This window comes from Chelon labrosus (assembly GCF_963514085.1).
Source record: "Chelon labrosus genome assembly, chromosome: 15".
NCBI lineage: Eukaryota > Metazoa > Chordata > Actinopteri > Mugiliformes > Mugilidae > Chelon > Chelon labrosus.
This window is the reverse complement of record NC_140348.1, coordinates 14372606-14444694: the sequence shown is the minus strand read 5'-3', so window position 1 is coordinate 14444694 and position 72089 is coordinate 14372606. Positions and strand designations below refer to the sequence as shown.

Sequence of the window (72089 nt, the reverse complement as noted above, 5' to 3'; positions counted from 1 at the left end):
TATTGTAGAAGATACTCAACCCCCTCCAGCCTTGTCCAAAATTTATTGTCCATTTGATATTGATGTAATGCCCTAAAGCTAAAGTTTAAGACTTAAGACGTTACATACAATTAATTCAGCCTCTGTCATGATCAAACCAAGAGAAAAGTGCTTCTTAAAAGGATAGACACAAAAAAAAAGTGTCCTCACAAAACTCCCAGCATCACTGGTCTCCACGACAACTTTGGCCCGGCGGAAGAATGCTTGTAATCTCTTCTGGCGGGGAAGGATCCTGCGGCTCAGGCCGGCTGTGGAGTGGACAGTCCTATTGTTGCTTAAAACCTCAAAGGAGAGAGGGAAGATAGGACGGCAGGCAGGAGGTCGAAAGAAAGAACGGGAAGAAAAGGGGCTGGGGAAGGAAGCAGCTAAATATAGTGCAGGGATGGATGGATTAATGGTGTGGAGCTGACGAGTTGAGAGAACAGGTAGCATCTTCCTTTAATCCTCCTCAGAAAACAACCGCTGTTATCACAGTATCAGCTTCTGACATATCTTTTCTAAATTGTTTTCATTTCATATTTCTTTTTTTTTTTCACAAAAGAATGTCATTTTTTTATGTTCCTGTTGACTGTTAATATTAATAATGTGTTTCAGTATAAAGCGGATATGACTTTCGCTGTGGATGATGCTACAGTGCCGAGTGTTGGTGTCTGTGGAGAGTTAAGGGGAGGGACCAAGGTTTTTGGAGATTATGCTAAATCAGGGCCAGTTAGGAGAGGGGGTGGAGCAGAAGGCCAGACAAAGACAGAAGAGGATGCTGCCACTGGCATTTAAATGGGCAAGAGGGTGAGGAGAAAAAAAAAGTAGTAAAAAAGACAAGAGCGAGAAAAAGCATGGAGTTTCTCCTCCAAGGCGGACACTTTTTTTTTCCGGGCTTTTCAAACAGATGCTGAGGCAGATGGTGGTGAATTAACAGAAGATGGGAGAAGAAGAAATGGAAAAGCCTAAAATGGGCCCACGGAGGGCAGGCATTAAAATATTGTGTGTGTTTGTGCGTGCGCGCATTTGTGTGTGTTGGAGGGCGTGCGTGTCTGAGTACACAGGTCCAAAGGAGTGGCTGTTAAATAGTATCTCAGCTGGGAGGACTAAAGAGGATGGGTGGAGGATTCCCAGTCAGAGACAGAGCTCGCGATAATAATCACAGGCGTGAAATTACAATGCTGATATTTGTTGCACCCCAGGGTGTGGTGTGGTGGGGCTACCCGAGCTCGGAGAGACCGCATATCACTGGAGGCCTACGCTGGCTGGTGGTCATCACTGATCAGAGGAGCGGTTCCCCGCGCAAACACAGCTGCCCACTGTAGAGTCCAAGTCATTTAGCAGAATCAAGAGGTTCACCTGTAGGATCTGTGTCAAATAATTAACAATTAACATTGTGTTTGGTTTATTATTTCTTTCAATTCATAGAGGAAGCTTTCTAAAAAAAAAATCAGGTTTGGAGTGAATAAATGAAAATGTTGTATTTTTATTTGACTGTAACTTGGTGAGTGACATGATTATTTATAAGTTAATCCAAGGACTTTTACATTTAGATCAGTTCTTTATCAGTTACAGAGGAATATATTTGCGTGTATGTTCATCTTTTGATTGGAGCCATGCAAAGAATGTGACTAGTGATTGACAGTTGGATCTGTATTGTGCCTATACTTCATAAAAACTTAAAGGTAGTGCTTCCCTGAATTTTTTTTTATATATCTGTTAGTTTCTAAAAGAAGATTTCATTAAGAACATAGTTATTGGTTAATAACAGGCTTTCTTATGTAAAACACTTTTTTATGAAAGGATTACTAAACATGACTAAATATAGCTTCTTAAACTGACAGTGCACAATACTGCAAATGAATTGAGCAGTATAACATCAGATTAAGGAGAGTTAAAGAGTACACTTGTGTGCTTAGTCAGATTTAATACCGGTGGTAAACTGTGTGGAAAATGTGAATTATTGTTAAGTTTCTCTTTGTACAACTGTCCAGAATAATAGATACATTGATCTGCACTTTATTGACATTGCCCTGCAAGAGAACAGCTCAACAAAACTTAGATCAGCAGCGTAGTTGCCAGTGATACTGATATACAAGACCATCAAAGCTTGAACCAGATGCACAATGCACATTACCACTGTGTAACAATTTATAGCATTTAAGCCCTGCATGAACTAATCGTTGTCATAGGAAAAAGCCATTTCAGTAATGTTAAATTATAATTAAATGTCGTTGCCTGCGTTTTTAACATACATTAACCTAGCTTGGAGTCATTTGCAACTGTATAATTATGAGAGCTAAACACTGAGTAAAGAAACACATTTACAGTTCCTGCCTGTTCGTCTTGTTCAACGGTGGAATCTGAGGCAGAAAAGTGGCTGGACGTAATTCAGCACAAATACCTTCTTGGCCACGAGCCAAGCTCTGACAAGATATGACACCCCATTTTCTTCCATTCACTCAGTGAATGGGGGAAAAGAAGCTAATTTTCATGTCCATCATCTCCTGATCTTGCCACTGCCTCTGTGAAAGCGCCCCCCCCCCCCCCCCCTATTTCTGGGGTGAAAGTGAAAAGTAGATGTGTTGTCAGGGCAAAACTGATAATGGTTGCGAGACACAGACTGATCCCAATTGCCCTGCTTTCAGCCCCTGCCACCCCTGTGTTCCCCGCCTCTAAAGGGTTCACTGACAGATGGGATGGGGCACTGTGGGACAGAGTGCTGATCTGGCATAAAAAAAAGCCACCAAATAGGCCCTTTCTTGGCACCGGAGTCCTCCACAAATGATTTACTCTTTGGATTATTGCAGCCTGTATTCGTCAGGTTCTTAGGTACTTTGAACTTCATCTTGCTTGTGAATTTATGTTGTGATAATAAGTCGTGGCCTTTGAACTCCCAAACTTTTTCATATGTTTAAAATTACTTCTAATTACAGCTTAATATAAACTTTGGGATAGATTCAAAACTAAATTCTGAACTTAAGGAAGAAGGGTAGTACGTTTGTTAGATTTCTTCCCGGAGCCGAGTGTCTACAGTGCATGGTGGTTATTACTTCATTCAGATAAGCCTCAGCTCTCAGCAGAGGGAGAGATAACTCAAGGGATCTATCACCAGAAGGAGCGAAAAGTGAAGGTCATTATAATGTCATCACAAGTTAGCCTGCCGACCCCAAAGTGCCAGAGATTGAATATTGTCCTCCGGAGAGCAGATATAGGACATGAAAGGAAGAGACGAGGGAAAGTTACAGACAAAGAGAGACACGTTGACAGACAGGAAGTGAGCAGGGAGGGGAGGAAGGAAATAATAACATATTACAGTAACATATCTATTTAGAACTATGTTGCATAGGAACAGGTAATGCATAAGCTGCCTGTTAGAGTTATACCACAGAGAATATGTTGGCAAAGATGCACTTTATCTTCAGACATGAAAACAACCCTTCTGCTCCGGCACAATCCCAGCAGGGCCTGGTGGGAAATTGCTGTTTTTACATTTCTGTGTCATTTTCCCACAAGGAATATGGATAACAAATGAAATATTCAGCCCGATTGTCTGATTCATTCCTTTTATTATCCACAAATATCAGGCCGGCAGTCAAAGAATGGCTCGCCTCATCCAGGGGTCTCTTCCCACTTGGGGCCTGACAGCCTATCAAGTCTCCACGCATAAATAGGTCAGGATTGTGTGAGCCATTCAGCATGGTATATTTCAACGTTTTCACCTTGCACAATCACTAAGCAGAAATTGAAAATTACTGAGGGGATGTATCATTGCAAATGGTACAGAATAAACAGCATCAAATCTACATAAGAGGCTGTAGACCCTTAAATAACAGGATGTTGCTCTTCATCTCTAACATGTCCTTCAGCATGTGATTTCTAACCGGTGGTGTGTGATCGCACTGCGGTAAAAAGCCCCTGTGTTGTTTGCAAAGCAGGAGAGACAGATGCCCAGTTACACAATGAGCCTCATCAGATATTAGTAATTGACCATTAATGAACTCCCAGTGATAGCCCACTGAGGAATACACACAAGGGCCCTGGGGACCGCAGGGCAGCGGGAGAAGGGGCCTCATGGCATTAACATACTCCCAAGGCTACAAGAGGCCTTTTAAATGGCCAATCAATACAGAGCATTAGTTCATCATGCCCTCTGAGGGACCCTGGAGGTGTCTGCCGTGTGCTGAAAGGAAGCGCAGAAAAGGGGAAAAGTGTCCTGTCAAGAGCCCTATTCTTTGTTAATGATAAATGTGAGAAACCAAACATGAGCTAAATTTGTTGTTTGTGAAGGTAATTTTTTTATGGTTTTGGAAAAGACACATTTGCCAAAACTGGAGCTTCCCACCCATGCTCCTCAGCTCTGGGGATGCTTTCCCAAAGACAAGACAACATCAACACTTTAACCGCTACTGTAAAACCAGGACAAGGGCATCACAAATATCATGTGACATTTACTGTACATATCCCATTAGATAGCTATGAATAAAGCTAGACTTGCTCTGCACCGAGCAGTTTTATTCTTAATTTTCTCATTTGTGTTATATGGCACAATGAAATGGATATCATTACATAGAATAGCACTATCGTACAAATACCACGCTGTGTCCTTGAAGGCAGCATAATAAATGGTTCATCACTGGCAACCAAATGGCAAGACAAATTTATGGCGGCTGATCTCGTCTCATCATCAGAGCAAAGTACTCTGTAAAATTTCATTGTAACTTCCAGGGAAATAAATAAATTTGCCCCTTGACCTTGAGGAAAAAAAATCCCCTCCTACCCGTCCTGCTGATATGATGGAGCCCTCTGCCTCCATCACTCCCCCCCTTCTCTCTTTCAAACCTCGCCATACATCTTACCTACTTTGGCACTGTGTCCATACATAGATATTAGGCTAAAGATAGGTATCTCACCTTCAGCTCCACACCTCGACCCCCCTGAGATTTGACTCTCTCTTTTTGCCTCTGCTGAGACCTCAGCCCCCTTGAGGAGAAAGGCAGAGAGCAGCTCCTGAGGGAGGGAATGAGTGAAGAAAGAATTTAAGAGACGGGACATTGTGAGAAATGACAAGAGAGGAATATGCAGAAAGTCTCCGTTTAAATCAAGATAAAAGACAGAAATAGAAAAATAATAGAGGGAGCAAACCCCTGGACACTGGCTCTCTCTAATGGAAACACATGGCTGAGGGCTAAGGTGTTGTCAGCAGTCTGCAGCCTGCGCACACTGACATTCCTGCCTGATAATCTGGCCCGCCATAAAATTAGAATAGCAAATACCCCACTGACAGAGATGCATGTCCTCCCTCTCTTGCGCCACCATAAAAAACTCCAGCCGGTGTCTCAGAACGCCACAAACTTCAATTTAAATTTACAGCGCTGCAAAAGGAGAAGTGATATGCATTCAAAAATTTTAATAACCTATTAAGTTATGACTTCAATTTCATTTTATGAATATTTTCCTTGGGGAGCGCTGCCATCACCAGCGAAAGACAGAAATTTAAAAAAGATAAATAGTGCCATTAATCTATAACATTTCACTCCCATTATTCTTGAAAATGAGAAGTTATTTTTGTTCAGATCGTCATATAATTAGCTCCTTACACTTGACTTACAAGCCAGGAAATGACCGAAAATCGGAAGTCTGTCATTTGGCGGAGAATAAAATCATCATTCGTCTTAATATATTGTCTGTCTGACGAGCAGTATTTGAAGTTGATTAGGTTTCAGTAGCTTTATTAATAACAACTGCTGGATCAAGGGGGAGGTACGTCCTCTATATCTGGAGAGTGACACGTCGGGAGATGGAACTGCTGCAAAGGTCAGTAAGTCCGCTTTAATTGGAAAGATCACAAAACTATAAAATCTCCAACGTCATTTATAGTCCAACATCGTGCTTTACTGCATAAACTGGTTTTAAGCTGCAAAACTATTAAACAACTCATCACAACTCCACTTTGTAGAGGGTGAATGTGGGAGTGCAGCAGGGTATAATAGCTTTAATCTGTCTGTTGTTTGTCTCATGGGCATTAAACACCATCTTGATATGAGTGAGACTACAGTGCACACAGGAGGGGGTCCTCATAATATTTAATAGGTCATCAAAGGGAATGGGGGGTAGACTGCTGACATTTGCCTGGATAGTTAGGAGAAACCCCAGGAGTTGTCATATGACTCATTACCAGAGCACAGTCGACTTGGTTGCATCATCGTTCAAAGAGACTGTCTGGCAGAAAAATCATAATCCAACAGATATAACTATTCAAGTCACAATGGTCCCATTAAGTAGCATGACATTTTGATTCTTGTTTCCACCCTGAAAATAGAGACTAATCAGTTAATAAAACTCTATTACTGCCGCCGTGAATGAGATAGTTGCTGCCATTAGTGTGAAAAGCCCTGTGAGTGCGGCGGGCAGAGAGCATCAGCGGCTAAGGGAGTGCTTCCCACAGATTGTATTGCTGAGATGCAACACTCCCCGTAGAATCTAACCACCTGCCTCACCGCTAGCTCTGGTCAAAGATTAAAAACGGAAGCCCTACAACTCAAAGGAGATGAAAGGACATCATTTGGAGCTGCAAGATTTTCCATAAAAAGAAAAAATGGAACATGGTGACTGGGCCAGCTGCTGACCTCCTCGGGCCTCCTGGACAGCAGGTGTCAGAGGACGAGGATGAGAGCAAAAGTTAATGTGAAAGCCACTGTCTGGCTTCTACTGTAGCCCCTCGCTATATTTGAATAGACATTAGGAATCAATGTTTAGGAAATATGAGGCACATAAAGCTCTTGTGGTTTTATATACAGAAGCTCTTAGCTCTAGCATTATGTCAGCTTGGCACAGAAACATGTCACATACTTCAGGTTCATTTAATTCTATGAAAGTTGTCGTTTCAGACTCACAGTTGGAAACATATGACCAAAAGTCTGTCTGTTCGTTTTTCTAACATTAAAAGTTAACAAAGCACAAAAGGTTATGTCCGGGAAAGTGTTGTTGTTTCTTTTTCAGAAAATGGTCAAAAGTGATGTTGAGTGGATCATTATGAAACCAATCCATCATCACTTCCATAAAAAATTTCATAAAAAGTGATAGTTCTATTAAATTTCTGCTAGCTTTGGATAATTAAAATGAGTCATTGTTTATTTATGTAACCAAAATCAAGGGTACAAACACTATAGAAGCAAAAAATGAACATGTATTCTTGAATTATTCTTTTCCCATTGAACTCTGTATTTAAAGTTTTACCAAGGCAGGTTTTACTATTTTAACAATATGATAAAATAGACAATATAGACAAAAACAAGAGCAACCTCAACCTAATCTTAGTCTTTGTATGTGGTTCCAGACAATGAGACTTGAGTGTTGACCAATTTTTGACTTCGTCTGCAAGAGACAAACAAAACGTAGACACATATAAATTCCTCTGTCACATTCAAGACCCCTCCAACTTTGGACGACCCCCATACCCGACCACAAAACCAAGATACAACACTTAAATGCCCCCCACACATTGATTCCTCTCCCGAGGGCCCGAGCCAATTTCTCTTGTTTTCAGACGCTCTCTCTCCCTGAACCTGCAGTGGCCATCAAAGACATTCATCCATCCGCCTGGGATGACTATGACTGATATCGCCACCAAACGATCAATTTGTATTTTCTCTCTTTTTCCCTCCTCCTTTCTTTTCTGTGTGTCTTTCTTTCCCCCTTTCTCTTCTCTTCCTCTTGGTCCCCTTTTGCTTCATTCTTTTGCTGTTTTGTTGATGTGCAGAATATGATGAAAAAGTGAGAGTGCAGATTGCTTTGACACCGTGGCATGTGAGAGTAACAACGCAATCGCTGTTTGACCTTGGAGAGCGACTAACTCATGTGTTCATCCGTCTGGATTTTTGACACGTGTAACTTTTCATTTCAGTCAAAGCCTACAGATCATCCATGCAAACTTTGCGTAATAATTCTTTATTTGCAGGATTCAATTCTGCAGGCTGTTTGATCCCAGGCATGCTAGAGCCATTGACAAAGAATAACCTCAAAACTGCACTGTAAGTTAATTCAGAGTGGCTTTAGCATGCCTGATTTGTTCAGTGGTATATGTCTCTCCTTCATTCATTAAGCTATAATTGGACGTGATTCTCATCCAGGAATGCAGCATCCTCAGATTCCTCCCAGGCAACCAAGGTGATGATGACAGTGCTAGAAAGAGCTGTTAATCCATCTTGTAATTGCACCGAGCAGATTGCAGGGTTGGACGTGTCTGTGAAAAGGCTGCAGAGAAACATTTGTCACCAGACGCGAACAATAGCAGGCATTATGTATTTGAGTGTATCGGCGTGTGCGGTGATAGCTTTTGTACGGATTTGTGAGGATGTGGCGCCGCATGTGTGAGTTAAATGAAAGCGTTGTTTGCGTATATGATCCCGGTGTTAGCACGTGAATATGTGTGTTTGCGGCTATATGTTAATGCAAATGTTGTTTGTGCGCGTGTGCCGCGGTCCCTTCTCCTTGCTATTCACAGACAATTTGTAAGGCCGGCTGTTGAAGTCAGGCCGAAGCCGGCGGAACAGCTGGAGCCCCTCCATGATTGATAAACGTGCCGGCAAGAACTTCATCTCCCCCTGAATGAAGACAAAGGCCCCACAATGCTCAGCCAGTGTGTTACGCCTGCCTGTCGTTAAGTGTGGACCGCGGACCTTCCCTGGTCCTCAGCTGGGGGAGTCGAGGTGCCAAGAGGGAGGTCAGGACCCAAACTAATTACCATTTTATGACAAAACGGTTCTTTTGTCGTGGTTATATAATTGATTTACCTTTCAGGGAGAGATCATTATGAAGTGGCTTTGGGAGGTTGGGATTAAAAGGAGGCAAAGGGGGATTAGCTTCAGTTGTACATGTTCTCAATGTCATAAAGGTGGCCCCAAACATGTATGTCTACAACTCTAAATGCAGTAGTTGTAGAGCTTCAAATGAAGGGAAAATAATACATTTGGATGTGAATCAAAATAATGAAGAAAACACATTACCATGGCGGCAAAAAAACAAAGCGATAGAATATTGAAACTGCAAAAGAAATCACTGACCCCACGAGTGTGTATATACCATGAACATCAACCATGAAACAGACATTCAAATCATCATCAATTGAAAATGATTAAAAACATATTACCATGTTTTATTGATTCTAACAGATACTACATTTCCCAGAGACAGATTTTAACAGAGACATGTTCAGAGGCCCGCTGCCTCGGTGTCGTAAACTTTTGCCTAGTTTGTGACCCATGCAGGACCAGGTCAGTGAGTCAGAGCAGGACCAGCTCTGTCAAAGTCACCAAGGGCTGATAATTGTTACATTTGCTGTGATGAATACCACACTATGCTGCGCGCTGTGCCGGCGACATGTGTTGCAGCATTTCGATTTTCCATTTTATGTCGTCTCTCGACTCAACGTCTCTGAAAAGAGCAAGCCACCGCCCAATGCTTATTGTCGCTTCAGAAGCCCCTTACTCATTTATCTGTTTGAAACATTATTTGCTTGGAACCTCCTACTTGCAGTCATTTCACTCTGTGTGAAACAAATGAGGTTTTGTGCTCCTAACTTTCTTTGTTTGACTCGGAGAGCAATGTAGCCTGCGTACATCCATCCCTGACCTATTTAATGGCTGGGTTCTGTTGAAGACCCGCCGCACAAATTGAAAAGTTTTCAGTCGCTAAGTGAAATGTATGGCTCTGCCCCCAGTCCAGAAAAATTGGGGATTGTTCTATTTTAATTCCAAACTCAATTTCAGACATCCTCCGCGCGACAAAGTGGATTTCAGGCCCGTGCTTGTCGACATTTCAGCTGCCAGGACGCACGATGAATGAGTGAATATTGATGAACACAAGAGATGCACCCAGGCCTTTTTTTTTTTCTTTCTGTTATTTTTGGTGTGGAGGTGGGGAGAAGAGGAGATAGGAGGCGCCCTCTGGGTCCCCTGGGAGTGAGGAACCCCTCTTCATATTCAGAATATTCCCTATGAAGTTCAGAAAGAGATATCAATCTCACTTTGAGGCTCTGGGCCTTCATTTGTTTGTGAGAGATGCGGAGCGCTGCTCAGATGACTGTGCCAATTCTTCAAATCCCACTTACAGTAGGAGTTCACACAAACACGCACACCACACACTGCAGAGCATCTGCCACTTTCCCCAGCCTCTGTGTCCCACACATCATAGCAGTGGAGTGCGCTGTGGCACTCTGAGGTCTTGATTGAGGAAGCTGTTGCGGCTCTGTCAGCAGCTGAGAGTTAAGAATAAAATTTAAAAAAAAAAACACTGTGGCTGCATGGGAATAAGCAACACAAGCGTATACTGGATAAATGGGTTATTTTATCCTACGTAAGATTGTTGGGAAAAAAAGGAATAAGAGGAGAGAGAGAAAGTGAGAGAGAGAGAGAGGTAGGTGACTTGCTGCCAGTGAATTTCACATGGCTAGTTGGTTAGTAAGCCACTGACCTTTAATCATTCTTTAGTTTAGACATCAAGAAGGTGGACATAGGGTCAACATGAGCCGAACACTCTTGGCAGAATTTTACTTTCATTTACTTCTAAATTATTACGATTAGCAAAACATTTACACCATCTAGTCCTTCTGACCTGGTCTGTTCAGATTGACATGGTGACATGAGACATTTTAAAAAAAATTTTTTGCTCGGCTGGGATTTCATAAGGAGCATTTTTTATTTTTTTTTTTTACTGGCTCTATCATTGCATTTAAATCTCACAACTTTTCCTCATGTGTTGTCTTGTTGCCTGTTTGTCTAAGATGGAAGAGTTGCTTGCCCTAGTCTGAAGCATAATCGTAATTAGAGGTACAGTAAGAGAGCAGTTTGAGGGAAACACGTGTCATATTGCCTCCGTGGAACATTACCCTGTTGCTCCTCGTGTAGATGTGACGTTCTTAGCTACCGAAAGAAATAATGAATCTATGAAGTGAAATAATTACATGCATCCCTGCAAATACAGTCATTGTTCCCCTCAGTGAACACGCCCTCTCTGGGTCTCTCTTGGCGGGCTTGGCGTGTCCTCCTTTAGCCCTGTACAACACATCGCTGTAACCAGCAACTGACACTTTATAAGGCGTGTTTTTGATTTGCATGCAGTTCATTCATCACATCTTACACTGGATATGTTTTCATTATTTCCTCAGAACTGTGCTTTTCTGTCCGTCTTGGTGTCTCTTTGCACCTCCCTCCTAAAGACACCATTGTGTCAGGTGTCCAACCTGGCTGTGGTTTGGTTTTAGCAAGGCAATGGGCCATGCAGGCCTTTTTTTTCCCCACAGTGGGATTCTGAGTGGAGTCTTTGCCCTCACATGCGTTCAGTTGGGCCTGCTTTACCAACACTATTGATTGCAGGTGATGTTCTGGACTCAGTCCAGCTGACCTCGAAGGGGAGTTAGATACATCATTGTCCGAAGCGGAACCTCTAGAGACCGGACAGAAGCAAGCACACGTGTTAAGCAGTCTGACTTTGTCCAGGCACTGCATCTGCTAGAGCTTTGGACACATGCATCTGAGCTGCTTAGCATAAACTGAGAGCATGAGATTCAGTAGTGAAAGAGAAAATAGATGCTCCACAGACAAACGCCCGTGTTTCAGCTGCCGTGTTATTTGAATGACCGTCCGTGCATCGCACATTCCTCAACTTCTTCACCTTTTCCTTTTGCCTGCTAATTAGAAATCTTAATATGCAATCATGTTAACAATGGGTCTAATTTGCGCTCCGTGCCTCTTTGTTTCTTACACACCTCACAGCAATTGATGGATATCCAATGAGACGCAGAGTCCCTGCCAACGGGAGTTGCTCTGCAGCTTGTGACACATCGCTGAGGCTGGGGGGGAAGTACGCCTTAAATTAATTAACATCGGACCTCTTGTAGCTGTTCACTTCTGTAAACAAACATTTTAATATGCAGTGATTAATTAAATCTGCCAAGCTTCTCTGCCCCTCCCATAGATCTTCCTTCACTCTTACTTTTCCCGTCTTGTTAAAGAGTTTATTATGTGCTGTGTGAGATTCACAACTTTGTCCGGCAACATCACTTCAAGTCCCAGCGTTTAACTGTGGCATGATGAGTGTTATCACGTTTCTAACATCACATTTGCATCCAGGACTCCCCATTTCATATAAGCTAAAAGCTATATAAGGAGCAACTGTTACATGGCACTTGTGAGGAATGGACCAATAAATCGTACATTGCACCAGCCCTACCCTCTTTAATAGCTTCTAGGTTCTGGCTGTGAGAGAACAAAAAAAAAAAAAAAAAACAGAAAAAAAAGAAAGCCTCTTGGGCTACTTTGACCGACTGCAATGAATAATGTTTGGCCTGACAGATAGTCACAAATGTGTGTTTTTGACATCCAATATACTGTACTTGTCCACTGTGAGGGTGTGTGTCTTATTTTATGGTCCGATAAGGATGTCTTCATGAAATAAATCGCATTTATTTTTTTTATTAGTTGTGAATTTGAAATGTTTTATTTAGTCAACCATGATCAGAGTTTTCTACCTTTAAATGATGTAAAGCATGAGTGCGCCATAAGTGTAGAATTCCTCCAAACAGATACATGAAACCAGAGGAGTAGTTGTACATAGTAATTCTATATACTAGTAAACAAGCATTAAGCAGGATCTGCAGGTAGACTCCACCACAATGCAGCTGTGCCAAATGTCTATGGATTAAGATTTATTTGGCAAGATTTCTTAGTCAAGATAAATAAATTCAAACACTTCAGCAAATCCCTCAAATTATCTACAGTGAATAGTTTTGCATTTATCGCATATAAAAAAAACAAAACAAACCAAAAAAAAATGGCATGAGTTTATGGAAATCCACATCAGCAGGGAATGGATGCCGACTCAAGGGGCATCACTGCACAGGTAAGCTGCTTTTGGAGGGTTCATGTAAATCCTAAAGTCCAAAAGTCAATTACTGGGGCATCTCAAGCGTGTGTTACTGAAAGACTCTGATGTTTTATTGAAGAGAGGCTTTAATTCATCGGGCTTCTCAGCTCCCTTTCATGCAGCTTGGAGAGGGAGAGCGCGGTACCTCCTTCAGATGGCCAGTGTCATATATCACACACACACATGGGAAGAAAGAGAGAGAGAGAGAGAACACACACTAATGTCCAAAAACAACTCTCAGGTGGTCTGCTTCACTCCACTGACCAGACCATTACCCCCCTACACACACACGCACACAGACACACACACACACACACACACAGCCCTCTCAGACAAGACCACACAGACTAAACAAGAAACTCATCTGTTCAGTCTTGTGCTCCCTGTGCACAATTATCAGCATTTCAAACAAGATCATGACAAATTATAATTACAGAAAAAAATTAATATTACAACCACGCAGTCACCTTACTTTTGATATAATCCACATCACCTTTGGTAGCTCGTTTCATCACAGCTGGTTTGATAGTTTGGGAAGGTGGGAGATAGTGTTTTATTCTGGCACTCCTGCCTGCTGATCACAGCGCGACTCTGCGCTTTATCCCCACTGGAATATTAATAAACAAATATTCTTCGCAGGTTGACACAGTGTCATCGGAACAGAACGAGCACTCTGTCTGTCTCTAATGTCTCCACAGCTGGAATTAAGGCTCATGGTGGCAGTGCCCAGAGTTAGGCAAGCCGACAGCTTATTTTTTTCCCCTGTGATTAGCCAAACTGTGCTGCTCATATACAAATGGAAATGGGATGTGCATGAGTGTCCCCCTCTCCTTACCCTCTCTCTCCCATCTGTCAAGACAATAGATTTTAATCTTTAATCCATGAGCAGCCATTGAATACTGGGAAATTACAAATTACAGATGTTTTACTGTTCCTCTTTTTTCAAGATCTCCTTGTCTCCCCGTTCAGGCCCTTCAGCTACATACGGTCTACTACGCCACACAAAGGTGTCCTCGCACAAACAAATGTGTACAGCGGAGAGAGGGAGCAACGCACACACACACACACACACACACAAGCGCGCACATTTCACACACTCATTCTGTGCCATCGTGGTACCATATGACACTGTCATCATTTGGTAATTAAACCCTTGCTGGCTTTAAATATGAAAAGCTGGCAAGAGTTGATGATGATGATACTGGCTGTCGCTCAGCCCAGATTTCCAGCAAACCATCCAGACACCAGGCAGGCAACATATTGTCGCATTGTTGTCTTAGTTTGCCTGTCCATTTCCCCCCTCAGATAAAAAGAAGATTTGTATTCGACCATTCGTGTACTGTTTAGGAACAGAAAAGAAAAAAAATAAGAAGAAGAAAAAAAAATGCCAGAAATAAAAAAAAAAAAAAAGAGAGACAGGTATCTGTCTGTCCGCTGGTGTGATAAATGATGGGCACAGCCTGGTGCATAGAGTTACAGTGGCCTCTGAGTGAGGAGAGGGAGGTGGTGCCAGGGAGAGATGGGGGGCATGAAGGGTGAAGGGAGGGAGGTTTATTTAATGTTCAGCTCATGAGCAAGTGGGACACCATTTTTAAAAAAAAAACGGGGGAGGAGGGGCGGCGGTGGCAGTGTGTTGGTGGGGGTTTGAGGATGAAGGGTGGAAGTGCAGGTGAGAACTTTGGGCGTCCGGGGAGAGGAGACAGGAAGAGAGGGCCGCCTCCCGCCCCAACCTCCCCCCTTCACCTCCATCACCGACACACACACACACACACACACTCCCACCCACCCTTTCTGCCCCCTGGCAATCTTGGACAGAGTAGATACTGTTGACCAGTCTAATGGACTACGCCATAAGATCTCTCTTCCCCCTCACGACACTGTCCAACCAAAATCACTCCTCTCCTTCAATTTTCAATCTGCCTCTCCTGCAGACTCCGGTCATAACCCGTAAATGTGGTGTGCGGCTCTGAGAAGAGCTTAGGTTCCATTACTGACAGCCCACACAGCTTTATGGCCATTTAAGATCCTCGATTTGGGTTCCTCCCATTCGGATATTCCTGCAGACCCCCAGTGTGTCGCTTCAGTGGATAGAGGAAGAGAAAAAATGATTAAGACCATTAATGTCAAGATTACCAAGGCTGGAAATGTATTTTTGATACTCACAGCAATAAACAAAGACACTTTAGACTATTGTGTGTCTGTAAATTAAGTCACATGTTGGCTGTTTTAGGATATTTAGAGCTTTATTGATAATATATACACTATAATTATATATCTATATTTATGTTAAGACTTTCTACAGAACATAAAAATAATTATAAAAATTATTTTATTTCCAGAAATTATGCTTTTATATTTATGCTTTTACAGTAGTTTTGTACTTAATTCAAATGTATTTCTTTCTCAGACACATTTTAAGTAATATAATAATATATTTCCTATATGGATGTAAGTCAATAAAAAAAGATAATGATGTGCACTTGTCACGATGGCCTCATATCTCCTCAGTTGCAAAGCAGGCTCCTGTTTAAATGACATTTTAAGTGAAGAACAGATCTTTTCCAGCTGAGTATAAAGTGTTCCGTAATATCCATTACTGGTCTTTGGTCCAGTGGCAGTCTTATTGCCATTTCTGAACTTCAAGCACTGTAAAGAGTCTTATAACACAAAATGTTTGTTAAATAGCCGATAGAGAAGCTATAATCTTTTAATGTTGGATTTTATAGCTTTACCACGCTCTGCCGTTCTTGTGGATATTGTAATATTGCATTTTTACTGGTTATTCATCTGTTAATGTTCCAGTTACTAAGTTTTATACTCTCCCTTATACATCTTTTTTTTTTTTTTTGTATTCTCTTACCCCGTTAAACACACAGAGAGAAAGTTTCCTGTGTGAAGTTTATCAGGCTGGACTAAATCTCTTGATTTAGTTTAGTTTTGAATGGGCATCTGAAAAATACCATCAGGCTATTGAAAAATCGATTGAAATGAAGAATTAATAATTGACTCCACAGTATTGTATTCTCTCTCTTTCTCTCTCTCTCCTTCCCTCCCTTTCTCCATCTCTCTCTCTCTCTCTCTCTCTCTCTCTCTCTCTCTCTCTCTCTCTCTCTCTCTCTCTCTCTCTCTCTCCATCTCTCTGTGGTGTGCCAGAGAGAGGGGCCTGCACACGAAAGTGCCAGAGCCCAGTCACAAATTTTTTGCAAATCATTGTTATCGATTTTGGTGTTTGACATATTTCAAGTTTGTACTTTTTCTTTCCCAAATATATATAAAACATTAAACATTTAATAGTTTTAAAATATTTAATAGCAGAAAAACTGACAACTAAAAAGACGCAAACATGTACATGAACTTTACATGAATTCATTTAAAAATTTAAAGTAAAAATAAATAAATAAAAATAAAATGAACACATGCCAGGAACTTTGAAAAATGTGATGGTTTATAAATGTTTAACTTGTCCCTCGTTCAGAGTGCAACTGTGGAAAGTGCAGCAAACTGAACCCTAATTGTTTACACATTAAAGGCAAGTTTTACTGTTCCCTTTAATTCAGCACCTGCACCGCTGTGTTCTTTGATTTCTGCTTTTTCGTCTCCCTTTATCAATCCCTAGCTCATTGGAGCAGGGTTGCTTCCTCTTTTTGTTGTCGCCTAAACCGTTTAGTTTTGGATGATCGGTCAAAGATTCTGACAACCAGCGGGGAGAGGCACGACGCCCAGCCGGGGAGGGAGCGCAGGAGGCCGGACAGATCTACTGGGCTGCATCGGGGAGACGCACCATTAGACAAGGGAGAGCCATGCCTCACAGCGCGGGTCGATCAGGTAAGGATTTCTCCCTCTGCCTCACGCTAATGTCAGTGTTTGTTTGCAGGTATGTTGGGCAGGACCTGACTGTGTGGCGGGTGTATGTAGCCTTCCGCCTATATATTCATCAGTCTTTTTATTTCACGTTATTATTTTTGAATGATCAGACAAAGCTTTCTGCGCTTTTATTGTGAAAATGAATGTATTTACACATTGTTTTTTGTTATCTTGTAAAGTCAGAAATTAACATGAGAATATTCTGTATTTATGAAATTATTATTATTATTATTATTATTATTATTACACAAATTACCCATTACAGTCTATTATTGTCACCTATATTCTCTGGGCTGTAATTGAAAACATAGATCACAATCTAATTCACCTCTCAATTTTGGGTTTAGATGGGAAGATCAATGGAAAACAGTTGTAATGATCTAATTAATTATGGCAAAATTAAAAGCGAGTACAAAATCAATCTGTGGTGGTGTCGAGAATGGAGTCAAATTGATATCCATCTGCTCCCGTTATAAAGCACATGAATAAGCAATCTATGGACGCAGCTGACATCCTGCAGTTTGGCATAGCCTACCCATATGGCTTTGGGGTGTCAGGAGACTCCAAATCATTTTGGGACGATATGATGCTGGTGTTAAAATATATTCAGGGGCAAGTGTGGACGGAATTTTGTAAAATTGTCTTTAAAAAAAAAAATATTAAGTGCACCTATCAGGTGAGTTTTATCAGTACTTATTTCACTGACACAAGGATGTCCTCGTTGGGATGGAAAAAAAAAAAAAAAAGAAATCTGGACGGAGTTGCAGAGTGTGACACGTTAAATTAAATCAGTCTTTCACAAATGCTTGCACTGGACGACATATAAGTTAACAAGCTTGCGCCCAGCGTGCAACATGCAGAGAGAGCTGCAGAGGGGTCCTGAAAATGTGTTTGTCTAATGTCTAAAATAAGTAAAATGAGAAATAATCAAATTCCTGCTCACAGTGTTAAACGCTACAGAGTGTACGCCCATTTTTTTGTTTTTCTTTTAAATAAGTGTTACTTGGTGAATGATTTAAGATGGGTAATCAGGGGACTTTTAATGTTTGAGGACTCCTGCGTCGTCTGAACCAGCAGGAAGATAAGAGCAGTATCGATTGTTGACCTGCACGTGCGTAACAGACCATATGTTTTCCAAAAGCGGAAGGAAAGGATTTGTATTGCCCTACTTGGAAATTCACCATCCTTCACTGTCTCTCTCTACAATTCAATATTTTTGTGAAATTATTATTATTATTATTACTATTATTATTATTATTATTATGATTATTATAGACATATATTTTTTCCAAAAGGATACATTTTCCCATTTTTTCCCAAATTAGTAAATGAAGCAGCAGACAGGCCTATAGGATCTATAACCTTAAGTATATGTTTGGAAAGCTGCAACGTTATTGTAATTGTTTTAAGTATCTACAATAGCCTATATTAAAATCAAGTGTTCTTATGGTGTGTGACAACTGTTCAGAGGCTCTTTATGATGATCATGCAGGCGACAAAAAAAAATAAAAAATCGAAAACAATAATCGCAGTGGGTCCTCGGTGAGCGTTCTTTTAAAAGGGGTGAAGTCGGGACTAACAGTTTCTTAATTATCACGCCGTTTGTTTTCGCTGTACTCCTGTGACGCGGGGACGTCGCCGTAGCATCGCGGAGACAGAGAGAGAGAGGTACGGGGGGCAAATAGGGGTGTTGTGGGCGAAATAGCAGCAGCTTTGGGGCAAAAGTGCACTGACGTATGAAATTACAGCCCATGGTGCTACATATTGTACCAGAAGCTCCCTCCCCAAAAAATGCAGAAACAAAAAAAAAAAAAGAAAGAAAGAAAGAAAAGAGGAATCGTCCTCAAACTTGTCCAGAGGGCAGCCGGACCCAACGCGAGCCCCTGTGCTATGAAGTCCACAAAACCTCTAAATAACAACTAAAGATTATGGTAGCTGTTGTGCATTGTACTACTTGCAAATGCAAGGAGGTTGCAGCTGCAACTTCAATACTAGAAACACCGAGAAAAGATCATATACATTATATATATTTAGATATAATTGTGTCACCATTCTGTAAAATAAAATAAAAAATGAAAACAGAAAAAATTGTTATATCTATATAGCAGATTAATCATAGAAATTCAAAAGTTAACTTCATACTGCAGCCCGTTTAAGTTTCAAAATGTGTAAATCTCCTTTGATTGGATGGTTTTTCCGCTTTGTTTTTCTATTGGATTGAGTTCTAACGGAAGAGATTAGGAGTGCATAATTCACAGTAGTCTTACCATCAACCTTTGACCCCAGCCAGCCTCAGCAGCATCAGCCTACCTGCCTGCCTGCCTGCCTGCCTGCCTGCATGAGCACAGCGGGCTGTGTAACCTACTGTATGAGCGCCATCTACAGAGCGCTGCTGCACACAGGCGGTGAGTATAGTGGTGGTGGTGGGGTGATGATGATGATGACCTACTGTCTGACTCTCCCTCTGCAAGGTGCGATCGCACACCTCTGCATGACCGCAAAAAAAATAAAAAAATAAAAATACTGTCTAGCCATTAAGCCCATTAACTTTTTTTGTTAATGAAATCAAATCTGGTTCGTGTCGAGCAAATAATACTCTTAAAAGTGTTGTTTTATATTTCATTTAGGACCAGGAAGCTAAAAAAAAAAAAAAAAAAAAATGCAATAAAAACATATTAGAAAACATCTGTTTCATGTTTGCAAAAATATAAAAAGTATGCCCAACTCACAAGGTGTGTTATTGGGCCACGATGCCCCCAGCAAAATAAGTTCAGTCTGATCTTTATTTAATTTGCAAGAACATTTTGAGAATCTATAATTCTATAATTAATTGTTTTAAATATTTGTTGTAGGCTCTACAAGAAAAATCTTCCCTGAATCTCATCAAGTGTTTTTCTATTGGGGGTCCTTCATGGGAACGTGTGAGGAGCACAGCTTTAAACAACACACACCAGCCTGACAGTGCTTTACCTCTCTTCTCCCCCCTGCCTTTAATTTCCTTGATTCTTCACCCCAAAGTCTCATCATTTCCCATTTCGTCTCCCTCCCCTTCCTGGCTGTCGGATGCAGGGACCTCCTCATTTGAGCTGCAGGTTTTTACGTGGGCGAATCACAAAGTGTTGGAATCTATTGCCTTTGTCTGACAAGTCATCCATCTCTATGCAAGGGGATCTGTGGGATGGAGGTAGGAGGGGGTGATCTGTGGGACTGCAGCTTTTAGAAACAGACACACAAGGAGAGGGGTTTCATTCTCAACCCAAAGCTTCGCTCAGGCACAGCCCATTCTGGAGGAGAGGGGGACGCACTGCTCTGTACTTCGCCGTGTCCATGTTGTTGTCATCTCCGCCCCTATCTGATTGAACCACAGAGCCCAGCGGTCCACCACGCCGTCAGAGGAGAGGGATTTTTTTTTCGGCCGCAGATTTCCCAGTGCGGAGCAGTGGAGCCTCAGCGTTTGTTTTCCTTCATGATGTCCTTTAAACACAAACAGTGACCCGCTTTGAGCCAATGTTGCCGCGACTGGTGCGCTCTGCACACGCGTGGGTCATGCGCTGCACCTGACAGCCCCTTCTGCAGACTTTTGAGTTCAGACTTTTAACAGGAGGAAAACTTAGCATCGCCCCCAAGAAGTTGTCCACCGCCTGCAGCCCGCGGACTCTTCCCACACGGACTGTTTTCACACCAACATACACATCGTTGTTGTTGTTGGTTTTTTTACTCTTTTAGAGCTGCATCACCGAGGCGATATCACGGCGACCTCAGTCGATTACCTTTCTTTCCTTTGCTATCCCATGGATATTCACTGCAAAGCAGACCCCTTCTCGGCGATGCACCGTGAGTATGCTGAATTAGTTTACAGACAAAAACACCACAGTGGTGTGACTTTAATTCCCGCTAACTTTAGATCCAGTGCGTCTGCAATGATTTCAGTCAGATTTGCGCAGAAAGTTTGAAATATTTTAGTTAGAAATATTGAAATATGAAATGTATATTTATTTCACCTTCACTACGTCTCGTTATTCTCCGGGTTTTTCATTCTGTATCTCATGTAAACACAGCTCGCAACGATTTATCCTTTTATCTGTACCTTTATTTATTTATGCAGATCGCCCATTTTCCTGCAAATCATTGGCAACGTTTTACCGGAAAACTCTTAAAAATATTTTAGTCGGTTTATCCCCGTTCATTTTAACTGATTAAAATGAGATTAAGGCGCGGAGAAAATAATAATACCGGATGCTGAAATGCTTTAAAACGTGAAGATTCTGGCTAACGCGTAAAGGCGCATGGGAGAGTTTTATTTTATTTTATTTTATTCGAGTTTGTGCGAAAACTTTATTGACTCCATTGAAACGATGAGCCGTGAGCTGCTTTGTGCAACATTAACTGTTAAAGTGTGAAAACACAAATTCCTCAATTTAAATACAAAGCTTTTATTACCTGTGAAATGACAGTAACCTTTAGGGAGGCAAGAGCACGCTGTGTGCAAATGATGGTAAACGTGCCAACACATTTGCCACCTCTCTCACTTTAGATTTAATTGCTAAAGAATAAAAGTGAGGGCACAAACTGGAGCATTCGTTTTTGTTGTTGTTGTTGTTGCAGCAACTTCATTTTTTCCCTCTATATGATATGCGTAAAGAAGACCCGGACTCTGCCTAAATTATTTATCCCTCCTCATTCGCACAGTCGGCATTTGTAATATGAGTTATCAAAGCGTATTTTAATTATTTACAATAATTGTGCAAGGAAAATTAAACAGGTTGTAACATAATATCTGCGACATGTGTTAGGCTGCAGTGGAGGAGATGCTTTTGGAAAAATATTGCCAGACCAGACCAGTGTGCAGTTTTTACTGCTACTATTATTATTGTTTCTTGAATTTTACGGCTATTCAAAAAATTAAAAAATTAAAAAGACAGAAAAAGGAAACACAGAGATGTTTTAATTTGTAGTGTACTTAATTTTATTTGGTGTGTTTTCATTTTTGCGTATTGTATTTGAATGCAACACAATACTTTTACAATGAACTCGTTTTCATTTTGGCTCCTTTAATTCGTATTATACTTATTATTAATAATAGGTGTAGTATTAGTACTGTTATCAGTATTATTAATATTATCCTTTGATCAAAGATATTTCGAATTCACGAAGCAACAAAAGGCTGTTTGCCAAAATTTCCGTCTTTGTGCTCATAAATGAGCATTGTACCGTGTGTGTGTGTGTGTGTCAACGTTAAAGTGGCTGTTACGCTCAAAATACAACAAGCACTTTAGATGCAAACACACAGTACATCTCTCTCCCGCAATATAAAAAAAGAATCCACCGTGAAACCTCATAAGGAGAGGCCGTGACTTCTGCAGGTATGTAATGTTATGTTCCCCCGTCTTGCTGTTGTATCCCACGCAGGGCACGGCGGTGTGAACCAGCTCGGCGGGGTGTTTGTGAACGGCAGACCCCTCCCGGACGTGGTGAGGCAGCGGATCGTGGAGCTGGCCCACCAGGGCGTCCGGCCCTGCGACATCTCCAGACAGCTACGGGTCAGTCACGGCTGTGTCAGCAAAATCCTCGGCAGGTAAAAGGGGGGATCCACCACAACGTGAGCCCTTATGTGTGTCAAACATCAATCTTCTATAGCTCCTATGCGCGCACCCAGCTCTATATCAGCCTCAGTCATCGGTTATATAGGCAGGTCATTTTTTTTTTTCTTTCCTTCTCTCTTTTTTTTATTTTTATTTTTTTGCTTGAGCACAGCAGTTTTGCGTCCGAGATTTTCTATCCATCACCTGCAGCCTCGCAAGAGAAACGCATAATAATCACGTAATAAATGTTAGAAGGGGAGGTTTAAAGCAAAACAATAATGATAAAAAATAAAAATTCCCAGTGAAACATGAGGCTGTAGAAAAAATAAAGGAGACTGGAGGTGATAAGGAAAATACTTTAATCATGAGTAGTCAGATGTGCAGACACAATTTGGAAAAAAGCAAAACAACTATAACACCCCACCGCCACTATAAACTTTCCGTTCCTTTATTTTTCCGTCAGTGTAAAAGTTTCGACCTGAACAATTAGAGTATTTTACTTCAGAGCACAAATGCTGTGAGATAATATTTTGAAATATATTTTTTTCAGCTATCAGAAGGCATTTCAGAGGTATTTCATTTCACACACACTGAATGTTTTGTCACCAACATTTACCAGTAGGTCATGGTGGCATGTCGTGCATGCTACTGTAAGCTCATGGAGACTGGAAATGAGGTCTAAACTGTGCTCTTACAGCTAAAACTGTCCTTTGTTCTGTCCGTCTCACTGCTCATGTTGTTTAATTTTAATTACACTGCTTTTCGTTGAAAACCCGCCCTGTTCGCCTTCCAGCTGACACTCAATTAAGCCCATATAACAGCACACTTCCAGACCAGTTAATAGATTAATGCCGCCATCATATTCGTAGGTAAAATTCGCAGTATGTGTAACTGCAAGAAGGTCGATGGAGATTTGCTTCCACACAAGCGATTTTTTTTTTAAAGCCACCTTTTTTTCTCATTGATCACACGATTGACTTGGTTGTTGAATTAAGGAGGGATCCATTCAGGAACACTCACTCTGTCCCCATGTAGGTACTATGAAACCGGCAGTATTAAACCCGGAGTCATTGGTGGCTCCAAACCAAAGGTTGCAACTCCGAAAGTGGTGGATAAAATTGCAGACTATAAGCGCCAGAATCCAACCATGTTCGCCTGGGAGATAAGGGACCGGCTACTGGCTGAAGGCGTCTGCGACAACGACACAGTTCCCAGCGTTTCATCCATCAACAGGTAGGTGGAAATAACAGTTTAATTTGTTATCACATTAAAGAATGCGTGCCAGACTGTTCCAAAACGCGCAGGTGGGCTCGATTTTAAAAGGAGAAAATGTGGAAGTGCGCGAGGGAGGAAATCCGTGACGTGCGTAAATTGGATAAATCATACCCGAAACAAGCAGATATCTGTTTTATCTCCACGCGCAAGGCTGAACTATAGTCATTTCCAGCCGAGCCTATCCGGGGTGGTCTCACAAGTGCAATTCAATCCCCTGTGCGGCCCTCCGCAACAACACGGGCAGCACGGGAGCTGAGGCTGGGGCCACGAAGAATCACATCTGTCTCGATAAAAACCGATCGATACCGCGTAACCAGATCCAGAGGCAGACGGAAATACCCAACAAAGTCGTTCAATAGGCCGACCACACTGCGACAGAGGCGGCTGCAGCAGCCTCTTCACTGCCAGGCAATTGCTGTGTTTTCCAACAGCGAGTGTGGAGCGATAACAGAACGCATATTTAGGCGTGTTATTAATATTATTATTATGATTATTATTACTATTAATATTATTATAGATTTTACAACTGTGATTATTATTATTGTAGAATAAATCTAGAAAATTAAAGAAAATCTAAATAACCCCGTCCTCAAAAACGTGTTGATGAGTAAACGGACTATAAAAGAGTTTCTGTTCCACTGAAGCAGCAAAATCAGCAGACACCCTACACCTTCACCTTTCCACATGAAGCGGGACAGCAGTGGACAAAGTGTCTTTAGACAGAGGACGCTGGTGAAAAGCCCCACTGCATGTGTGCAAAGTGAAAAAGCCCCGTAGTGCCTGCCAGTGATGAACTTTGGTTAGGAGGCACTGTTCCAGAGAGCTGGTCATCAGCATTACATTTTAATGAGCTGGAGAGAGTCTCATAACGCATTCAGCTAAATGTAGGGAGATAGTTGAGTCTTAAAAAAAAAAAAATATATATATATATATAAAAGTAGAAAGGGAAAAAATTTTTTAATATTAATATTAATCAAGCTGTCTTGGAAATTCTAGTTTCAACAGGTTTTATGGCACCAGTCACTGTTTTGGTTGTTGTTCCTAAAACCAAGGGCGCATTGTTTTATTGTGTTTGTGTTTCACATGCTGCTGTTGGATCTGTAGGGACATCTGTGATGATCTGATAACTTTGAGCTTTGTGGAAAAGCACAATTAGGAGAAATTGTGTCCTTTGAAACTGCACCGGCTTGCACATTAATAATTAACACCAGACTTTTGTGGCAGTGCTCAGATCTGCATTTTCATTCTAAAAGCATGGCCTCCCCAATCACAACACAGCAGTCGATGAACTTCACTTTTGACTTTTAACCAAAGTGTGCAGTAGCCTAGTGTAGAAGAAAGGTGAACTGGACATTTAGTTTGCTGCATAATATGCACAAGAGTATTGTGAAAATTTAATATTAAATCCAGCGGCAGTTTCTGGTAATTTACACACTTGTTAAAAATAATTTAAGTCTTGCCGTTGTTAAAGGGAGGATTGAGAATGATGTGGGGGAAGAAGAAGGGAGGAATATAAGTGTCAGAGGAGGGCAAGGGGAGAGAAAGAGACAGTGGGACCCTGGTGGTCTCTGTGGTTAAGGAGCTGACCTCTGCTCTGTTGACTAAAGAGGATGTCCTGGCTTTAAACACATTTTTCCTGCATGAATTATTAAAGATTACACAGAGACTGGGTTGCACTTTGTTTTGTTGTCGCACAGCGGAGTTTCCACCCGCTGCACCATGCCCACTGGACAAAGGCATACCCATGAGCAGCTTTCAATCATATTGATCCATATTTTAAAATTTCTGTGGGGATTTTTTTTTTCTTTCTTTTTACAGCAGCAGCCAAACACCGGTATCGTTAATTCACAAACCCAAATTGCTTATTCAATACCAACAACATGGACTCGAAACAAAGTCCTTGAATTTATGAGACTCCCTCGAGTCATGAGGTCAGATAACTGTTGTGGTGAGATGTTAGAAATTCAAATAAAATATTGATGTGTGTTTTCTGGAGGAGGCTACTAGCCTTTGTTGCCCTGCCCGAAGGAGAGAGTATGGAGGACACATGAGATAGTGAGGGGAATGAAAAGAGTCTGATGTACATTTATGCCCACGAGGAAGTTAACCCCATCGCTGCCAGATTTAGAACTAGTAGTGTTGCTGAATGCTGCTTGCACATGTGAGGATCCTTTGCCTCATCTGCAGTCCACCTCGAGTGAAAGCGCTTCCGTGTGGGATTTCTATCTGCATACAGTGCTGCCTGTTATTCAATGATCTCACATTTTTCTGTCAGTCAAAAGATTACCGTAGTCACGGTTTAATGTAATGCGATCATGTCCCATAAGAGCTGAATCTGAGCCCGTGTAAATCCCGCTGTTCGTGTCAATTTTGCTAAAAGAATTACAGCAATCATAAAATTTACAAACGTAAAATCATCTCTAAGGCTTTTCACTCTTGTCATTTTAAAATCACCGTGACACCTGCTTTTTTTTTATTTTTTTTATTTATTTATTTCAAAGTGCAGCCCAGATTAAAAGGCATTACATGTGGCAGTGGTCTCAGCCTGGCCCAATAAGATACTATTGCTTTCCTGTCACATATAATTTATAGATCACCATTTGCATTTGCTGTTCCACACCAGCATTCGTCGTCAACTTTTCTATCTGGGAGCCCCAATCAATAGGCTCTGATCCTCAGAGAGCCTGGAGGATTCCTGTGTGCTGCACTTGGCAAGCAAAAAGACCAAAAACTACAGCAGACACCTGAGAGGTGAAATGCAGACGTATAAAATGATTTAGAGAAGCGAAAGAGAAGAAAGAGAGGGGAGCTTTGAGAGACAGCCACTGGAAAGTACAGCACGCTGGACAGTAAGGAGAGTAGAAATGAGAAAAGAGGATGAGGGTGGGAGTGAAAGATCACGTTTGAGAGGTGGAGAGAGAAAAAGAGAGAGCGGGGAGAAAAGAGGGAGTGGGGCGCCGGAGAGGGAGATTATTAGAGTTGGCCAGGTAGAGCCAGTGAAGCTGATCATTGAGGTGAATTGATGTGATTTCATGCTTTGTTTGCAAGATCATTCAGACCAAAGTGCAATGAAGACTTTCCCGCCACATCACATCTTACTGGTAGAGGGACTTTATCATATTTCTAACCTCAGAATCCAGCTAGATTGAATCCACAATCTCAGGGGGCAGCCCCTATTCAGCCTCACACAGGAGCAGAGAGATTGCCCCTAAAGCCCCGAGATTGGCTATTTGTGACAGGGGCCTGAATATGAGGATACAAGCGGCCCAAGCGATGGAGCACTTGTACATGCACAGGCGTAAGTGGACGTGATGTGCTATGTTTAAGCGTCCCAGGGTGGCCGGTCCGGTGTGAAATCTCAATGCTCTGGAAGCAGTATTGATTGATCCATATCTGTTGTTCACTTTGCCAGGATTATCCGCACCAAAGTCCAGCAGCAATTCCACCCGTCCCCTGACGGATCTGTTACGCCACTCTCCACGCCCGGCCATACCATAGGTAAGCGCTATACGAGGCTACACGCAAATTAAAGCCTAGTCAATTTAGCCAATCAGAGCTGCTGAAAGAACAAGAAAACCTTAACACATACGTGCATTCACCAGCCGCACTCATATACTACACACACACACACACTAACTCAGCTTTCTCCATCAGTACCCAGCACAGCCTCCCCTCCTGTGACCAGTGCCTCCAACGATCCCGTAGGATCCTACTCCATCAACGGCATCCTGGGTATCCCCCGCTCCAACGGCGAGAAGAGGAAACGAGATGAGGGTGAGGGAGACACACAAGATCCCTTTGTTTTCCATCCCTCTAATTCTCTTCATCACTCGTCTCCTACTTTTTTCCTGTGTGTGAAGAAGATGGCATTTATGACAGCGCTGCAGCCAAGTGTGTTTCTGTGTGCTGTCTCCAGTGACTTGTTATGTTGTATATCAGGCAGGGCGAGTGTTGAAAGAGTGCTGTGATTCAATCAGCTTTTTGATGCCCTGTGTTTTACCATACAGAGCTGCATCTCAATTTTAAACCAACGCTCAGATGTATTGTAGATATCCCATATAGCTGTCATACAACTCTAATCCCCCTTGGCATCAGCTCTGCTGCTCTGCGCCTTCATTCCTATAAAATAAGAGCAAGGCAGGAAAAGGAAGCTTCAATGTCTTGATCCAATCAGTACAAATGTACAAGCTATTTAATATGCTGCACATTTCTGATTAGAATTTTTGTTCTGTTTTATTCTGCGGTAATGCATTAACATGTTTTAAAAAAGCACAGAACATCAAGAACAGAATACGATAAGAATAAAGCATATTTTACAATACACTAGCAGGGGACAGGCAAGCAAATAAACCTAGATACGCTCAAAGATTAAGTGGAAGCCTATCCGGTCCAAGCCAGAATTTCTCATTCCTAGGCAAGAGAATGGACACACACTGCTTGAGGGCTAATAGATTATCGGTTGTGCAAACAATTGGCTTTTTTAATGCCTATGAATTAACATGTCCCTGGTGGAGGCCTGAACAGGTGTAGGAACAGACCGGTGGAGGCAGGGAAGGGGCTGCGCGTGTGCCTGTGTGTGTTCGTTCGTTCGTTCATTCGTGTGTGTGTGTGTGTGTGTGTGTGTGTGTGTGTGTGTGTGTTTCTGTGCTTTGAGGTGGCTGATGGGATGATATGGTTGAAAATGATCTCAAAGAGCACTTATCAAAACAGGCCACTTCCTTCTTTTATGTTTCTGTCTCTTTAGTTCTCTGGAGTGGCAACCACTTGGATGGAAGGAAAATAGGACATTGTAAGTTGAAGTTAGACAACCTTGTCTTTTGCTTTGGTCAATCCGACCACAACTCTCTCTTTTCTGCTGCTGTCTTTGCTCTTCCAGGGTTATGAGCTCGTGAGGTGTGGCGGGCGGAGGGGAAGGTTTTTCCGATAAATAATCTCCCGAGAAATTAAAATAAATCAGGCTAAAGTGACTGTGGAAAATCATATTTTCCACATAATGGCATGCAGTTCAATATACAGTAATGCGCTGTGTAGCTTATTCAGAATTGTTACCAGACAAAGCTGTGGATTTTCATAAACAAGACGCAGTTCAGATGTATATTTTTACTAATCCTTATCTTTAAAAAACTCAACCTCGTTACAGATTTTGTCTTTATCTATCATTATTATTATTCATACTCAGTTTCCCACATTTTTAGTAATATTTTGAACAGTAGCAAAGGTCTATTCTGCCTGAGCTGCTAGAGTACGTTACCAGCTTAAATGTTAACATACCTCTCTGTCAGACTAACTGTAAATAGACAAACTAGTAAATAAATAAATTGAAAATAAGGGGAGAACTAGCGCAGGAAAGCATTTTCACATTTATAATGTACTGCTTCTGAGTCGTAGGACTTTCTTGCATGTCACTGATTTTGAGCCCCGTGTGTGTGTGCCTACACTGTGATATTTTGACCATGCTAAATATGAAAAAGCATCGTACATCCGCTGGTGTTGTGGTGGTGGTGGCGGCTTGTGATCCTGGTGTGACTGAAGTCAGCGGTTGCCCTTTTAGGAAGAAAAAGGTCCCCATTACTGCAGGGCTGTAGAGATAATGTAGTGTGACACGCGTTATGTACACCGGGTCCCCGTAAGACGAGCTTCAGGGACATAGGTGCCATAAGAGCTATTAATCTGTCCTTGTCATGTGTTATTGCAAATTAAAAGTAGCATGTTACACCGGACGACTTTGAGTGAAGACGGGAGGAGGAAATCGAGAGACAGAGGAGCAGGGAGGGGTGAAAAAAAAAAGTGGGTTTATAAAGGGAGGAGGGAGGAAAAAGGTCCTGGCAGCCTCAGTGAGAATTGAGCAAGGATTAGTTTTAGGATTTGTGCATGCGTACACACACATACACACACACACCTGTGCACGGAAACGCGTGTGTTGTTTGTGCGTAACTTTGTGGCTTCAGATGCTCTTCACATAGTGAACATAGTGACATTTAAAAAGAATTTGCAATTCTGCAGAGAAAAGCTATTAATTCACAAATTAACACCCCACCCCACCCCCCTCCTCTATCTTGGATGTGCAAGCTATCGAAAAGACAAAAGAAATAGCCTTAAGGGGGGAAAAGAGAGAGTCTCAGTCCTATCTGTGGAGAGATTGGTTTGCATGTCTGCAAGCAGCGATACCAATTATGCCAGTGCTGGGAGAATGCGTCTCAATGCGCCCCTCTCCTTTGCCCCCCCCACCTCCTCCTCCCACCACCATCACCACCACCACCGCCGCCGCCGCCGCCACCCCACCCCGAATCTATCCATAGCCAGATTTATTTGTGTATCTCATTACAGGAAATGGAATGTTGTTCCTGCCAAATGCATTAATAGTGAAGTGGGGAAATTAGCCTGTTGTACAGCATGCTCTCACTCAGTCATTTAAACCTATGGTGGAGGTAGAAGCCAAGAAAAGACGGAGAGAATTGGGTGACAACTGCTGTGTGATTGTGGAATGTGTATTACAGCACGAGAAGTCTATGAAATCATTTAAAAAGTTTGAGCCTTCCGGTAATTTTTTCGAATGTGATTTTGAGCTGATGAATAAGTGATTTGCTTTTCAGTACTCTGTTAATTTCTAAAGAGAAATGCAGTTTTTATGATTTGTTTTATGTAAATTGAGTGTTTTCCTAGTCCGAGCATGCAGTGACAGGTCACTCCTGACCTCGCTGCTGTTTGCAGTCAGGTTGATGTGACCTAAGTGTATGTTTCTCTCATCGCTGGCTCACCACATCCTGGATGAAGCCCAGCGGAGCTCTGGGGAGGACAGGCAGTAGGGAGCTGCGGTGATAAATTAGTTGAAGAAAGCAAAGGTCATAACTTGTGATTGTAGCGTGGGTGTGGGATGAGTGTAGAAGGAGCTGATGAGCGTGTGAGAGGGGAGAAAAAAAATATGGCCCAGCAGGTTGTTCGTTCATGACATAAAAGAACGATCGCAGGCAGCCGCCGGAATCATATCAACCTTGCTCAATAGCTGGAGGGGGAAAAAAATGAATAAAGTCGCTGTTTTGATTTGTTCACATTTGATATTTGGCCCTTTTGGAGATTGTCCAGAGACTATCTTTTAACACTTATGACCCATTTGTGGAGTTTAAATCAGTTAGTGTATGGATTTGAACCTACACTGGTTGACTAGTCAAGCCGCTCCATGACAATGAGTCAATAGAGGATCACTTTAGAAAATAAATGCATCCAGAGCGAGACAGAAAAAATGGAATCATGAGCACCATGATGGCCCTGATGGGCTGTGTGTGCGAGAGAAAAGCCCAGGTTTGAGAGGGGCCACAGAGCGTAACATAGAGACAAGAAGCTGTTAGGGCCCTGACAGTAGAGGAGGCACAAAAGGGTCCACATTGCATTCCTCCCCCTCCTCCTTCTCTGCTCTATCTCTGTTTTTCTCCTCAATATTTCATCTCTCCTCATATTGTCCCCCTCTTCTTTTCGAGTCTCGTGGTTCAACTGCTTGCGTTGAGCAACGCGGCCGCACGAGAACCCAAATATACTTGTAAACAGTGCACGACGAGATCCTTTGCAAAAATATAAAGAGAAAGAATTCACTCAGAGGAGAGGAATCATGTCAGAGAAAAGTCAATTACGGGCAGCAATGCCGAGAATTAATGGAGCGATGCATTACTCAGCTTGAGGAGGGAGAAAAGGCATGAGAAAAGTAGGGATACGTTAATTGCATTTCCACAAATACGCGCCACACAGGGTGGCAACGTTAAACGACCGACTGGTCCAGAGGAGGGAGATGAAAGCAGAGGAGGACAAAGAAAAATAAGACTTGGGAGTAGAGTCATACTAGTGGGAGAGGGTGTAATGCAAAAAATATCATTATTTTCAAGTCCTTTTTGTTTGTAATTTACAGCCAAATGATGTGTTTTCTTAAAACAAATTGTTTTCGGCGCAAAGGATTATATTGTAGCAGTCTCATTAGGATACTTTCATTTGTTAATATAATTGCAGTGTGTTTCAAACAGAGAGTAACAATGACTTTGAGTCTCAACAGTTTTGTTTAAATCATCATTTTTTTTTCCCCTACAAAAATTCCTCTAGAATAAATTAGGAGAGGTGTAGTCAGAAATCAAACTACCAAGCTTACATTAAAAGGCCAACTCACACAAACTATCTGACTTTATTATGGACTCACAAACTGGATCTGAATATCAGTGCACTTTCTTTGATTTAGTGTAAACTTCCTTCATTGGCTCAGGTCTCAGAATAATAATAATAAAAAAAAAATAAAGTAAATAACTGGAGTGCTTCAAAACACTATCGACGCAGCATCAGCGCTGACAGTGAGAGCAAATATCAAATAAGAATCAGTATGCCTGCTGACAGTCAGTACACTGGTTGGCGGTGCTAAATCGAATTAATAAAGCTCTTAAACACGCCACAACATAACAGGATCTTAACAGCCATGGCAGGGCTGCTGCCTCTCTCCTTTCTCTCTCTCGCTCTCTCTCTCTCTTTCTCTCCCCCACCCCACCCACTTCTCTCCTTTCCGCTTCAGAGGTTTCATAAATATAGCTAGCTTACAGGGAAGGAGTGTTCACCCTCTGGGTATGCCAGTTTGTTTGTGCTCTGTTTTTTTTTGTTTTTTTTTTCCTCCAAGCTCAGCGGCATTTTAAAAAACATCAACAAATGATCCACAATTTGCGATAGCATCATTTCACCTATCAGCGGAGGACGAATAAGTAGACGGTCGACTCGCAGCCTCTGATCTAGGGAAGCCCATGTCATTGATTTACGGAGAGAGCCGGGCGGTGTGTAGGAATTCATTTGCCTTTCAAACAAGCCTCCACTTCTACTCTTGTCTGAGTTATCTTATCACAGGAACAGGAGAGATGAAAGGAGGACATTAAGTGCCACCATGCCACCACAGGACGTTAACATCCCCCTTAGAGACAAAGCAAAACAGCTTCTAATACGACAGTGGTCTGTTCCACAGTACCTAATGCCACTGGTTAACTGTGTGTGTACAAGTGGCTTAAAATGCACTCACGCCTCACGCTTTGAGTTGATTCAAAGCCACAGAGTCCACTTAAAATGTTTGAATATAAAACTTAAATATGTAACACGACGAGGTCAGATAGCATCTGTTGAGGCTGATCAACGCAAGTATTTGCCAGAGAGCACGCGTGGGAGACCCTTATCTTTATCTCCGTTTGTCTCCTCCTCACACTTTGGTGTTAAAACAAAGAGACGCAGTCAGCTGGGGCTGTGGGAGTGATAAGAGAATACCTGCTGAGACACCCAAAGGGGTTGAAGAAACACTGAGAAAACGAAACAAGCCAGTCAATGAGACGCGCGCACATTCACACAATCTGACAGTCGGGCTTCACACTCCGCTTGACACACCGACTGTCAAAGGAAGAATCTGATTTATTGCAGCTTATGATATATGTCAAACATGAAGCTCTAATGGCAAATTTCTGACAATATATAATTTACTATAACTTTTATTTAACGGTCGAATCGGAACATTTTCGGCCACAAAAATTTTAAATATATTAACATTTATGATTCAAGAGCGTTGAGAATAATGTGTCTGCACCTGACGTGATGAAAAATTCACACTAATTTAAAAACATCATCGGTCTAAATAAGCCTTTAACAGCATCTTGTAATGTTGCTAATATAGATTTAGTTGTTGTTCTTTGTCGGCCCTTGTGATAAAATGCTCACCAGTCAATTAGCAGGTTGCAAAATCGTCTTTTTATTTTGCCACTGAGGCTTTTGCTTAGATGAAAAAAAAAAAAATACGCCAAAAAATTACCTTGACGATGGGAATCTTTGTCCTTTTGCTTTCAGCTCAGAGGAACTGATTAAGTGTGTAAGGAGTTGCTGAGTATAAGCATGCTCCTCCGTAGTGAATGACAAACACTTGCTATTGATCAATCTCGCCTCTTTTCTCAGACCAGCTGATACCAGGTAATTAATGACTCCATTTTCCCCTGTACCACAGACAACAATCGAGTTTTATGCAGCAACACTACTACTACTACTGCTGCTGCTCAACCCCCCAGCTCCCCAAATGCTCCACCCAAGGGAACTGTTTGAAAGAGAAAAAAAAAAGCTAAAATATTCAGTTAACTCATGGTAGGAAAAACACACGTGGCAGGAGAAAAATCAGATTCCTTCGTAAACGTTACACAAAACTAAAGTCAATATATTTTAGCAGGGAAACACACATACTCACACCTCCCCTCCCGCCTACACATACACACGCTCATGCCCAATTGCGGTCCTCTATTCCATTCTCTCCATGGATCTATTTCTTGGTGCGAATCGGGTTCATCCTCTGGCCTCAGCCATTGAAAAAAGGTCAAGCAGCCGAGCAGAATGGCAATAACGCCCCTGAAATGGTACCATCAGTGGAACATGATTGATCAATTGAATTCCATAGCACAGAAAAATGTGGGATTAAGTAGAGTATTATACGCACAATGAGTTGAGGCATGATGTTCATTCCAAGTTCATTTCGCCTCCCTCCTCTGCTAGCGGATCAGGCAATCAATAGCGGCCTTGCATATCATATATCACCGCTGGCTCGCCCAGGAGAGAACATAATCTGCTGCAAATTTAGAATGACAGATTTGTACGGGAGCTAAAGCCCTCATCCGCTGTTGGTGGCGCAGTACGGAGAGGAAAGGGAGGAGGGTGGTGGGAGGCAGCCAGTAGAGTGGAGGTTCCTGGAATGCTGGCGGGAGGTTTTAGCAGTCGATTTCTATTTTTTTTCCCCCAACGCTGAGGACATGATGGGTGAAGCCAGGTAGCTCTGCAGCGGCAGCGACGGGCTCCCTGGCCGAGTTGATAGGGTCAGAGATCAGAAGAACGAGGGAAGCATAGGCTCATTTGTTTATATAGAGTGTGACCAAGTGAGGAAATGCATACGCTTGCCCTCGACGCCCCGTCCTCATTCGGCCCTGAGTACCATCCCCACTCCATTCTGTTTTCCAGAAGACAGGCAATATGTGGGGGATGGAAAGAGAGGAAGAGAGACAGAGAGAGGCAAGGGTAATATGTTCAGGAGGAAATAGTACAGTTAAATAATGGCTCTCCATTTCCCGCTGGCAGAATGAGAGGCTCTGTATGTAATCGCCAGCCCTACTTTCTCCTCCTGAAACACACGGTCTCCCTTACAAGTATATATTTGCACTGAAGGTAATCCATCAATTACCATAGACCTATCACATGATGACCGTGCTGATGGTGGCTGCAAGGAGCGGTGGGAGGCGAGGGGTGGGGGTGGTGGGGAGGGCAGAGAGCCGCCTGAGTGAGTGTATGTGTGTGTGACAAAAGAGAAAGAGAGACAGTGAAAAACAGAGAGGGAGATAAAAGCCAAGACATGATGGCGGGCCTCCCAGAATTTACTACTTTTACTCCGCATGCCATCACTCTCAGATTTTTCACCTCATGCTTATCTCACAGTGCTAGCCGGCTAAAGTAATATCAAGCAAAAAGACCGGAGCCATGTCCTGATGCACAATGTTGTCGTCCTCCCTCCCCCCCTTCCCTTCTCCCTCTCCTTTTTTTTCTCTAGATGGCTCTGATGGCTCAGGCCCGGGTAGCGACTCTCAGGGCAGTGTGGAAAGTTTAAGGAAGCACCTGCGAGCGGACGCCTTCACCCAGCAGCAGCTGGAGGCCCTGGACCGAGTGTTTGAAAGGCCTTCTTACCCCGATGTCTTCCCCACTTCAGAACACGTTAAACCTGAACAGGTTTGACACTGATTTTTTTTTTCCTGCACACTGAAATATACTGTACATCACCCTCCTGTCTTCCTGTCTCCCCTTAAGTTGTATCAGTAAAATAATTTACGCCGATTTCTAACATTTGATAGTAAATGTGGGAACGTTCTGACGCAGGTGACAAAAAGCTCTGTGCAACTTCTTGTTCAGAAAAACCTACAAGCATAGGCCTATTACAGCGGATAACCTTTATTTACATTCATTAGACTGTTAAACAACAAGAGACTATTAATTTTTCCATTGGAACTCTATGTGGGTGCCCATGCAGCCTTAGCAGTGCCCTAATTGAGTTCATTTTCATCTCTGCGCGATCGCAGGGAATTACAGCGGCGATAAATCAGAGGGACAGCCCCTCAGCCGGCTATACAGCCCCTAATGCAGCTAATTACCAAAGTGATTTCTACGGCAAGATCAATACCAAAACGAATTGGAAATGACTTGCAATCACAAAGAGCGGAGGAGAAGGTATTAAAAAGGCGAGAGGGGGGTAGAGGAGGGGGGAGAAAAACGGCGTCAGAATGGTCCAGAAAAATCAGTTTTAATTTAATGTAATATTAATCAGACCGCTTTCCACTCTTTCTGTGCGCCTCCTTTTTTTCTCCCTGTTTCCAACACCCCCTCCTTTTCTTAAACTGGTGAAAAGGTGGGATATTAGGCTATTAGGGGCTTGTCTGGTGTCTGCGTCAGGGCATTAAAAAGCCATTTTGAAGAGGCCAGGCTGAATAGGCCTCATCCCTCCCACACTTCTGGCAGCCATGTGGTCAGGTCATTCAGGCCCCTCTGTGCTTGCCACTCGCCCTCCGCCCAGCCCTGCCCAGCCCTACCCACAGCCCATCTGCATGACAAAATGGCTCTTGTGCTGCTGAGGCCCAGCGGAATAGAGAGGAACATCCAGCCTAGTGCCAGGGAACAGTTGTAAGCAGACAATTAGAGTTTATCTGAGATAGAGGCAGACAAGACTGGGGTCACCAGCTCGCCCCTGTGGGACCTCAACCCATTGAGACAAACAGATGCACACACGCACTATGAAACAAACACTCACAGGCACAAATGTGTGCACACACACTTATCCTTTCAAAGAAGAGTTGGGTCGGGAAGTGTCATCTCATTAACCAACGTGATTCGTAACAATGGCAAGCAGAGTCCTAATCTGAGATTAAAGTGAATAAAGAGACACACGTTGGTGGTTGATCCTAACATGAAGTTCTTTTCTGCAGCACAGGATGAGAAACTGTAAAAAAAACAAAAAAAACAATGATGGTTCCAACTTCACAAAATGTTTTACTGAAGTGAAAAAAAAAATGCTATAAAAGCCCCCAGCATAAAGTGAAAATACAAATAAAAGCACAGAAGTCATAAAGCCATACACAATATTTTAACATTTTATCAACCCAGTTTTATGTGCTCATCCTGCAGGCAAAGCACAAAGGCTGATTTTGAGGTTGTACTCCCCTTTAAAAAAACACACCACATGTCTCTCCTGTAACAAAGCCCTGAATGTCTCCTCCCTTGACTGGTCACAGGGATGACTGCAGTGGAGCACAAAGAGCCAGCTGACACCCCGTCCTTTCACTCTTCTCCCAATCCCTCTCTCATCCCTCTGCCTTCTCCTCAGACAAGCCCTAATGCATGCATACATCATCATAGGTCTCGGTAAAGCACGGGGAGCGGGGACTGGTTGGACGGGTTGGAGGGGATGTTCGCAGAATTCACAGAAAATATTCAGAGGGAAGCACAGTGAGAGGATCACAGATAGCCTCCTCAGGGGGTTCGTTCAGACATATTTTATATATTGTCCAAAAAAAAAATAGGGGGAAATCTGCTTTAAATCTGGCATCCTAAACAGGCTTGCTTCCAGCGCCTGAGTGACATTAACCAGATAATAACCTGAACTTGAGGAATGTGAACTTTAATAAAGGCAGTGTGACTCGCTCCCTTTGATTGCCACCTTCTCACTTGTGTGCTTGTCTACAGGCGAATGAGTACTCTCTCCCCTCCCTGAATCCCGGCCTGGAAGATGTGAAGCCGAGCCTTTCCAGCAGCGCCAGCTCCGACCTCGCCTCCAGTGTGTCCCAGAGCTACTCTGTTGTGACAGGTACAATCTGACTCACGCTACACTGATCCCTAAAAGAATATACATAGCTGCAGCAGGCCGTAGACATCTGCAGCAAGCTGGACCAACTTAGTCAGAGCTGTGAACACGATGTAGTGTTCCAGATATCAAATTCTCCAAAAAAAAAAAAAAAAAGTCTCCATCTGTTTTCCAAAACTTTTTTTAATGATATCAAAAAGCTCCATTAAATGCAACATCAGCAGAATGAACATGTTGAGCTGCATCTGGTAAAGATGTTGGCACTTACTGATAATATTTGGACTTGTAATATCTAAGGGATAGATTGCTACAAATTAAAAATCCACAAACTGGTAAAAAAAAAGTCATCATCTCAGACTCATTAAGGCTGCCACTTCCCGACGGCCTTTATAGCTATATAACATACCCAGTACCAAATAAAAAAAAGTACTTAAGGCTCATTTTCAGGCGCTTCGTGTTTTTTTTCTTTTTTGAGAGGGATAGATCGAGGTGATATATATCATCTGAGCCCATTAAATCCTACAGGTCTTCCACACACTGATCCTGACTGGCTATTGTGTTAGCCTGGATTGGCCCGCTAACAGATTGACTGGGAGCACTTCTCATAAGAGACAGCTGCTGTTCTCGCCACGACATGACGTTGTCATCAAAGGCTATCATAGCTTGTTGATTGACAGCGGCTGGAACAGCAGCGTGGCTGGCTGGCTGCCTCTATTGCCGCAGAGAAAGAGAGAGAAAGAGTGACCCAGACACAGTTGCAATGCAGACAGTGAAAGACAAACACTGAAATTACAGTTTTCCCAACTCGTGAACTGATTGCAGCACTCAGTCCCACTGAGAGTCTGAAGGCAATGGCAGGTGCAATGTATAGAATATCTTATATGTCTATATCATACACCAACCCCCCCTACACCGCACTTTGGCTATCTGTTGGGGTTTTTTTTTTTTTGCTCTTCTGTCCAGGTTGATGGCCACCTGGTTAATTGAAATATTGTTTCATTGTGGCTCTTTCCCAGGAGAGGTTCGGTTTACTGACGGCCACGCTGACTCGAGAATTATATGGCAGCCTTTTAATAAAAGTCCCATAATTATGCAGTGGGAATCAAAGTCAATGAGTGTGCTGTGTGTGTGTGTGCATGTGTGAGAGAGTAAGTTAAGAGGTGGACAGCATGATTGAAAACTGCAGTAGCCCTTCTCATATGATCCCTATAGTCCAGCCCCAGACTCAGGAACAGAGCTATGGGAAAAGAAAGACCCCCTTTTTATTCCTGAATATGTGGGAGGTAGCTTTGCCCCAGAAAGTTGGGCCTCAGGAGAAGAAAGGTGTGTTTTTGTCTTTTATGCTGGGCTCCTCCTATGAAAGTGGTCTCGCTCTGGGGAGCACACTCATAGCAGGTGGCCTCCAAGCCACCTGGGGGCCTGGGGCCTCCTGAAGCGATACGTGCAAGGGCCGCACATTGCATAAAGAGAAAGCGAGCCAACGAAAGTTTTTCTTAAAGAAGAGTGTGGCCGCATGTTTTGGTACAGTCATTTAAAAATGCGTTTGCGTAGCTCATCAAATTAAACTGGGAGGTAATATCCAGTAAACTTTTATTACTTAATTTTCACAACTATGCAAAGTAATGCATGAGCCATTTGATTGTGTGTAGGTTGTTAGTGCATAATATTATTTTTTCTGCCATTAGGAAACCCTGTAAATAGGAATGAATGCCAAGCCAAAAAAAAAAAAAAAAAAAAAAAGCTAAATTACCTTCCTCACTTAGGCTAGGATCCAATTATCAATAAATTATGCTCTCGTACTGGATGGAGCTACGAGATTATATTCATTCTTTAAATGTTTTCGGCTCCCAATTAAAATTCATACAGTTATTGATCTTGTTGATTTTTATGTCCTGAAATTTGCATAATCTATTAAAGATGAATGATTAATGAAGTGCTCAGTTTTGCATTCCAGGGGCGCTTGCGAGAGCAATGTCGGCCATCTTTTGTGTCCTCTGTTTACCCTAATGTGTGAAAGAGATTGCTACCTATAGGAGAGGGGGGTGGCAGCCCAATCAGAGAGGGATTTAGTGCACTAAAATGCACCGCGGGGAATTAGTGAGGAGTACAAATCATTTGCAAAAAAATACAAATTATAGATATAAATATCTGTATTACTGCTTTTGTAAATGTTAGTATTTAATTTAAAAAAATAACTATCCAATATCCTCAGTAAGAATAGCATGATGACTCCAGTTCTTGCTAACATTGGCAAGTAGATCATATTAAATTGAATGGCTTCTTGGTATATTTACTTAAAATGCTATTGGCCACGTCTGAGCGGGTAGCATTTAAATGGAGCACTTGCCTCAGCAAGCTGTAGAGGAAATATTGTACGTGTGTGCATCTATCTGCCGGTAGATTAACACTGTGAACCATTCTGTGTGTCCATGGATACAGCATGTCATGACTGGCCGCTGGTCTCTGGCTCCAGTCCAGCATTTGTGCGTCGACAGAGATTTCTACAGAAACCTGAACATAGTAAGCAACTTGTATCAGCCTGCAGATCCTGTACATCTTTAATTCAGTGATTTCCTATCCTAGCAGATGTTTTATGTTTCCAAAGTTAAATAGGGCTTAAGCCCAGTGAGAGTTCAGTGGCCTCTGTGCAGGCTAGGCTAGATAGTAATCCTTAACAGAGCCTTTGGGATGACCAGGTGTAAATGGGCATTCTTCTGACCTAGTACGTCTGTAGCAGATATGAAGAGCTGTTGCTTTTATCTGTGCGTCTATTTCTCAGTCTCTCTATGAGTTGGCAGTACCAGCTTTTCTCTGCTGGGTGGCGAACAACAAGCAGCCACCTAACCTGCGGTTCCTGGTGTGTGGCCTGGTGACAAACGGCTTGTCTCAGCTCAGTTAACGCCTGCAGCCGCAAGCTTGGAAATTAATGTTTATATCACCCCCCCACCTCCCCCGAAATAGCACGCTAACCTTTGAGCACACATTTGATAATGAATGACGTTAAACATGTGGATGGGGAATTCAAGCTTTTTGTCCCTGCAAAGATTCTTTACTCATTGACAATTAGATGCAGCCACCGCTGCTATTTCACAGAGCAAAAGCAGAGGTTTGCATACTGTAGTTGAATGTAGTTGGAAGTTTTGGTTCAAAAATAAATAAAAGTTCTCTGTAGGTTGAATGCCAGCCTTTGAAAACAAGAGTTCTAGCAGTAAATGGTTTTCGCAAACAAAGTTGAGAGAAGCCTGTTGTAGCTATATCTGGAAGCATCACTCTAAGGATTGTTGCAGGTTCTTAACAGACCATTTCTATGGTTGATGGAGTTTGTAGATGTGGTATCAGTGGTGGAGCAGAGACAGATGTTGGAGAACTCTATACCATCTCCCCTCTCTCTGAGATGCGCTTGCTGTGGAGAAAGGTCCCCAAGGACTCTGAGTTTATCTTCTATCTCCATCATCAGGGCCTGTGATTTGACAGGCTCCCTTTACCCGGGCGCAGCCTCGTCTCCAGGACAATAAGCAACACCATGTCTGATTAGTTTCAGAGTTCAGTGGTCTTGAACGCAGCATTTGTATCGGTTGTTGTTGCGCTGTAACCCCCCTGTCTGTTCGACAACGGTTGCTCAGGCGCTGAGAAAACAGAAGCCCTACAGTAATATGCAGGCACACTGGAAACAGACTTGAACTGGACCTTATCCTTAACCTCCGATTGATGTCCAAAAGGTCTGGTGGGTTGTATAACCCGACAACAAGATGCTGCTAAGAATGATAACATACTGTACCTGCATGAGCACGCTCGCAAGCCATAGGAGGTGACAACTGCGCAACCCGCTTTTCAAAACTGTGATACACATTGATTGGATTATGTGTTCCCTAAGCCAATTACCGTGTTTCAACATATTTTCTGTTTTAGGATTCTTCTATGTGCGGTCGCTTAGGTGGCTGGGGTGGATATTCATGTTCAGCTCAGTGTTTCATGAATGTCGGTTAAAATGGTAATGTCTGCGCAATAAAATGCTTTCATGGTGTTTCTGATAGAATCAAACTGCAAATTGTATCTGCTGCAGTGTATCAGTGAGTGCCTGTTTTCTGGCGTTGCATGTCTCCAGATCAACTGCAGAGTTACTGTACTGAAGGCTTGAAGACTTTTTTTTTTTTAATTTTTTTTTTTACATGTTAGCTATAATTAACTGAAGACAGACTCTAAGCACTGGGGATTTGCCGTCATTTCTGAACGCAGACCCCATTTCCAGTAAATTTGTGACAAACTTGGACGGTGACAAAGTTTTGGTCCACCCAATTAAATGCAAAGCCTCATTAGAATATTTTGCCCTCGCGCCAGAGATTCATGGCGACCGTTCTTTTTAATGATCTGATCGTACGTTAAAGACATGCAGTTAACTTTGTGTCGTTTCCTCTATAGTTCTGACGTTGCGAGGAGACGGGATGAATGCATTCACTGTAATTGCTATACCGCTGCCTAAATCCACATTTACAGCTGTCACAAAGAGGGAGAACGAGATTAGAACCTGCTATAGTTTCCTTTTATGGGAAAGCAGTGAGTTGCGTTGCCTGATTCTCTGGTATTAGGTGCTGACCGTGTTGCGTCCCCCTTCCGTAGAACAGCCCTTATCTTAATGAGGAATCGCAACACACAGTCCTGTTGTAAAACAACAATGATGGGGGAAGCAGCTAATGAGGCTATCATGGTCCCGGGAAAGAGCCATCTCTCCCTACAGGCCCCAGCAAACAGAACAGGCTCTGCAGCAGGCATGGCGAGGCCAGAGACAGAGCTCACATTGATTGCATAGGTTCGAGAGGCAGAGCCGGTGGAATGAAAGATGCCAAGACTCATCAGGCAAATTAGATCAGAGCGTAGAGTTTTGAACTGTCTGCAAGCCGATTGTTGGGTTATTTGTGGGAGTGATTTTGTTGTGAGAAAGCAGCCGTGAGATTATGTTGTTTGTTTTTCCAAAACCTTGGGGAAATTTTTTACGCATTTGAGCTTGATTGATCAGGCGCGATGCGTTGCTGCAACATTTCACTGGTGTATGTTTCCACTTAGCTGAGTGAATTACTGCTGGGTGCATATGAGATTATTATTATAAGCTATGTAAAAAAAAAAAAGAAATACAAATCAAGTGGTAAAGACTGCTTATCTATTCAGTATTCATATAAAATGTCTGGTCTTGGGTTATTAAAAGAAAGGAAGTTAACTGCACTTCTTGTAACGTTCCTTATTCTTTGACAAATCAGATCTTTCTGCCTCTGTACAGTAGCTTTTCATTCAACTGTCTGGATATGTACAGAGCTATACATACATGTTACCATGTGAGTGTCTGACCGTACGTGTGGAGCTGCATGCATCATATCAAAGTTTTTTTTTCCCTTTTCTTTTTTTGTCCATCTGCCAGACTCTCACCCGTCATATCCACCTTCCATGTGTGTAAAGCGGGAGCCCCATGAGGCATCCTTTGCCCCCTTCACCCCCTCCTCTGTTGGGGATTCTGCTCTAGCTGACATCTTGCCCCACCAGTCCAGCCTCTCTGTAGATGCCTCCACTCCCAGCTACCTTGCTCATGCCCACGGCCCCTGCTACAGCCAGTATGCCAGCCAGCCCTTTATAGCAGGTACAACTTTACCCGTAAAGCCCCGTAGCCAGACAAAGGTTCAGTCGGCCTCTCTCTGACTCACCTCTGTGTTCATTTTTAACACCAAATCAAAGCTGCGTCTCAACTTGATTTGTAGCCTTGCTATTGTGTATACAGGAAGACTGACTGTTCGGCCCTCATTAACAGCGACTCTCTCTCTCTCTCCCCCTTTCCACCCTGCTTTTCTCCACATCTGACCCCTTCCTCGTCTCTCGGCTTAACAAAAGCCCTCCCAGTCCTTCTAGCCTCGTGACAGGCCCGAAGTCTGGGGGGAGGCCAAAAGGGGGGTTGTAAAGGCAGAGATGTAGCGCTGATGCTGGGGCCTGCTTTGGACCCGTAGCTCCCTGTCCTGTGTGCCCCTTCTTCTGGCCGGGCCCGATGCTGTCACTGTTAATTACAGGACTGAATGTGGAGCAGAGAGAGCTCCCATTGGCCTGATGCGCCTGTCAGTTTCAGCTGCTTAGGACATTAGTGTCGGCTCATGAAAACAAGTGACTTTACTCCAAATCACATGCATTTTGCTGTATAACATAGAGGATTTCACCTACTGCATGCTGGGAAAGGCTTCGGCCCTTTGTAGTCCCAAACAGGATAACCGTTTTATAAAATAGATGGACAGCATAAACTGTGGTGCAGCATTTTACATTTTGTTTGTGGTCATTTTTAGCATTTTCAATTACTTTCAGGCCATCGCTAAATAAATAATCTTTCATAAGAAATGAAGTGCTCTGACACATTATAACAGCGGCACTGCTTTTAATCTCAGCCAATATATGCATCATTTCACTTTGGTGATTATGGCCGGTAACATTTTCACAAAATATTTTAATTGCAACATTAACTTCCTGAAGAGATATTGTAGGGGGCGGAAAGTATTTTTCTGGTCATGCTCAAGACCCAGGCTCCTGGTACCTCACCCAATGACAGACCTTGTCTACTACTGTAGGTACTGCTGGCACAATACAGATGTAGTATGTGTTCTTGCAGTGCAGTTGTATCTGACTAATCATGACATAAGCACAAACTTCCAGCCCAAGTCTCTATGTGAGGTGCATTGATTTGCAACCGGGGTCTATCTCCAACCTTAAACAAAGAGCTTCTGTTGACTAATCCTAACCACACATGGGGCTCAGGATGCAAACCTGAACTGGTGTCAGTAGAAAAAAAAGAAAAAAGATTTTAATTCCATATTTGAGCACCCATGTGATACAGAGCATCCTTTTGTGTTCCTGCAGGTCGAGACATGGCCAGCACCACCCTACCTGGCTACCCGCCTCATGTCCCTCCCACAGGACAAGGCAGCTACCCCACTTCCACACTTGCTGGAATGGTTCCTGGTAGGTGATGCTACTTCCTTTTCATGATGCCATTCATTTCATTGTTAGGCGTTATAGGAACTGGAGCTCACCTAAAACGCGTATAGTAGCAAAAGATAGATTTTTTTTTATGCACATTTGCTGTTGAGGCTGTGAAGACCACTTAAAGCATCGCTCTTGACTCAAAAGGATTGAAGCAAGCTTGTTATAGCTGTGTTAGACTGCGGTTAGCATGTGGTTAGCGTCTGTGGATGAGGACATTAGATGAACTCGATAGGCGATCACCACAATCAGTGGCCGTGAGATAGGACAGTTCCTCTCAGTTACACTCCAGCTCCCAGCGCTCATTACCCTCGCCGTGTCCACACAGTGCACTCTCACCAGCCCCGTCGATAAACACTGCTTTTGCTCCTCTCCTCGCCTCCCCGGACACCCTGGGCTGCAGAGCGTATCTCTTTCCCCTCTACTTAACCTGCAGTTCAGGTTCACAGCAAACAGTTAAGGGTCAAAACACAGAGGCGTGGAGGGCCTGTAAATATTTAAATCACTATCTCTCTCAGGGATGAGTTCAAGTTACACAACCACCAGTGAGGATGCTATAGCCGCCAGCGTGTGTAGATCTCTCCTCCAAACAACTGAAAACACAACTCTCTTATTGCTTGGAGACGTGTACCTTTCACGCTGACCAATAATCAAAGCAGGCGTCGAGCATTTACAGCGGCGCTCAGTGTCAGGATGTGATGTAAAAGCTAATCTCAAATGAAATCAAGATTATTCTTTATTAAATTATATGCCACTTTCCTGTGGATATAACCCAAAAACACATGCAAGCACAAATGTGTTCTTCTTTCTGGGTATTGCAGGCTTTTTTTTTTTTTTTTCCTCTATCTGGTGGCGATGCCCTAAGATTTAGTGACTGTCCCCAAACACTGTTAAAGCAAAGGCCATTCTTCAGCAGCTTCATATAAAACCCCAGCCTTTATGGTCTCATAAAAGAAAGAAACCTGCGGACCCACAGCCTCGCTCTCCTGGTATCTGCTCACCCTGCCGTCCTCCCGGCCACAACCTGCGCATGGGAACAAGGGAAAACAATATACAGTCTTCCTGTCTACACAAAACAGGAGTTTTGAAGTGCAGCATCACTGCTGAAAAGCAGCTCAAAGAGTCCCAAGTTTAGAAAAGCAGGGAGGAAATCCATAAAACCAACAGGGGATTAATAAAACAGTCACCTCGAGGGACTGTGGAGGGAAGCGTGGAGAACAAAAATGGCTCCGAAGTGTTGTTGTGACAAGACTCCAATGAAATGTGGTGAAAAGGCGTTTATTGCAGGTTCATGTTATACAAAATATCAATAATTTCTCTTTTGGTGCTTCACTAATGATTACCTATTTGTTTTCTAGGAGGGGACTTTTCTGGAAACCCTTACTCTCATCCACAATACACAACTTACAACGAAGCATGGCGGTTCAGCAATCCAGCATTACTAAGTAAGTGAGTTTGACTTATATAGTAAAATACTGTACATACTGTACATTAAAATACTATTAAATCAAAATTTAAATCATAATATAAAGGCTTCCAGCTCCAAATATTCTCTTTCCTTGGACTATGCACATATAGTATGTGTCTTATATGATGGTTGATCTTTGGTTTCCAACGGCTCGTTCTTCTGTTAACTTTCAGGTTCCCCTTATTATTATAGTGCCGCATCCCGTGGCTCCGCACCTCCCACTGCTGCCACTGCCTACGACCGCCACTAGTTACCCCGGAGACCAGCTCAAACTGCAGGGCCAGAGCTTCGGCCTCCATATTGTCCCTGTCTGAGAAACACTGAGGTCAAAGGGAAGCGAGGTGGAATCCTAAATGAAACCCCGTCGTCGTACGTGATGTTGGAGGAAGGAAGGGCGAGGTCCACAGCGTTGCACCCAGCTCGAGCGTAACACACTTTGGGTCAAAAGGGCCCCCATGCGGGCGTTTGGAACTCACCTGTCATGCCCTCACTCGCTCACCGGCCTGAACATTTCCAGAATGACTTTAAGAGATTATATAAATATATATATTATAAAATATAAATTGAAGAAAAACAGTGTGAAGAATAACATGTGGAAAAAATGTTGTGGGTTTTTAATTTTCTTTGTTGCTGTTGTTGTTGTTGTTATTTTATTCATGGATCCTCACATTCCTTTATGTAACGAACTGCAGTATTTTTCTGCTCTGAAGAGAGAAGTCCAGGGTAGACGACAGTGGTCCCATAGCTTGATAATGTAGCGACGTGAACCAGTGTTGCAGGGCGCCTCTGACACTTAATGAGATCCTGGCTCCACACTGTAGAACGGGCTTTACTCTGGTGCTTTGACTACGTCTTCTGCTCCCATCTTTCTCAGTCCCTCCTAAATGATCAGATAAACACAGCATGCCCTCTGACGACCCTATAGACCAATGGCAACATCACTCCCCCTGTGGCAAACAATCAAACTGTGTAAAAAATGTAAATCATTTCGCAAAGTATTAAAAATATGGCGACCATCCAACTCAAAAGGGTCTTGCCACAGTTTTAAATACTTATTTATTTCTTTTCTGTCACAGTTTTTTTGTCATGTGAACAAATTATCAAAGATTTGTCAGAATAGTTGTCACATTTCCCTCCAGTCATGTCAATGCAAGGTATGGTCCAATGCTTCTTTTCAATATAACCTCAGCTTTTTGGATTTTTTTTATTTTTTATTTTATTTGGTACATTCACTTAAAATGAAGTTTATTTAACAAGTTTAGAACACAAGAGATGAGTTTCTGATTTTCAAAGTAAAAGGGATAACACTGTAACTCGTGAACAGATCCTTTCAGTTCAAACATACTTCATTCAGCTACTTAGTCCCACCACTAGATGCCTACGCAGTTTAGAAAGCTGTATGCAGTTGTGCAAAGCAACTGTGTATTAGCTTCAACAATTGCCTTACAAACCAGTTTCATTCAACCTAAATTCACGTTCTGTTCGACGCAGTTAATTGCCTTTAAAAACACACATTCGTCACCCTCCACGACGTCCCCCTCCCCACATGGGCTGAAAGGAAGTACTGATTCATTTTGCGTTCGGAAACTATTTTGTGAATGTACTCTTAACTACATTTGCCAAAGACTTAGTTTGATATTTAATATTTTATTTACAGTATATGTATGCATAAGTAAAGCAGTATTATCTTTTAAACGCGTACGTCATGATGACTTTTCAGCGGACACGATGCGTATGACTGTAATGGAAAAAAAAAAAGGTGAAATTCAGTGACTCAATATTCCAGCCGTTGCAACGAAACGCTGCTTTATAGAATGATTTGTGAATAATGTGAAGACAATTCTTCTCTGTAAATATAACGTCTCACATGCACCATTGCAGTATCATACTGGCTCCCTTTGTAGATATACAGACTGAAAGAAAAAAAAAAAAAAACATGCATTACATTTGTGTCTTAATGTAATGTTGTGCTCCGAGGAAAGGCACAACTCCTCTATAACCTATGGCTACGTCTATGGCAGGTTTGCTAACTTCACATAGGTTGTCTTTGTCATTTTATTTTACTTTCATGATATTGTCATGATGATGTTTTATGTCACTATGCAATGAGTTTAATGGCTTTCTGTATCATCTTCTGTTGTTGGGCTCAGAATAAGTAATCCCCATGGAGAACAGCATAAAAGTAAAAAAACAAAACAAACAAAAAAAAAACTAAAGACCTCCAGTGTGAAATTGATACTCTCTGGTTTCACTTTTGCTCCACAAATTCCCTCGAATGAAGATCAAACTGAAGTCCTTGGCAACAATCAAAGATATTGTCCTGTTCGCTGTCTGTAGATGTTGTGATCATTATGTTAATCCAAATACAGTGGTTTCCACGTATAAAAAAACAAAAACAAAAACAAAAAAAAACGCATCCACACTTATTCCCATCTCTGCTCCCTCCCTCCACCTGCTACCAGAACTACAGCTTAACATATCCAAGATGAAGTTTTCTTTAATTCCACACAAGCTAATGCATCAGCTGGAACCAGGGTTACCCGTCATTGCTGAGGGCACCAGATAACAGAGAAACGGACTGTGGCCCTGCTCTTCAGGAGAAGCTATCCTCTACAAATTGCACTTGGGATTTGCCTATTTCTGTCTACTTGCAGCTCGACATATCTGAAAATGAAACACTGGCGCAGAGTGCAAGCCACCGTCATTCAGGCAAAGTCTTTGCTTTAGGAAGTGGAGCACCTCTGCAGGAATGGGTCTTCTGCTGTTGTAAAGATGATACAGGAGATGTGTCATGGACATAAAAAGGATTTCTGACGAAAATCTATATGGAAAGCCTTGTGGCCTCAATCATTGTTCTGTTTCAGTTCTGTTCCAATTCTTTTTTTGTGCACATGAGAAATAAATTCTTTTATATGTCTGTCGTTGACTCGGCGTCCCCTCATTATTAACCTCATAAGAAAATGATTCAGAGTTCAAGGTTCCCGGGGAGCACTGCTGCTGTTTTATTTTATGAACAGTTCGTAAAAGCACAGCTCTCAGATGTGAAATACATGAAGGCTGCACAACAAACTGTTTGCGCGCATCACTAGGGGGATATCTGAGGAGACCATATAAATTATGGTAACTGTTTAAATTAGTGTGTAGTAAAAAAGAGCAAAATGCAATTTGATGTATGTGTGTGTGTGCACGGCTCAAAGAGGAGGGTTAAACAAAGAAGAAAGACAGTTGAGAAAGCAGGAGAGCATTTCCCCCAGCTTCTGAGTCCAGTCCAGTATATTTAATGATGCATTGGTTTAGTCCTGCTATACCACACTGCTGCTGCCTCACTTCCACTCTGCACTCTCTACTCCGAAACACACAAGCTCACCCAGTTGTAATTCAATTTCTCTGCTTCCTCTGCCTATTGTTTATTTCATGGATCCCCTGTGAAGCATCAAAAGCTGCTGTTTCTGTCAGCCCCTAACTGTCCTATGTGTTTGTCATTCAGGCCTTGTTAAGGATAAAAAAACACACACACACACACACACACACACACACACATACACTCTAACACTCCCTCTTCTCCCAGCTGAGAATTCCCAGTGGTAAAATTATTCCATTTAGATGGGAACTTTTTGTCACTACCCTGTCTAAATTGGCATATCTGCCTCTCTCGTAGAAACCAATAAACTGTGAACCCGGATGCATCTGTCAGTCAAGCTCATCTTTACTTTAGCGGGCCAGATGACAACAACAGGAGAAGAGACACACACACACACACGCGCGCGCACACACACCAGCAGAATGGAGCCCACTGATTGGCTCTCATCAGTTAGGCATTACGAAAAGCACCTGTCATCCTCGGGGCTTCTCAAACCCCGCGCAGAGAGGCCCTGTCGCGGGGGCCAACGGGCCTCGTGCAAGATTTACTCAAACACTTCACCCTCATTGTCAACTTGGCTTGGTGATGCCCCACGGCTCGGCCTCTCTGGCACCGTTCACGTCTGACAGTGACGATATATAGAGCCAAATGAGACGATTTTAAAAAGCCAAAAGGTGGACCCAGTCTGAAGCAATCCCTCGCAAATTTAAAGTTTTAGGCGTCAACATGCCGAGCTCGATTCTATAAATATATGAAGATTTTTACATTTCAGCTTTACAGCCCTTACTTACCCTTACGTATTCGAGATACTACTTCTTAGTTATCTCACATAACATTGGTTGACAGCAGTGGAACAAAGTAACGAAGCACATTTACTCATGTGTTGCAAAATTTGGGAGCATTTGTACTTTCCTTGAGTATTTCCATTTTTGCTTCTTTACATTTCTATTCCACTACATTTGTTTGAAACTGTGTTTATTCGGATTTTCTGTTACATAGTTCAGATTAATTAAATAGTTTTTCATTCATAACATCCAGTATACACCCTTAAAAAAAGGTTCCAGGTGCTCTGTGAGCCACTCCCACCAAAAGACCACCTCCTCTCTAAATAAAGTTTAGAAATGAAGATCAGGGTGGAGATGTTCCATTTAAATGTCTGTTCAGGGCCCAAAAAGATCATATTCAATTCAACAAAAAAAAAAATCCATAAATAAGTTTGTGTGGCAAAATCTTGATTGAACTCTTATCCTATCTTTTGTTTTCCCACATTTGATACCTCTTTAGGCAGGGAACTGCTGGACCAAATTAGCTAGCTCTGTTAAAGCTTCACATACCAGAATATGCCACTTGCATAGACTTTCATTTACAAGTAAAGTTACATTTAACTGATAATACATTGCACTTTTACCTGAGGAAATACTTGAATGAAGGTAGTATGTACTTTTGATTAAGTAAGCGTTCTCCTACCAGCGGTCGACATGGTGTTTCCTTCGACCTACAACAAACCCTGAAAAAGCTCGCCGCAAACACCTAGAATTCAATATTTAATCATTACTCTTTGCGCGACTACAACTACAATCCGAGACTCAGTGAACCTTGTGGTGTCAAACGAGTGCTGTATTGTTCAGAGACGAGAGGGCTGGTGGTGGTCCAGCAGTGACGTCCTGTCATCTGCCTGCATGGGAGCCTGTCATCAGCCTCATCATGTGGCTGTCGTAGTTGATGCTGGTGAGGGGAGAGGCCAACCCTGCTGTGTCAATCAACGAGCCCTCATTAGAAGCGGCTTTAATTAGTGGCTGCACGGGCGCGGTATTGTTCACGGCGCTGCCTTCGTTAACTCTGTTAATCCCAAATGGATTTGCGTTGGAGAGATGAAGCACTACAGTGGTCCAGTGTTGTACTACGAAGCTGCTACGTGTTAAAAAGATTTATGGGTTGTTTATATCTTGAGAGTGAATGTGCATGACCTAAATAATCTTGGATAAGTGGTTGTGCGAGTAATTTTTGTGTGAAAGCTGAAGACTGTGTCGGTGTTTCTTGGGAGCCGAAGAGTTCAGCCCTGGTCTGTGACGATCCTGACAGAACAATGATTATGAGGTTATTTTCACTGTCGGCGGGTGAGACCATCCAGGCGACAGGAACATGACTTTGTGATGTTTGTAATGAGTGAGCATTGATTGACTCGATGCCGCCTAAAGAGGTCTCCTCCATGTTCAAGCTCCAAGGATGCTCGGGCTCTTTGTGCATCCTCTACTGTAGTATAGTTCGCAATTAGAATAATGAGCAGCGGAAGAGCTGTCTGGAGAAATGCAATTGCTGTGTTTCTCAACCAAGGCCTCATCTGCCAACTTAATGCTATTATACCATTCCCATCGCTGTTAGATCAGTCAGCAGTGCAGAGCAATTTCCCTTCAGGAGCTAAATTATCGTTTTGAATGGCCATTGTGCGACACATTGTGTAATTAAGCTCTAAATATGCCTCGCTACCTGATTATGTCACTCTCCAAAAGAGCTGAGGAGCTGTGGGGCGAGGAATGGTGCTCCTGTGTTTGTGCGAGCATATCAAGTGGCAGGGAGGGATTTGAGGCTGGGGAGGAAGTGTGCAGGGCCGTAACAAAAGGCCAAAATGTGTAAAATGGGGTAGCAGTGACCTGGGTGCCCCCTTCAAGCTGAGAGAGTGTCTTCTGTCTGACAGAAGCTCAGCCTGGGGGGTGGTGGGGGGGATTTGTTTGAGTCCCAACTGTTTTGGTAAAACAGTTCAACAAGAGCACCAAGCCTTCTGCAGCTTCAGTAGGACGGAGGAAGAGGAAGAGACGAGGAGGCGAAGAGGGGAGAAAGAAAAGTGGGAGGCCACAACCGCCAACCCCCACCACCTCTGACTGGCTCCCCACACCGCTTCACCCCACCCCCTGAACTCACCCACACACACACACACAGACACGCTCTCTCCAACACCTCCGCCCCCTCCCCTACCCAACACCCAGTCACTGTCAGGCCAAACACATGATGAATTGCCCTGTCAACAGAATTCATTCAGGGACCAATTAATTCAGCAGAAATGAACTAGAGCCATCAGTCGCTGAAAAACTCAGTGCAAAGAGAGCAAAGTAGCCCCACTTCAGAAAACGAGGAAGCGAGGGAGGGAACGGAGGAGAGAGGGGTGAGAGTGTGGTGGAGACGAGAGGGCAAGCAAAAGAGAGAGGGGGAGAGAAAGGGAGAGAGAGAGCGTGGTGGAAGTTAGTCTGACAGAAATTGGTCATTTAATGCTTTAGCGCACTGGAGACAGCCCCTGTCATAGACGAAGGCATGGCAGGGGCTCCCCTGGTATTTTATTTATTAATTATCCTATGCAGCGAGGGGCCTTTAACTGTCTCAGTCCAGCCCCGTCAGCCTGACTCCCTGTCATTTTCTCTCCACAAACAGATCCTTTAACACCGTGCTCCAGGTTAATGGAGACAAAGCCAATATCCAACCAACCTTGCCTTCTCCCCCAAATACAGTATTCATCTGTACCTTATCCAGGTAATTATGTCTCAGACGATCTCCTGAATATGTCGTTGGGATGCTAATAAACCACTTTGGAGCTGGCGTGCAGAACACGTCTGACCTTTTCAACTCGCTGCTTCATGGTGGCTACATCTCCCGAGGAGGGCAGCAATTATTTACACCTTATTAGGATCTGCATGTCATCAGGAACAAACACAGAGCCAAATAATTCAATGATGGCTGCATGTATCAGTCAGGAAATAACCAAGACAAACTCGTGCTTATTCCCTCATAATTGGCTGCTGATATGTAACATGATTCAATGGGAGCTACCTGTCAGAGGAGATTTACTCATAGATTTCAAATAGTTGTCACCTTAAATGCTCCATCTCTATTTCCTTAACACTGACAAAATTCAGCAGAAAGGTGCTTGCCAGAAGCTGTTTTGTTGGTAGAGACAAATTAGTGCCGTGAAGGGCGATATCAACACCAGCTAATTAAGGTGTCGTGTGATTTTGGGCTCCAGATCAAGAATCTGCTGATTCATCCCACGGGTGATTATCGCGTCCATATGGTCAACGTACAGAGAGCTATGCTCGGAAATACTATCAACCCTCTGCAGCGCTGGCTTTGCCAAAAGTTTGATCTTGTCTTTTGTGGCTGCGTTGGGTGGTGTTCATCACGACGCTGAATTATTAACGGCATCTTTTCTTTAAGCCCAGGATCCTCTAGTGGAAAACACGGGATGAGGGGCAGCTGGGAGGCTGCATGTGACTGCGTGCCACTCCTCTCTGACATCAGGAAGTGAAATCCAACACTGTTTCCACTGTCGTGTATTGATGGGCTCGTGCACCTTGGATGCCCCCTTCTTAGTGTCACCTGCTTTTAAGAAAGTATCACACCTCATGCACCATACAGGTGATTCTAGGATAGGTGTTTTGTGCTTTTAAAGTGTAAGATTAATATATTTATATCTTTACCAATCATTTATTAATAATCTCAAGAGCAAATTAACTACAAATATTCCTGCCAGTAAATTTTCACATATATAAATGATCAGGATTTTTTCTGGTGACCCAGGAGAGTAATAAACTCAGTCCTGTTCTCACTCTCACTCCTCTCCGTCCTGTCCTTTACTGTAGTGCTAAGCACTGTGAAAATACACCTAATAGACAACAGAGGCATACAAGCCAAGTGAACCTGACAAATGGAACAGAAAAGCTAACAGAGAAGAAAGAGGTGCTTAGGCCAACTGTCACAGGTAAAGTGCTTCCCTGATTTCTGTTTACTCACCACGCTTGAAACTTGACTTGTTTTCCTGCAGCTTACTGAAGAGATTCTGTTTGTGAGTCAGCTGGTTGTCAGCTTGTCTCTCATGGGCAAAAAAAACCCCCAAAAAACACTCATTTAGTTTCAAATCTGAGAGGGGGAAAAAGTGCATCTTTTGAGAGTATGATAACATGGACAGCTAAGTGAAGTGTTGTTACCATTTTAGATGTTTAATTCAACTCATGTATCCATCATATTAAGAAATGCTTGATTCAGTGGGGGGATGGCTCATTAACAGGTACTGAAACTCAGCCTCGACACATCCGCCTCTGCTTTTCAACAAACATCCATAGCATTGCAGTAAAATGCAAAGACTCTCTCTTCTCTGCCTCCAAAAATGCATGGGATTAGAAGAACAGAAGGATGAAACCCACAGAAAGAAACTGCCTATGAACAGAGAGGAGATGCGCTGTAGAATATAATTAATTAAATGAGACTAATTAGGAACATGAGAGCAGGTGCCAGGCTATGAGCTGACAGGGAAGACAGCGAGACAACATGCCAGCACAAAAAAAGAAAAGCACAGTCACAAACACACATATGCAACCGCACAGCCAAACACACACACAATACACGCACGCACACAAACACACAGCTGCGGTTATGAGGGTGGATCGTGACAGGCACGGGGACAAAACAACTTTCTGCGTTTTGTCATGTGAAACCCCGCAGGAATACTCATGACAGGAAGCAGAGACCCAGGCACCATGGGGGTCTCTTGCCTTTGTCTCACACACATTCTCTTTATTATTTTGTTCTGCAATGGTGGAAGGAAGTTTGCACAAGCCAAAGATTTCTCTCTCCTAATTATTTCAGCACTTACTCCAGACTGCAAGCTGTGTAATTCACAGACTGTGTTTCCTCCTCGCAGACCTCTTAAAACGGTCCTCGCTGCGGAGCCGCTTCAGCCGGGTAGATTTAAAGATATGGACTTAAATTTGATGAACCTAAAATTTGATTGGGAAAAGTAGATTTAGTTGTAGGCCCAAAGATCTCTAACAGAGCGATAATGGAAGAGAAAAAAAAAATCTCGTAGTAACCAAAGCCTGCCTTACCTGTTTCTTTTTGTTGTTTGTGGTAAATTCAAACCAAACTGATGAGGCAATACCATCATGGTAATGGGAAATGGGGAAAAAAGAATCATTTTTAAAAGAATCATTTTTAATATAAATCCAACTGCAGTTAAAAGAAAGTGGAAAACAATTGGTCAATAGATGTAAACAAAATCTGCAACTATTTAAATAAACTTTTTAAAAATTTCTCAGGCAAATAATGCCAAAATATTTGCTGGTTATGAACTAAAGTAACAGGAGGACATCATCTCTCACTCACTATTAACCGTAACCATTTTCTATAACTTAACATGAACAAAATGATCTGATTTTTACCCAGGTATGGCCTCTTTATATGTCAGTGATGGATCGGTTCAATAAAATGTCAAAATGAATGATAAGGGAGATACAAGAGGAAAGTAAAGAACGGTGAAAGTTTTTTTTTCTGTTTTCCTTTCAACAGGAACAACTCCAACTTTTCTGCCGCCAATCACAGCCACATACCGAGGATCTATACCTAACTTTCTTTCTGAAATACACACAACATAAGAGCATTTAGAGGGCTACATGCTCCTGCAGCCAAGACTCTGCAAAGCAGACAGCTCAATATCTGGCCTTAGTGCGGCTTGTCAATGCAACACCAAACTCAAGACAGAGAGAGATGGGGGGTGGGTGCCGGGAAGGCTTTTTTAATTATCTGTGGTTGGGTCCGACTGTGCATCATCATTAGAGAGACTAAATAGCAGTGGTCACTGACTCAGGTAGTGGTAAACGGCACAATTAACAAGCTGAGGAGGGAGAACTGTATTCAATTTGAAAGCCTTCTCTCCTAATCCATCTCCAGTGATCAGCAGTGCTGCTGAGCTACGCCCTTTTACATTCAATTACATTAATCAGGTTATTACCCAGCAAAAAGTCAACATTTTAATCAAGAACTGGCAAAGTAGGACAGGGCATTATAGCTAGACAGGATAGTGGCAAAGCATGGGAGGGTTTTTAAGTTTCTGGGAGCGTGGATTGTGTTATTCATCCGATCTTAAAATGCTTGGTTTCGGCAGCAATCATCAGAATGCCCTTGACATCATGTCTGCATTTGTTCAAGTCTGAATTAACCTCATCTTTTAGTGGAAACTTCACGAATGTGCACAACACATTCACAAAATTCACTCAGCTTTGTTATTTTTTTCACTCCTCTGCGCTGCAAATCCTCTTGGATATAATCCTTGTAGGTGTGCGAAAACACAGCAGGAATAACTACGGGGATTCCTTTGACGTGCTCTTTGCGGAAACTCTGGAAATGCATTCTCTTAGCAGAAGCCATTATTCACATGCGGATGGAAACAACTTGTCTAAATGTATGCAGTGCTATCCACTGTGGTCAGGTAGGGGATTATTTCATTCACAGCAGAAAAAAAAAAGCCAATTAATATGAATATGTGCTTACTTCACAACCAGTTCAAGTTGACTTTGCTGACTGATCGCTGACTGAACACACAAAGTGAATCTAATTTAGTAGAACCTCTGGCTAAGCAGTAGTTTCTCACCCATTTTCTCCCACTAACAGGGAAGAAATCAATTCTCTGGCATCTATGACATTCAGGAGATGCTTGTCTTGTTTTTTATTTATTTTTTTATTTTTTTCATTTCCACACTTCTTTTTTGCATTTTGGCTTGTTAGGAGTTCCTGACCCAGGGATTGGGTTCTGATTAATGGAGGGAAATTCTTGTTGTCCACCCCATAATGAGAGAAGACAGAGGTGAGAACAGCTCAATAGGAGAGATAACCACTCTTTGATCCAAACGGTCATGCAGAACCTATACTCGCTGCATCGTCAGAAAGTGTGCTGTCGAGCTCCTCGCTTCCATATCCATCCTCCAAAACTTTGAAAAAGAGAAGCACGATAAGGAACACATGAGTTTGTTTTACAAATAATAACGTGAAACTAATTTGGGTTTGTCTGTTGTTAATAATATCGTTTGAGAATAATATCACCCGACTGTCAGGCTTTGAGCGCACTGTTTCCAGATCAAAGCCTGCAGACTATTGCAAGACAATAATTGACTTCTTACACTCAGTTACACACAAACAGCCGCCCGGCGATACGGCATCGTCACACATTTTCAAAAATATTAAACTGTCTGAGTGCCATTTCTGGATCCCCACTAACAAGACCCCATCTCAACTTAAGATGTCTTGTTAAATTGAGACCTTGTTCCCCAGTGGACTTAAATGTAAAACATATCTCTACCCTTGACAAGCAATGTTAATCCATTTAGTGTAACGAACTAACATGTCCCTAATTAAAATATGCCTTTTAATGATACATACTGACATCCTGGAAAACACTGTCACGCTTCCCTCCTTTAATACAGGAATATGCTAATTGCTTCGGTAACACTAGTGTTCAAATCCCAAGGCTACCGCAGCATCCTGAGGGAGTTAATGTGCCGGAGGTTTTGGAACCTCTGTTTAAAAAAATTAAAAAAAGAAAGAGAGAGACAGAGAGAAAGAGAGAGACCCTTGAGCACACTGTTTCATGATGACCATTTTGACCACTGGAAAATGTTTGGGAGCTTCAGGCACTGACACTGTTGATTTACGTCCATTTACAGACGTTATGTTTGACATTTGGGAACCTCCCGGCCTCGGTGTAAACCTTGTTTAGTCCAACACCTCACCTATAGGTTTTGGAGGGCACAGAGAGAGAGAGAGAGAGAGAGAGAGAGAGAGCATCAAGCTCTCACCCCGTCCCATGGCAGCTCATTTAAAACAAATCAGGCTGATTGCTGAGTTGCTGCACTCGCAGGCCCAGGTGATAAAGCAATTAAAAGTTGTTCGGAAAAGGGCAGTGTGTAATTAACTATATATAATGTAATCCTTTTGTTCCCTTTTCTCCATGTTGGATTTTTCTTTCGTGAAGTGTGGGGATGTTTGATGGGAGAGTAAGGAGGGACAGGTTCATGTGGGTGGGGTTTGCGGCCCTCTGTGGCAGGGACCCTGGATGAGAGCAGGGCTTTAGTTAATAGGCTCTCACTGGACAGATGAGGTCCATTAGGAGGTTAATTTAAAAATGAATAGAGGACATACGGAGAGAAAAAAGTGACAGAGAAAGAGAGAGGAATGAGCACCAACCGCACAGAAAAAGCAAAATCAAATAAATACATGTAATTTCTGCGAAGCAATTCTGGTAATTAAACGCGCGATCATTAAATAGCCGCACACTCAGAGGAGCCGTTTAGGGGTATTTTCACAAATGGAAAGAAGAAAGCCTGCTCCAGACGCAACCACAAGTGAACCCTATCACTTCCGTACCATGAGGCCAGTTCTCAAACATTGAGGCATTGTTCAGATGCATGGACTGCAGCCCCAGCCTCCCAATTTCCATTTCTTCCCCCTCCCCTGCAGAAAGGCAGAATCTGATCCGGACCCATTGGTGTGTGGATAATGAAGGGGTTACCAGGAGCTGGGAGAGGCCCAGTAATTCCCTGCACCGGGGGACTGGGTTTTTGGGTGGGGTTTGGATGAGTACCCCTGCTCTGCGATGCATGCACTCATGTGAGCTTGTGACAGCCTTTGCCCAAATCCAAGGCCAGACATAGACCCTGCATGTATTATAAAGAGATACAGTACATAACCTGGCCTCAAACATTTTGAGATGCTTTCTTTCCATATAAATGGAGACACATGAGTATTTGACCTTCTATAAACAGTATATTTGAACATAAGTGCACTGCAGGATTATTCAAACAATTGATTACAACATGAATGTGAAAATTCAAATAAGAGGCATGTAAATAAGATCTTACACGTTGTGCTGAGTTCATCATCCTTTCTTTCAGTAGACGTGGGAGTAACCCAGCTCAATCTAAGGTCACGAAAATTTGCATATCATCTGGCAAAATGGTTAGCCAATATGTGGGCGTCTCCCCGAGGGGGGTCACCTTAAACATCAGTGTTAAGGTACCAAGAGACCCCTGCCTACTCCAGGGTTAAGTATCTCCACTTCATTATGATAAAGATGTGAACAACTAGCCAACCTACCAATGCTTTAAATAGACACTGAAAGCCTGACTCATCCTCTCTCAGGACCCGGCGCGAGCCTCCATCCATCATCTGAATACTCCAGGCCCGAATCATTGCCGATCATTATAGTAACAGAGAGAGTGCAGATGATTGGCCGTGATTATAAGATCACGGGGATCTAAGGGGTGATCCATCATGCCTGGTGGCACACTAACACCTCTGCGTGATGGGGTTCATCCCAGGGGTCAGGGCTGGGTCAGTCGGAAGAGAGCCCCTCCACAGAGAACACTTCCAACGCTCCCAGTTAGAGACCCAAAGTGGAAAATCATTTCCAATCAGATTTATTTGATTCATTTATCCTCTTGACATAGCAATCCGTAAAAGTGAAGTATAAATATCTTGCGTGCTTTTCCCTCTCTATATAGAGACAGTACATATGGGTGTATACAGTACGTATGTAGAAAGAGAGAGAGAGAGAGAAACCTACAGAAATGGAAAAACAGAGAGTGAAAGTGAGACAGAATGAACGCGATGGAAGAGCCACTGACCCAATCCGACTTGTTCCTCAAAACTGGTGCAACACAACACACTAACCCGAGGCTATGTGTTGTCATCCAAATGAGATAAGTTTATTTTCCCTAGACCAGCATTTGTTCCATCAGCCTGTAGGGTCGCAGACCACACTAGGAAGCAGTGGGGAGTCCTTCTCAGCACCTGCAGCTCTAGCCGAGGTGGCCCGCTAGCAAGGAAAGGCTTTGGCCGGTGCCCAAATATCTGCCTGCACCTTCTGTGCAAACGCTGCAGCCTTAGGAAACCAGGAGGCAGCAATATTGTGGAACAAATGTCCTCTAATCTCAGCCTGCTGGTCGGGGGTCCGCGCTGGGGCCTCCTTGTTGTCCTATTCTTTGCCTTTTTGCTCTTAATCCTGATCCTAGATGGAGGTCAAACTATACAGTAATGCTGCTGAGTGAATGGCACACATCTACAGAGGTGTGGTAACAGTGATACTTATTATTATTAGCAGGTAATGCACCTAATGGGTGGGTAATCATTTTATACAGGCAGACAGGGCTGTGAACTTATAATTAATAATTAGAATAACAATATGTCAAATTGTTCAACAACAATAATGCCTTGCACTTATTAAAACAATATTTTACAAATCATAAGTGTATTTTTTGCAAATCCTCATAAAACGTGTACAAAGTTACATTAAACACATTTTTATCTGATGATCTTATAACGACCTTTCATAATAGCTCATGAAAGTCGTGAACCGTGAGACTGGTTTCCCTTTTTCGATGTTTACGAGTTTGGGGATGATGCTCATTGCTCAGGGTGAATTAAATGTTCTCGCAAACACTGTGCAATTAAATGATCAAATTATACACTCTGATTCAGATTTTCGTCCTAATATTTACATGAAAAATATCCAGAAAATACACACGCAGTCTTCTTCGGGCTTCCAAAAATGTGACACAGTGGGTTTTTGTGTCCATATTCTCAGGAAGGAGGATGCATGCTGGGTGAACGAGGGCCCCCCCCCCAAGTAACACCAGCAGTTGCGACATCGCCGTATAAATCTCTCCGTAGTTTACGTTAACAGGAACATGCTGAGTCCATGCTAACTTTTTTTTATCCATCAGGCCGAGTCGTCCCTTGAAGCTGCTTTTGTAAATTTGAAACAACCGTTCTAACCACAAGTATTACGAAGACTTTGAAATCAGGAATCGGGAACGTACAGTGCAGTCTAAAACATGATGAAGTAATGACACATGACAAGGTTGCACACAAAGCCTACCACTAATCGTACTGTCATTACACAGATTTTTTATTTATTTTTTCTTCAATAAAGCTCTGTGTGCTCATATTACAATTTAAAATCAAAATCCAGTTAGTTAAATTTGTGAATGAATACAGAGGCAGACCTTCAGAACGTGGCTATTGTTATACCATGATGCCCACAATGACTGAGAGAAATGTCAGGCCTTTGGCTTATAAATGTAGAAAGAAATATATTTATTCTATAACTAAAGATATTGTACACACATTTCTTCTTAAACATTCGTATGCATTTTCTGCTAATATAAGCCACTCAAGTGGATAACACTTAATATTTAAGTAGCATATAAAAGATATAATGCAATTATAAGTACATATAAGTGTTTTATATAAACACATTTGTATAAACATATAGGGAATGGCCAAAAAAAAAAAAAAAATGGCTATGTTAAAAGATCATAATTTAACCATGTTAAATGTTTATTTACTGCTTAAAAAAATGTCCCTAACCAGCAAACCATTTATATATATTATAGTAATTAAAACTATCTGATCTAGTGGAAAACAAATATAAATTACGGTGGCTTTGGAAACAAATTCTCCCACAGTCTTTGTAGATTTTCAGACTTAAACTTTATCAGTCAGAGTCCCCGCGTACAAAAACCAAACCCAGTCCATTCAATCAGCGAACAAGAAATGTGTCTTTTGTAGCCTGGAACGCAAGAAGTTGCCCTCTGGAGTGTGTTATTGGAAAATAATATTTGAAATTATTTTCCTGATCACTGGCTTATCTCTTGGAATTTTTCCACCTCCAGTGGAAAGTTCTGCAGTTTGAGCAAAACAAACAGAAATGCACTCGTCGCCAGTGAGGGAAATTTATTTTTAGTGTTCCAAAAACTGACTTTCCATTTTTCATAATCAGTTTTAATAGATAACAATTAGACCTTGGAGTGCATAAAAGAGGGAGAAGGGTTTTTTTTTTCTGCTTTCAGATTCAGTGTTCGTGTTTAGTTGCTTTGTTGGAGAATAAAAGAATTAAAAAAAAAAAATACTAAAATGATCAAAGGGCCAAAAACAAATCATTCTTAGTTGATTCCCCCGTATTAAGTTTATATACAGTATTCTGTATGTGTGTGTGCGTTTACTTCAAATGAGCAGTTGACTGGGGGTTGAGAGCGTATCTATGGCAACACTCTGGTCCCCAGCTGTCATGGTGAAGAAGAAGATGGGTGCCACGAACGAGGAGACCACTTAACCTCAGCTGCTCCTCAGCTTAGGGGAGTCAAGATGCTGCTGAAACCCTTACAGAACCTCACTTAATATGTAGACAATAGCCCTTCCTCAGCAGACAAAAGATGACTTCAAACCAGCCAGTGGAATAAAATAAAGAAAAGAAATAACCTTTGCAGAATCCGCTTTTCATGGTGGAGTTCACTATCACAGCCCCACTGCAGCAGATGGAATGTTTCAGGGGTAAAACATAGAGGGGGGAAATTGGCAAAAGCTAATTCGATCTGGTTTAGCTGGGGAAGTGTTTTAATTGTTAACTGTTAACTTCTGATAGAGAGAGGCCAATTTGCAGCAGATTTTTAACTCTGCTGTAACCATCTGCTTGAGTTACATCAAGCTGCGCAGAAAGAATGCAAAAACAAACTGGGGGAAACCAGCGAGCGCTGGTATGCGCGGCAAGGAAGGTTTCTTTGGAAAAGGAAAATAAAAATGTCTGCAGCACAGACACGCTTTATGATTTGATTTGAATTAACAAGGTTTCGTGTGCTTTTCCACGTACGTAACGTCCACCTCCGTCTCATCGCTACAACTTGCAAAACAGAAGCACTTCCTTCACTCTGAAATGTAAACACAACTTAGGGAATTATATTTAATCTAACAAAAAGACATTTGCAAAAAACATATTAGCAGTATACTGTGTGAACTGAACTGAAATGAAGATGGCAGGATTGATTTCTGGTTTTCTTTGTGTTCCAGTATCTGTCGTTTTATCTGTTTCTCATTGTACATAACACAGGCTCAATGTAAAGCTTGTAACAGAAAAATAAAAAATTAAAACTTGGAGTTATAAAACCACCTTATATATGTACATTTGTTTGCAAAAGGCAGCCCATGTAGTATCATGTAGCAAATCTGAGACACTACAGCATCTGTAAATACATCATTTGCTCATGTTGCAACAGTTATTTTCATTTTCCATTAGCCTAATGATTATTCTCTTGATTCGTCTTTTACTCATTAAAATTCAAGAAATGAGAGACTTACAGTTTCTATATATACATATATATATATATATATATATATAGCCCAGGGTGATGTATCCAAGTGACTTGTGCTCTCCAAACTAGAGTTCAAAGATTTAAGACGTTTAGCGTAAATGAACATGTCCCAAATAAAAACCACAAATGTTCACGTTTGAGGAGCTGGAGCTAGAAAGTCATGGATATATTTACCCCAAAACCGATTTAAACACATAAACGAGAGCTTATTAAATTGCTCTCAATCTGCTAATAGATGAATCCGCTCTAATAGTTGTTTCCAGGATTCATCAGTGATTTTCACAGACTTAAAAACAGATCATTTGCGGCAGTAGCAGCCATTAAAGTAGGAAACTTGATGCTCCTGTTTTAAAAGGTTTTCTCAACTTATTACCCGCACTAAAGTACTTTTGAGCAAACATTACATAAGCGTGTAAAGATACAATGAACAAAAGCGGGGGAAAGCGGCAGCATAAAAACATAAGAAACCCGTCATCACACCTGCTGTTGGAAAAGTGAATAATTTGGGGGTCATCAGCTGACAATGTTGGAGTGACTGACTTGAAGTTGGAGGTGGGTGACGGAGTGAGGCAGGGAGGGGTGAGTCTGACAGGGTGTTGTCTCGGCTGTGACACGTATTGCCAGTGACAGAGGTTAGGGGGTCAGACGGGACGGTCTGTTGTTATGAAGGGGAAGCGGACTACATTGTTCAGCCCTCGCTCCCTCCCTGACTGAGTAGCGATGGCCTAATCAGGCTTTGTGGCTGCTGTCTGGCACAAACGGCACAAGCTCATTCTGGTGTTTTCTCCTTCGGCTACCATTGTCTCTTTGTCTGCTCCTGTCTCCCGTTCTGTCTTGTCTGATCAGCGGCTCCGTTCTCTTGATCGCAAAACTCTCTCCCATCTTTTTTATTTCCTCTTGATCTCTCACATCCCTCTGGCGTAGGCACAGCTCACTCCAGCTTTCTCTGTATGTGCATGCATTTGTTTAAGTGTGTGTGTGTGTGTGTGTGTGTGTGTCTTTGCCTCAGGCCATCCCATGGGAGGCTTCACAAGCTTTAGAGGCCAAATGAGGTGTAAGTCTATTAAAAAGGCAGAGCCAATGTGTAGATTCCCAGCATGGCGCGTCATTGAAGAGCAGTTAATTTCCACTTGATCAACAGTAGATATGTTGCAGAAGTGAGCACAGAGAGACTGACAGGTCAGCTTCGACACATCCAACATCTTCTCTTTGCAGCCTCAGGTGAACCTTCAAGGGCTTCCTATGCCACAGCTACAGCTCTTGCTGAGGTTTATGTTACGAAAACATCCTACCACACTGATCACGTGGCGAGCTCATTCCAAACACTGTCAAAGTTTCCACATAAATTCCGAGAATGACAGATTGGTACTGCAGTTCATTTGCAATGGAGATGCCGCTGATAACCATTCAGTAGAAACAGGACAAAACAAGCCCGTTTGTAGGCACCACATAGTCCACTGTTAGCGAATATATGTGCCACAAAATCCCATGAAAGGACAGAGAGATTAACTAGGCCTGTTTATTCATATGAAGATGACAAATGCAGCAAGCTGGAGGAAAACGAAAGGCTCGGAGGACACGCTATTCATTATAAGAGTGCCTGTGGGTCATTGTGTTTTTATCTAAATCAGGTCCCAGACGTTTCTCCAACCACCGGGCTAGATGCATGTTTTTCCGCTTAACCTATTTCAGGTGTTTTACGCGTTGTTTTGAATACATTTCTACGCGACCGTAAAGAAGACATAAGGAGCACAGTCGGCCAACGAAACGTGCTTATGAACGCCTCTGTTTTGTTAAGTCTGAATTGTAATCAGAAACTGCTTTGTGTAGGTCTAAACAGCATGTGAACTGGGAACAAAGTGACACGGGAGAAGCGTAACCACAGCCTGCCAAGGCTAATTACAGGTGATTGTGAGTGTAGCTTGCACTGCTAAAAAATTTAATTTGCTATTGATTTGATACTTAAATGGTCTACGTCCATTCCTATCATTATAACATGGGAGCAAGGCTGCCAATACAAAAGGACCACTCCTGATGCCTCTCAGGGTGACTCCGAAACGCTGCGAGAGTTTTTGCAAACTCAGCGGCGAATTAATTTCTAGCATCTCAGTTTAATAGATCGCACATTCTGATCCTTTTTTTTTTTTTTTTTCAAAATCGTATATTGTGTGGTATGACAATATATGAAACAGAACTCTATTAAGAAAAAATATTCAGCAAGAGGACAAATCTAAGCAAAAATGACACAGTACGTCCTTTACTTGGACAAATAATGTTGCATGCAAATGTGCACAAGAACGCTGAAGGATGCAAAACAGAAGCAAAACCATAAAGTATAGACTTTAGATTTTGATACAGTTACCAGCTTTATTTCTTATGGGTTGTATGAAGAGAATGTGCTTTGACATTTTTTATTGTCATCAGACTTGACTAAATGCAAATTACTGCCCTGGTAATCTAACAAAGATGAGCTACATCTCTGGATACATGAAAGATTCAGTCCTCAACATAGCTGCAGATTGATCACAGTTTTGGTGTGAGCTGTGCTGCATTTACCACTCTGCTGGATTAAGCTTCTCCATCTGATCACTGGCAATTAAGTACAATTTATCCTGTGCTTTTGCTTTGATAATTTCCCGGTTCTTTTACTGACAATCTGTAACTTTAGTGAAACCATTAGGGATCACAGTTTCTACTGGAGACTCAGGACATATTCAGTGCTTATACAAAGAAACAGAATCACATCCCATCGCTATCCAGGGCACTAGAGTACTTGTCTATGCCCACATGTGTTCAGCACATAGTGAAAAAACAGCAAAATCTATACTGTTATGAGAATGCACAGTATACTCAGCAGCAGATTAATAAAACCTGTAATGCTCCCCATTGCCTTTGTCCTCAGTTTAATTCTTTAGTTATTCCTGTGTGAAAGTTGCACCTCAGATCATTCTTCACATTTTTCAAGAGTGTCAGACCCTTGCTTCTCTTGTGATGCATTTCTAAACAGGAAGATTACACCCAGATGTTGGGACCTGCAATTAAAATATTTCTCTGTAGTTGAATTCAACGCACGCTGTGTGTGGTGGCTTAGAGGGGCTGAGGTCAGAAGCCCAGCTCTGACCTCTCTGGGCCCATTTCACTGACAGACATTTGTCACTCTGTGGAGGGCTGTGTGCGGTAATAGATTATTGACCACCTCAGCAGTCCCATCACTCCCATACAGCTCAGATCCCCAATACAGCCACCTTTATCACCACACAGAAGCCGGGAGAAAAGACAGACAGCATGAGGAGCACACATGTTATGATGAATGAAAAGCTGATACTTCAAGCTGAAGCACCACTGGGTCAAATTACATGCACGTGAATTATTGTGTCTCTAGGAATCAGAGCGAGCTGACATCAAAATCCCACCGCACTCATTCTTCAGAATGAATGTCAATCTCCAAACTGCAGGACACAGGCAGTAAAATTCGAACTTGTATGTACAGAGGGTCTCTTAAGAGAGTGCACCAGTGTCCAAACAAGCACGAGTGTAAATGAACTAGAAAGTCAAACCCTGCTCCCTTAAAAGAGGATCCAACACTGGCCTGTCTCTGATGAATTAGGGGGAAAGTAGGTCTTTCCTCCATATTGTGTGTTTTGTGTTTTGGCACATTCTGGACTCCTTAATTGTATGATAATTCATCTCGGAGCACTAATTTACCCCCTGCCAGTCGTTTTAAATGTTGGACCATTTTGTGAACCAGCACTCAGAATTAGAAATGAGCCTATGGCTCAAAGAAGTGTGTCTCCCAGTTTAGGAGCATATTTCCACCCACACTTTTCAGTGTTTTTTACAGCAAAAGGGCTTTGGGTAGATGAGTGCCCATATGTGATATTTACTGACAGAGACTTTGTTAATGTTTGATGTTTCATGATTTGCTTCTCTAAAAAGTTTAATGATAATCGCCTCCGTACAACAGAAAGAAACTTTGGGTTTTCATATTAATGGTTGTAAGTGAAGGAATAGGCTGTGATTATTTATTTAACCCTCATCTTCCCGTCGACCATGCAATTTTTGTCCTCCCTGGTCAAAAATGACCTGGTCTGTTTGATTATTTATGAAGCCTAAAATAAAAATGTGTAGCCTAATTCAGTGTTTCCCGTTTCTAGCCAACTTCTTTTCGACTAATCACTATATATTGTACACTTCTTTTCAGAATCCATGGGCAGTAGACCACATACATCTTGAATTATGTGATATAGAAACATTCAAGATGGGTCAAATTTGACCCAGAGGACAATAGGAAGGATGAACAGTGTAGGAAAAAATGCAGGAAACACGAAAAAGCAAATTGGCACGCTCACATAATCATTCTGAGCCAGTGCAGTGTGATGGTTTTGATGTGGCATGTTAGGTCTGCAATATGTCCCTCTCCAGCAATTCATATAATAACTACCTGCTGTTCAGATTCTTGGGCCCTGTCTGTCATGCGATTGGGGGACATTTAGGCTTATTTTGCCATTGCTTATTTAGCCACGGGAGGCCTATTAATTTCAGCAGGCCCTGTCCTCTCCAGGGGCGATCGCTACCCGCAGCACGCACGTCCCATTGTTTAGTTCCATTTACATCTGTGGTCAATGAATAATGACAGCTCCTACACAGCAAAACACATACTTGCACACAATACACAGGGACACAAACAGACACAAAAGCTGAGCACACATTTCCTGAATGTGGGGTTAACAAAAAAGGAAAAGAGAATTTCTGGGACTTGTATGCTTTATCTGCAGAAAATTATGTTGCAAAGCTGCATAATGCCAAGGGAAGCTGCAACTTTCCTTTGTGATTGTACTCCCAGTTACAAATGCTGCTGGTACGGCTGTTATTTTGGCACCCTCCCAACCGTATTTGACCCATTAAATTAGCCACATTGGTGCCATGCTAATGTTGAGGTTTTTTCTCCATCGGGTGCACAGACTCCTGGCACCCGCTATTTCGCACTGGCTGTGCAAAAGAGCCTGTGCCACTGCTACCACACATCATAGAATATTAACCCTTTTCTGTTCCATGGCAAATGCACCAGATGGCACAGCACAATAACAGCTGTCAATTTCAAGGCAGTGCCTCTTTGGTGGATTTTTCCCCCTTGCTCTTTGGGACGCTGGGAGGAATTTTTAAGACATAATAAGCGAACTGATGTGCTGTTTCAGATCGTAATGAATCAAATGTTAGAGGGGAGCATGAAGCGTGTTTCCTCCCCGGGAAACCAAAGAGGTGTTACAGAGCGAGTGCAACAGTCAGCTGCAACGCGCAAAACAGTTGTAGAAACCCACGCACACACTGACGGGGTTGTGGAAGTGATTTTCCACACCGAAATGTAAGGCGCCAGGTTGAGGTTTCCCGTCCTTGCGCCCGAGTGATTGCAACAGTCATGAGATGAGGTCCCTGGTGCCCTCTCAGCTGCCACTCTGGTTAAATTAAAACTGAGGCCACCAAATACATTCCTCATTGTGGGCCTAAAAACGCAGGAAAGTTGCATTTGGCCCAAGTGGCGGCTGGGGAATTGTCCTCCTCACACAGTCCCATTCGCCTTATTTACATGATAAAAGCTGAAGTCGGGAAGAGCCACAAGCCCTGGGCTCTGGTGCTTTTCTTTTTTTTTCATTTATTCATTTCTTTACCAACATCACTTCTCCTTCATCCGAGGCGAGTGACGAAATCATAGTAGCAATTTGGATTTAGCTTAACACACTCGCTGGAAAACAGGACAGGGAATTGCCTCTGCGCCGCCACGTGTCTCCAGCAACATCTCGCCTTGCTGAACGTGAAGGAGGGAGAGTGTATTACATACCATTATGTTGTGATTTACCAATCAGGGGTTCCCTAGTTGTGTTTTAAATGGTGCCATTTTATTAGTACTTATTCTCAAGAGGACTCAACCTGCTTCAAGATTACAAGAGTATAAAAAGAGTAATATAGGTTTTTACCTTAGTCTCCTTTTCAGGTCAATCATAAGACTTTCCTTAGCCTGAGATATGAAAGGCAGGCACACACTGTATAACTGTCAAAGAGGTCATCTATCCTTCTCACACTGTGCTTTGTAACTCAATTTCCCACCTGGCTTGAGCTGAGGGTGACACACAGAAGTCAATTCCAATAGCAACTCCCTAAAGTGCATGTCCAATCGAGAACTCTGCAGTTTAACTTGAACGGACTTCATCAATCGCTGAGTTGAGGTAAATCAATTTTGAATTGACCTAAGTCCCAGTGCTCTTTCAGGAGACACTGCGTTGTCTATACGTGATGGCTGTCCACACCTGACTCCGCTAAACGAATCTGACTTAATGACATCACACTGGAGCGTATAACTACCACGCTTGCCAGCGATTCTTGCTCGCTTTTCTTCTCTGAGAGCCTTTTCTTGCCACAGGTTTCTCGCCCAAGGCTAAGATGAGAGAGAAGTGTAGTCAGCAGGAGGTTAAATCCATACACATCTCCTGAGATCTCATCACACTGATCAGCGCAAGAACTCATATAATCCTGCTAATGTCTGAGCGCTTGTCAATAGCAACTCTCACTGAGACAAAAGTGTCTTAATTAGAAAATGAAAGTGCAAACACACTTTATCCATCACGCCATGTGATGGAGGGAAAGTTGGAGGAGAAAAAGAGATGATGGAAAGCCAGTGAAGACAATAATAGAAAAATAAACACACACGCAGACACACACAAGTGGATCGTCTATTTGTAATTTTCATAATTAGCAGTACACCTTTTGCATCTACAAACGCCTTCTTCATATCCCCCCTGCCATTTCCCCCAAATGGTATCCTCCCCCTTAAAGATTAATTGAAGCTGGGATAAAACAAAATGGTTCCCAGGGGGTGGCCCACTGTTTGTTATTCATGTGGGCCTGAAAACAGCAACAGTAAATCCTCTAAGTTGTTGTTAAGCTGGGGATATTACCATACGTGTGCCATTTCCATAGACTGACAGCTCCCTCTGGATCAACTGGGGACTATTGATCTTGCAGCACTCCATTTCAAGTTAATTGTGCTTGAAATGAGGTCCACACTCCCAGGCATACCTTTGTTTGAAAGGTGGATATTTATTTTTATTTGGCAGGATGTTGATATCAAAGACACAGGATATGTTCCATATTTCGTTTATGTTTATCCTGCAGAAGCAGTTTCTCTTGCAGCGATTGGTCAAACAGTCAAACACTCATAATAGGCTAAGAGCTCGGTTTTATTTATGTTTTTCCTCTGGTGTGATTGGACAGAAGCGATGCTCCTCCTCCGCCGATGAAAGGAGGTAATAGCAAGAGCATCATTTTTGGCGTGCTGTAAAACATATGAGCTCCAAATGATAGTTATACGAAACAGAAGGAATGTAGGTAAAGTTATGATTTCAAATGGACTGGTCTTGAAGGAAAACATGTCTTGAGAGTTTCAGTTTTGAGGCCCTTTGATTGTTCAGGGGTTGTTTTTGGCCCTGACAATAAAGAAACATTTTTGTGCAGGGGACATATGTAACATAGCATATATGGCTACATTAAAATGGTTAATAATATATAATAATATTTCTTGTTTCTAACCGGAAACCATGTTGTTTTCATCTGTTGTCAGGATTAACACAGATGAAGTGAATTAACTCTGCTTCATGCGAACAAAGTGGACTTTCCCACCAAATGGCCAGCACACAAACAAACAAATACTTGGGCCAGCATTTCATCTACTCATTTGCGGCGATTAATCAAAGAAAAACTCTAAACAGGGAACCTTGAAAGCTACTTATTGCAGAGTTCTTGGGATTTTTCTTCTTCTGGCCTTGTTTCGTTTTAATTCCTAATCACAGAGAAGTTGTCTGCCCTGTGCCGCACACACACAGGAAGGTGAACTCTGCTGTTGGAAAACACCGAAGGGAAAACCGTTTCACAGCTTTGTGCCTATACTGTACATACAGTGTAATCCCTGTCATGATTAAGTGCAAATCGGATTAGCGTGTGCGACATATGTGTGTTTTCACAGCTGCATTTGACAGCCCCGACAGAAACGGAGTGTGAGACGTGGACTTCCAAGGAATGAAGCAAAGTACGACCTCATTAAGACAAAAGAGAGGACGGCGAGGTAAGCTCTGTTGCGGCCCAAATACTGCCACTCTCACTGATTAAACCTCTCAGTCTGCATCATAATCCTGCCTGGAACTCATGAAGGTGGATTCTTTAGGAGGAGAAAGAAGAAAAAAAAAAACAGTCACAGAGGACGCCAAACGAGTGTCAGTACCAATCTGAAGACCATCTCTGGAATATTCCCATCGCTCCTCCCTGCGAGGCAAAGAGCACTTTGCCGGGATGAGAATGGATGCAAATTCCATCTTCTCCAGTAATCACTCCCATACCAGTCTGATGTCCCTGACTGTTGCTGGAACCATATCTGGTATATCAGACAACAACAAATAAAAGGTGTGTAATGGAGGACATTAGAGGGGCCAGTGCATGGAGGCAGGATTTAATTTGCATGGCAGATTAGCCTTCTTGTCCCACTGGTGGGGCCACTGCCTCGAGGGTAAAGTCACCCTTTTCCTCTTTCCCTCCGTCTCTTTTATTCCTTTATTAATAGGATCTAGTCTCTTCAAATCCATTAAGTCAATTGAGCAGCCCCATATATAATCTGATTTTAAATCCAGCGTGATAATGTTTAACCAGTGGCCCTGGCTTCATGCTGTTTTTCCTGCTGGACAGAGTGAGAGAAAGGAGATAGAGAGGAGACAGA

The 72089-nt window shown here is 42.5% G+C and overlaps 1 protein-coding gene across 4 annotated transcripts; it reads left to right on the top strand.

Moving 5' to 3' along the window:
* Window positions 1-20487: 20487 nt before the first annotated feature.
* pax2a (paired box 2a) lies at window positions 20488-46457 on the top strand. 4 transcript variants are annotated; one of them, XM_084562481.1, is made up of 10 exons: window positions 20488-20640; window positions 22216-22381; window positions 23424-23621; window positions 27076-27161; window positions 27318-27437; window positions 35239-35414; window positions 37419-37539; window positions 44419-44520; window positions 45900-45986; window positions 46202-46457. In XM_084562481.1, exons 1-10 carry the CDS (start codon window positions 20598-20600, stop codon window positions 46321-46323), a joined length of 1221 nt encoding a protein of 406 aa, XP_084418607.1. In that variant the 5' UTR covers window positions 20488-20597; the 3' UTR covers window positions 46324-46457. The 4 variants fall into 4 exon arrangements, with proteins under 4 accessions (XP_084418607.1, XP_084418605.1, XP_084418608.1 ...); XM_084562479.1 differs by having other exon boundaries at window positions 27318-27515; XM_084562482.1 differs by having other exon boundaries at window positions 46183-46377.
* Window positions 46458-72089: the final 25632 nt, after the last annotated feature.

What these genes read in the sequence shown, in the direction of transcription:
- pax2a (XM_084562479.1), top strand. Translation starts at nt 20,598, where the DNA reads ATGGATATTCACTGCAAAGCAGACCCCTTCTCGGCGATGCACC. An exon ending in CCCCTTCTCGGCGATGCACC is followed by an intron (nt 20,641 to 22,215) that starts GTGAGTATGCTG and finishes TATCCCACGCAG; the next exon opens with GGCACGGCGGTGTGAACCAG. An exon ending in AGCGTTTCATCCATCAACAG is followed by an intron (nt 23,622 to 27,075) that starts GTAGGTGGAAAT and finishes TCACTTTGCCAG; the next exon opens with GATTATCCGCACCAAAGTCC.